This window comes from Schistocerca serialis, chromosome 3 (genome assembly GCF_023864345.2).
Source record: "Schistocerca serialis cubense isolate TAMUIC-IGC-003099 chromosome 3, iqSchSeri2.2, whole genome shotgun sequence".
In the NCBI taxonomy this organism is placed as follows: Eukaryota; Metazoa; Arthropoda; class Insecta; order Orthoptera; family Acrididae; genus Schistocerca; species Schistocerca serialis.
This window is the reverse complement of record NC_064640.1, coordinates 692,892,569-692,964,657: the sequence shown is the minus strand read 5'-3', so window position 1 is coordinate 692,964,657 and position 72,089 is coordinate 692,892,569. Positions and strand designations below refer to the sequence as shown.

Genomic DNA, 72,089 nt, shown 5'->3' with positions numbered 1-72,089 from the left:
GTAATCCTGAGGACTTCATCTAGGAGCGCTTACATTACTTCGGACGCGGAACACTTGATACAAGAACTAGAATGTCTTACATGTGTATTCAAGCATAACTAATGTAGATTGTTTGCTTTCCTGCCATTTGCTGGAAGCGTATCTTCAAAGACAGTAAGGTTTCTGAAAAGATAAAATATTAAAAGAGAATTCGTTCGTCAGTCAACGTTAGGCTCGGTTAGAGATGATCTATGTAAGTAAAGCAGTTATCAATCCGAAGATCTCATGTGTTTTTCTTGGGACACCTGAGTTTCTCCCGTCGTATTGAATGTTGTGCTTTGAAAATGACAGCGTGTGCTCCTGTCGAAATATCGGCGATTGTCGGCGACACCACGCGGTTGCAATCCCATAAGTTATTTTAATATTGTAATCTTGTTTGCAAATTCAGATTGCTGAAGGTGAAGATAAAAAAGCATTTGATAATGAACCTCACTCATCCATAGACGAGATTCATTCAACAGCAGCTGTAAAGTTGAAGGTTGCTCTGGCTGAAGCCGACGAAGAAGAATGTTAAATAAGGCTTTGCACAGGAGGAACTGATCAACTGGAAGTCCTAGACAGCCTCCCCAACCCAAAGCACAAAACGTGATTTGATGTAAAACATTATCAAGAACCAATTCTGAATATAATTGAACAAGGCTCACATACGTGTCAGAATCAGTATTGGTCTTCAAATATTTAATTTACTTTTATGTATGTGTGTAATATGACATTACTTAGGTAAATTCTATAAGTCAATATTGTTGGGAAATTACTTCTGCAGAAACGATGTTTCTGACTGAAATATGTTATTAGGAAGGCAGACAGTTTTTGACATACTAAAATCAGGATTTTTAAAAATTATAAAATTAAATTAAAAAAACACAAATACAAAATTAAAAGTGGGAAAGTTACGAACTAAACATCAAGATGTCTCGGATTCGACTTCTTTTTATTCTGATAATATTCTTGTCGGTTAGACGGAAGGATACCAAGGAAATATAAAATGCTGAAGTGCAGATGTTTTCCGGTTTATCCATATGTTGCCAATGAGCTTAAGTGAACGTGGTGGCCTACAGTAAATGGAAAGACACTGAAATATCTGACGTTGAAGATGATACACATCCTTATATCGACACGTCATCATTATTTCGATGGAGACATCAGGCACGAATAGCACGCATGGAAGAGCAAAGACGATGCAAGAAAGAAACTGAAAAAGGTAGAATAAATAATGATAATAAAACAAAGAAACTAAAAAGTTAACTATTGTGAAAGGAATGGGACAACTAACTCTTCTATAGCTTGAGAAAGAATCTAAAGAAAGAAAGAAAGGAGAAGAGAAATTCGAGAAGAAAGAAAATACAACTCCATGGACCGCTGATAGCATAGGTAAAACTGGATGCACACAGCTCCAAAACCCCAAGAGGTACAAGGAATACTTTAGAAAGAACATATTGTGAAATATGAAAAGTTCGTAAAGAATTCTGAAATGCTACGACGGTATAATGACAGCAAGCGTTTCCTGACGCGTCAACCAGAACATGAAAGTGAACATACAGCAAATTATTTGGTTATTTGGTGCATACATTTGGAGATGGAGGAGAAACATGACCTAATGGATCATGTGTCTCACCTACGTATTTGTATTCAGTACATACAGGAACGGCACAAAAAGTCTATCTTTTTTGCTTCATATGTCTTACCTACAAAGGCAGACAATGTTCAAGATATTAAAATCAGAACTTAAAAAAATACTGAAACAAAATAAAATTAAAAGTGGGGAAGCGCCAGACTACAAATCTAAATGTATGGGGTTCTAACACCGGTCAGTCTCAGAAGTTTTTCTGTCACTTATCACTTCTTTCAAGAATGACAATGTTTGTTGGTGTGAAAAATGCCGAGTCAGAGCGTGGTTTCGAATCCATGACTATAGGGCCTCCTATAGCTGGCTGGGTAAGTTAGTTCAAAGGATAGAGGAAGGCAACGGCATGCTGTCTCGAACAGGACCATGTTTAATAAAACACTGGAGCGTTCAAAGGAGTCTTCGGAATGATTTCTGCTTTACTTACTTAGATCATCTTTAACCGTATCTGACCTTGACAGGCGGACGAAACTCTCTTCTAATATTTTATCCTTTCGAAACCGTTCGTGCGATTGAAGTTGCACTCCCAGCAAATGGTAGAAACGCAAACGATCTACATTCGCTTTCCACCCATTGGTTTTCTGTAAACACTCATCACTTTTACCTAAGAAGTCTGCGGTGGCGCAGCACTGCCTAACCGAGGCATGGAAAAATGTATAATGTGACACAGATATTTGGGATCTGTATCCACATTCATTGACTTGACATCCACCATCCTCAGATTAAGTTGAGTAATTGCTATTACTTGAAATTGGAATTCCTTATTTACGTTTCCCACAGTTTCCAGGTATTGTATTACATACAACTTACGACGTAATTATAGAGACAAATCAAAGCCTTTTTCATTTAAAAAATGTTAATAAAATAACAAGAAATATCAAGTAAACTAATGTTTTGGAAGAACAGCAACTTTCTAACTGGTTGCTTACGGCAGATCTATGATAACAGCGACTTGAAACACACTAAATGATACTCACATTAAGATTCCTGTAAGAGAAATAACATTTCATCGTTTACCCTGACTAATGAATGGAGCATAATATTTCATTCCGCTAGTAATAGACAAGAGGAGAATACTCGTGGCGCTGGTGACAGATTCTACTATATATGTTAACAGGCAATCCGTTCAACTGTGCGCCATTTCATTTAGGTAGTCTACAACCTTTTCCATTATTTTCAAGCAGCGTTGATTATTGTAAATAGACAACGCTTAGGGTTCTTTGCCCCGTAAAATAGAAACCAGTTCTACGACAAAATAAATACACACAGAGTAGTTCTTCACATTTTTGTAACCGACTCTTTACGTGAATAGTAATTAGTACTCTTGATTTTTGTATATTTCTATTGTGTAACAAGATTTGTATTAATGATTCGTAAGGGAAAAAAGCTTCGTACTTTTTCGTATGCTAGAGATACTGAATTCTGTTTCACAGTTACATAAACAAGCAAACTTGTGTTCGGTACCGAAAACTGTTGTAGGAAATACCTGCGTAAGTGTTGAAAACTCGAAGTTTCGTATTTTAGTGGTTACAGGTCATTATGAAATCACTATTTATCTTTTGTTACGATTCCGAAATAGCTCAGTAACCAGTTGCTTTAGAACAACTTTATCGTCTTTACTGTTTGCCATTAAAAATGAAATTTGAGGCAGTTTTTTTACTTCCTTCTACTAATTTCGTGTCAAAAATTGTTAATTAGTAGCTACAAATTTTATATTGCAGTTGTTCTTTGTGTGTAGGAAAATTCTTACCTGAATAACTGAGTTACATTGTTGGTGGTGTTTTATTGATCTTACATTGCAAATTATTTTGCAAGCCACTTACACAGAGAAACGTAACGTGATTGGCCCAATGGAAAACGAAACGCTAAAGATATGTTGGATGTAGCTCACCATTTTATATTTTTTGCTCTTCCTTAAATTGAAATACCGTTTTTCACGTAAGATTTCTTTTGGATCTGAAGCTATTTTGTAGCTAATTGTAAGAAAGCACTTGGAACCCTTCAATTCATTTAAGACTTTTCCTGTTCTGGATAACACTATGTGTCAGCAGAAGTAATTGAGTGATTTAACAGACACCAATTGCTGCTGCTTCTGAGCAGCTACCATCACACCTGGTTGGGGGTTCATGCTTTAGTATATTACAGTATCCACGATTTATAACGTTAACTAAACATATTGTAATAGCGGAACAGATCGAAAGTATATTATGGCACATCCCGTCGTTAAGCAAACTACGAGAACCTCCGGAATAACAGAAGTCTGTAATCAACTTTTCATAATACGTTTGTTTCCGTTGCTATTTTCCGCAGCGGCTGTTAACATCTGTTATTAAGTGTTATCTCTTTTGAGCTGACTGCATTAGAGCATGTTATCTTCATCTTCTTCCGTGTTTATAACGACACTCATCCTCAGTATTAAAACAAAAATTTCTTAAATCGCAAAAATTTTATAAAATTATTTCATCGATGTCAGTTACTCCTAAATTACTTTCACGATTTCTTTTCGGTAACATGTACTTCATGTTCATTCAGTGGTGAAAATGGACCTGCTTTTTGTTTTTATTCATATTATTAGGCTTACAATGTCCATATTACCATGCTTTTCACAGTTCAATATCGCCACTCTTGACGCCATGAAAAATTTCTAATTATAAATGGAAGAGATCAAGTTGTGTATGTTCTATGTAAAGGCTCTCTGCTGCTTCACTCCAGACTAAACTACGGGCGACGGACTTTTTCCGCTGACACCAACGTCCGCAAGAATGGCTTACGCTATTTCGGACGCGGAAACCTTGAAGCAAGAACTAGAATGCCATATGTCTGTATTCAAGCAGACTAGCTGCACAGCGAAACAGATCCGTTGTGCTTTGGTGTTTGGACCTTCCACGGAACCTATAGAAGATGAATGCATAACGTTTGCCTTCCTATCATAAACTATGGCGACACAAGTTATGGGATAGCCATATACACACATACAGAAGACGGTCGTATCGCCTACACAACGTATAAAAGGGAAGTATATTGGCGGCGCTGTCATCTGTACTCAGGTATTTCGTGTAATAAGGTTACCGACGTGACTGGGACGGTACGACAGGCTTTGAATGCGGAATGGAAACTAGAGCTAGACGCTTGGGACATTCCATTTCTGAAATCGTTATGGAGCTGAGTATTCCTCAGGTGATTCATGTGAAAAAGTTTCCGAGGTGGCTGTGGCCGCACGACGGGAATTAACAGACTCTGAACGTGGAACTGTAATTGGAGCTGGACTCATGGGAATTTCATTTCGGAAATCGTTACGGAATTCAGTATTCCTACATCAGCAGTATCTAGAATGTGCAGAGAAAACCAAATTTCAGGCATTACGTCTCACCATGGACAGAGTAGCGGCTTTTGCGTAGTTTTGTCCGTGTTGGCGGACAAGCAACACAGCGTCAAATAACCTCAGAAATCAACCTGAGACGTACGACGAACATATAACAGTGTGGTGACATTAGGCGTTAATGGGCTCTGTCAGCAGATGACTGGCACGAATGCCTTTGCTAACTGCACGATATCGTCTGCAACGCCTCTCCTGGCCCCGTGACCATATGGGTTGGATCTTAGACGACTGGTACACAGTAGCCTGTTCATATAAGTCCCGATTTCAATTGGTAAGAGCTGATGGTAGGGTTTGAGTGTCTTGTAGACACCAGAGTATGGACCTAATTGGTCAACAAGGCACTGAGCAAGGTGATGGTGGTTCTGTATTGGTATGGGTTATGTTTACATGGAATGAACCGACAGTTGATTGAAAATCATTACGTTCGGCTTCTTGCAGACCATTTGCACCCATTTATGAATTTCATGTTCATGAAAAACGATGGAAATTTTATGGACGACAAAGGCTACATCACCGGCCACAATTTTTTGCGATTAGTTTGAGAAAAATTCAGGACATTTCGAGCGAATGATTCGGCAGCCAGATCGCCCATCCAGTATGAATTGGACGTAATTGAAAAGTCAGTTGTGAAGAAAATCCTGCACCGGAACTACGTTAACAGTTATGAACGACTATAGAGGCAGCATGTCCCAATAGTTTTGCAGGGTACTTCGAACGACTATTTCAGGCTATGCCACGTCAAGGTACGGAAATACACCCGGTGAAAGGAGGGTCCGACACGACATTAGGAGTTATCTCATGAGTCCTGTCACCACAGTGTATGATGTGAGCGTGTCTTCAAAGACAAGAAGGGTTTTCAAAGAGTAAAACGTTAGACTAGAATTTCGTGCGAAATCCAAGGTTAGGCTGATGCTCTATTGAAGTCAAGCAACCTTCATTCCAAAGATACCTTTGAACCCCACAGCACTTGAATAGTCGTGGTCCTGTTGGAGGTGGTATGCAATTGCCTCCTCCGACTTTTGAATTGTCTTACCCAGCCAGCTACAGGGAAATCTAAAGTTAAACGTGGATTTCCAAACACGTCCCGATTCGTCACTTTTCACAGCAACAAAGATTCCATTCGAGAAAGAAGTGATAAGTGATAGATAAAACTAATGTGAATGACTGGACATAGAACACGAGACATTTGGATTTGGAATATGGCACTTTTCCACTTTTAATTTAATTTTGTTTTAGTATGTATTTAGCTCTGATTACAGTATGTCAAACATTGTCTGCTTTTGTAGTAAGACAAATAAATCACAAACAGACATTTACCTTAAATCAGAAATATCTTTATCTCTGCAACTAAATGTTATTGACTGATATTCAATATTTGCCTTATAATATTTGCGTAAGTACTTTAATATTATTTACATTCATGAAAACACATGAAATATTTTAAGTTTAACACTATTTCAAAACAACTTAATGGTCATCAGAAGCTGTAATTTCTCTTTCTGTAGATTCTTTTTTTTTGTATCTGGAACCCACAAATCCAGAACCTATGCAGCGTTTCATGTGGTACTGTGCTTCTTGTTCAGGCACGTTCAGATTTATTTGTTGAAGTAGTCTTACATCTTGACCTTCAAAACACTTTTCCAATTGTCTTGAGAGGGTTTCTAATATTTTCAGTATATTAAATCCTCCTGAGGCAAGTCTTGCTTTACGTTCCTCTTCTTCGGCTTCAGCCAGAGCGGTCTTCCGTTTCGTAGTTGCTCTTGCCTGAATCATTTCTCTGAATGAGTAGAATTAATCATCAAATGGCGTTTTACATTCCTTTCAGTTATCTCAATAAAACAGGATCCAGTACATTCTCGTGCCTTAATATCTAGTTTTTGTGTCATTCCTGTATGTGCTAAATACAGATACGTAGGTGAGCCACATGATACATTAGGTCATGTTTCTCCTCCATCTCCAAACGAATGCACCAAGTAACCAAATAATTTGCTGTATGTTCACTTACATGTTCTGGATGGTCCTTCAGGAAACACAGCATTTCAGAAATCTTTATGAACTTTTCATATTTCTCAAATTGTTCTTTCAAACGTTTTCCTTGTTCCTCTTCAGACAAAACTTCTCGTTTTGGTTTTGGAGCTGTGTTTATTACGGTTCTGACGAATCCTGGTTTACCTATGGCATCAACGCTCCATGGATAGAAGAGCTAGTTTCAGCTTATGCAAATTTTCTTTCTCATTCCTTTCACTTTAGTCAATTTTTTATTTTCTGTGTTTTATTTTCATTTGTTGTTCTACCATTTCCAGTTTATTCCTTCTATCGTCTTTGCTCTTCCATGCGTTCTATTCGTGCCTGATATCTCCATCGGAATAACGATGACGTGTCAATATTAATATGTGTATCATCCTCAAAGTCAGATATTTCAATGTCTTTCCATTTACTGTAGTCCACCATGTTCACTTCAGCTGATTAGCAACATATGGATACGCCTGAAAACAACTGCACTTCAGCATTTTATATTTCCATGGGATCTATACCTCTCGCTCATTTCTGTGAAAGCATGCATCAAACAGTGCCATTTCCATATTTTACAAAACGCATTTTTGTCTGTAGGTCTCGACTAGATTACGGCAATTTTATCCCGTAGAATATCCCAAAGATTGGTTTCTTCAACGGATGGCTCCATCTACACAGGGGATAGGGGGCTGCAGCGATGTCTTCTGGCCCACACACTTTTGGTTTTCCGCGGCATATAAAGGAGCTGCCGTTTACGGTATTAATCAGTTCTGGCGAGATGTAGCAAACAGTGTTCTGACTTGAAGATGGCGGCCAGGGAGACCCATGAAATATCGTGTCAAGATGATTGCATAATAAGGCAGCATAACCGACAAGAATATTAACAGAACAAGAAGATATGTTATGTTCATGCCCGACGTCAAGTGTCGTGATATTGGAGATTGAAAGGAAAACTGTAGTTTCAGGATGGATGTTTAAAAAAGGAGAGACAGATGAAAAGTATAAAGTACCGATACGTCAGAAAATATCACAGGAACGTACCATAGCTGCAGAGTAACGAGTCATTATTATTCTTGCTGCTTATTACAGCATTATAAACATTTTCGTAAAGACACATTGAAGCAAATAGTATCACTTATTTTCGCTTTTGACGCTATCAGTCTTTCAAAATATTTTATAGTGCGATATATTATGCTTCCTGTGTCGAAATGAAGCTGTAGGCTAAGGAAAGGTACGTCCACATTAAGTTGTAAAGAAATAATCAGAATACGTTGCGGTGTGTACTGCACAAAAAAATTAAGGGACTGATATCATTCTTACTTACACGTTATATAAGATTTTATCAACGCTCATTTCATATAAGGCAGTTCCGTGTTTCCAGTGCTCCACATAATCTCCCAACAAAGCTTCCACAGCCCTTCGCCCTTCCTCCCACACCTGCTTGACAACTGAATTCGCCCTGAGATATGTCCCTCCTGACAGGTACAATCCATTCGTCCCTATCTTTTCTCACATCACAGCTCTCTTCCCACAGTAGACTCTTCTTTTCTTTCCATAATCTTGATCTGGCTCTTATGCAAGTCACATCTATTCCAAATATATTCTCTCCTACCACCAACCCTCCAACATTACACATCTCCACATACCAATCCTCGAGCTTCAGTCACACTCCTCTCAGCAGCACTTAACCCTGTTAACAACAGTTTATTCTTTCCTGATACAGTGTTCAGAGTTTCTAGAGTAAAATGAAGGATTCCGTCTTTATTAGAAGGAATGCCATCAGAATTTGTGTTTTAAAAGATACCTATCGGTTTTTAACATTATTGTGATAGAACAGTCCTCTTTAATACTAGCAATACCAATGAATTTTTGGTAACGCCCATTGCCAATGGTGGGTGGGCAATCGGAGGGAGTACTTTATAGCAACCATCAAAAGTTTGGAAAAAGTATAATTACTTATTTGTTGTTTACTTACGTGGACAACGTACTTTCTAAAGACATAATGGTTTGTAAGTAGGGTACAGAAACTGAAAGTATCTTTCAGCACGCTCTTATTTATATCAACTCTCTTTCAATCTACTACCGATGCGGGGGTTACTTTAGAAAATATCATATAGTCCCCCTGATCTGTTGAGTAATGAACATAGAATTCGTGCAAGTGAAGCGAATCACAAAGTTAATTTCGAAAATCACGTAAGAAGCTAGGATGTTTTAATGGCAGGATCCATGGTTTTATTTTCCTTATTCAAGAAATGCTTCCCTATAATCCTGAAGATACTCAGGTTAAGCATTTGGTTTTTTAACTAACGAAGTTTTGTGGCACAAATATTTTGCATTTTCTTTACATTAATTAATATTGAGGGTAGTGCCATGCGGAATGATATGCGTTTATCAACGGAAACATGATATACACGCGGAACTATCTATTTCATTTAGATCGACTGCAGAATACGTAAATAACCAGTCAGTTTCCTCTGGCTGCTATATTAATTGTAGTGTCAGTGTTAGTTCTCATCCAGTACACATGAAGATAAAAACGAGCCTTTACTCAACTGAAGCTTATGTGAAGTATCCACCGTCTGAAGTCCCTAGATTTGTCTCATCGTATTTAACATGCAATTTCTTTGTAAATTGTTTTTTCTATAGAACTGCAGTTCATATTATTTCGGTCATTTCTTTATCACAATTCGATAATACGAAAAACAATGTTTTGTTTCTTTACTGTTATGTAGCTGTCGAAACGCATTATAATACATAGAGACTATGTGTCATATTGGCACTCTGTTCTAGCTTAAGCTGAAGCAGTAACGGTTTTATAAAAAGTTGGTTATTGACTTCTGTCAATCCAGAGTTTCTCTTAGATTTGTCAACAGCGGGCTCAGACATTATATAATTTCTATTTCTACCATTGTTATCCTATGCTATGTTTAGTACAAATTATAAATCGTGAATACTGTAATAGATTGAAGTACGAAGCTCCTGCTGTGGATAACGGTAATTTCTCAGATGGAGCAGCAGTTGGTTTTTGATAAATTGATGATTTACGTCTGTTGTTTCGTAGTGTTTCTCAGAATTGGCAACTGCTTCCATAGAATAAAGCCTGTAATGCTATTTATTTCCTTCCCATCACCGAACAATTTCCATTTTCATGAGGAATTAAGATGATAGATTTTCAGCTCGATTCTTCCATTAACGTTCTAAATGCAGAATTTCTTTCGAAGAAGCCGTTATATAGCTGGTACAGGACTATAATGTGCTAAAAAAATTAACAAACTGAGTATAACATCTAATTTAAAGAAATATGTTCAGACTAAGTTCTAAAGTTAGTGAAAAGTTTCGGATATTTCCTTAACATTAGCTATACGATCGTTTCAGATCCAAAAGAAATTTTCTGTGGAAAACGGTATTCCATTTTAGAGACGAGCGGAAAATATAATTAGCAGAGCTACTTCCAACATAGCTTTAGTGTTCTGTTTTATGTTCGGCCAACTAAGTTACAACTTCCTGTATCTGTGCTCTCAAAAGCATCTGCAGTGTAAGATCAACTGTAAACACCAGCAGTGTATCTCAGTTACTCAGGTAAGAATATTCCTACATGCAGTGAAGAAACGCAATATAAAATCTGTAGCAACTGATTATCAATTCTTACAACGAACTTAGTGTAAGGAGGTAACAAATTGCTTTAGATTTCATTTTGAGTGACAAACGCTAAAGACAAGAAAGCTGTTCTTAAACAGCTGGTTTTTGAGCTATTTTAGGTTCATAACAAGAGATAAATAATATTCTAAAAATTATATGGGACCATTAAATTACGAAACTTAAAGTATTCGACACTTGTTAAGGTATTTCCTTACAATTTTCTTACCGACGGCAGTTTAACTAGTTCCCATAACTATGTCAAAGAATTCAGTATCTGTAACATACGGAGTAGTAGGAAGCTGTGATTAACAGCTACATGTTTTCGTTAACGAATCGTTAATGTGAACTCTGTTACACAATATATGTCTACAAAAATCAGGGGCAGTAATTATTGTTCATGTAAAGAGTCAGCGACAAAGATGTGATGAAATATGTTTTTAATTTCTTACTGAGTTGATTTTCCATTCTCAACAGTCTATACTGTTTGTAAGCACTGCCATGAAAGAGGATGTAAACTTCCTAAATGTTGAATGGTGCGGTAAATTGTCATCCACTGTACCGACGAACGGTAATCCTGAGGACTTCATCTAGGAGCGCTTACATTACTTCGGACGCGGAACACTTGATACAAGAACTAGAATGTCTTACATGTGTATTCAAGCATAACTAATGTAGATTGTTTGCTTTCCTGCCATTTGCTGGAAGCGTATCTTCAAAGACAGTAAGGTTTCTGAAAAGATAAAATATTAAAAGAGAATTCGTTCGTCAGTCAACGTTAGGCTCGGTTAGAGATGATCTATGTAAGTAAAGCAGTTATCAATCCGAAGATCTCATGTGTTTTTCTTGGGACACCTGAGTTTCTCCCGTCGTATTGAATGTTGTGCTTTGAAAATGACAGCGTGTGCTCCTGTCGAAATATCGGCGATTGTCGGCGACACCACGCGGTTGCAATCCCATAAGTTATTTTAATATTGTAATCTTGTTTGCAAATTCAGATTGCTGAAGGTGAAGATAAAAAAGCATTTGATAATGAACCTCACTCATCCATAGACGAGATTCATTCAACAGCAGCTGTAAAGTTGAAGGTTGCTCTGGCTGAAGCCGACGAAGAAGAATGTTAAATAAGGCTTTGCACAGGAGGAACTGATCAACTGGAAGTCCTAGACAGCCTCCCCAACCCAAAGCACAAAACGTGATTTGATGTAAAACATTATCAAGAACCAATTCTGAATATAATTGAACAAGGCTCACATACGTGTCAGAATCAGTATTGGTCTTCAAATATTTAATTTACTTTTATGTATGTGTGTAATATGACATTACTTAGGTAAATTCTATAAGTCAATATTGTTGGGAAATTACTTCTGCAGAAACGATGTTTCTGACTGAAATATGTTATTAGGAAGGCAGACAGTTTTTGACATACTAAAATCAGGATTTTTAAAAATTATAAAATTAAATTAAAAAAACACAAATACAAAATTAAAAGTGGGAAAGTTACGAACTAAACATCAAGATGTCTCGGATTCGACTTCTTTTTATTCTGATAATATTCTTGTCGGTTAGACGGAAGGATACCAAGGAAATATAAAATGCTGAAGTGCAGATGTTTTCCGGTTTATCCATATGTTGCCAATGAGCTTAAGTGAACGTGGTGGCCTACAGTAAATGGAAAGACACTGAAATATCTGACGTTGAAGATGATACACATCCTTATATCGACACGTCATCATTATTTCGATGGAGACATCAGGCACGAATAGCACGCATGGAAGAGCAAAGACGATGCAAGATAGAAACTGAAAAAGGTAGAATAAAAAATGATAATAAAACAAAGAAACTAAAAAGTTAACTATTGTGAAAGGAATGGGACAACTAACTCTTCTATAGCTTGAGAAAGAATCTAAAGAAAGAAAGAAAGGAGAAGAGAAATTCGAGAAGAAAGAAAATACAACTCCATGGACCGCTGATAGCATAGGTAAAACTGGATGCACACAGCTCCAAAACCCCAAGAGGTACAAGGAATACTTTAGAAAGAACATATTGTGAAATATGAAAAGTTCGTAAAGAATTCTGAAATGCTACGACGGTATAATGACAGCAAGCGTTTCCTGACGCGTCAACCAGAACATGAAAGTGAACATACAGCAAATTATTTGGTTATTTGGTGCATACATTTGGAGATGGAGGAGAAACATGACCTAATGGATCATGTGTCTCACCTACGTATTTGTATTCAGTACATACAGGAACGGCACAAAAAGTCTATCTTTTTTGCTTCATATGTCTTACCTACAAAGGCAGACAATGTTCAAGATATTAAAATCAGAACTTAAAAAAATACTGAAACAAAATAAAATTAAAAGTGGGGAAGCGCCAGACTACAAATCTAAATGTATGGGGTTCTAACACCGGTCAGTCTCAGAAGTTTTTCTGTCACTTATCACTTCTTTCAAGAATGACAATGTTTGTTGGTGTGAAAAATGCCGAGTCAGAGCGTGGTTTCGAATCCATGACTATAGGGCCTCCTATAGCTGGCTGGGTAAGTTAGTTCAAAGGATAGAGGAAGGCAACGGCATGCTGTCTCGAACAGGACCATGTTTAATAAAACACTGGAGCGTTCAAAGGAGTCTTCGGAATGATTTCTGCTTTACTTACTTAGATCATCTTTAACCGTATCTGACCTTGACAGGCGGACGAAACTCTCTTCTAATATTTTATCCTTTCGAAACCGTTCGTGCGATTGAAGTTGCACTCCCAGCAAATGGTAGAAACGCAAACGATCTACATTCGCTTTCCACCCATTGGTTTTCTGTAAACACTCATCACTTTTACCTAAGAAGTCTGCGGTGGCGCAGCACTGCCTAACCGAGGCATGGAAAAATGTATAATGTGACACAGATATTTGGGATCTGTATCCACATTCATTGACTTGACATGCACCATCCTCAGATTAAGTTGAGTAATTGCTATTACTTGAAATTGGAATTCCTTATTTACGTTTCCCACAGTTTCCAGGTATTGTATTACATACAACTTACGACGTAATTATAGAGAGAAATCAAAGCCTTTTTCATTTAAAAAATGTTAATAAAATAACAAGAAATATCAAGTAAACTAATGTTTTGGAAGAACAGCAACTTTCTAACTGGTTGCTTACGGCAGATCTATGATAACAGCGACTTGAAACACACTAAATGATACTCACATTAAGATTCCTGTAAGAGAAATAACATTTCATCGTTTACCCTGACTAATGAATGGAGCATAATATTTCATTCCGCTAGTAATAGACAAGAGGAGAATACTCGTGGCGCTGGTGACAGATTCTACTATATATGTTAACAGGCAATCCGTTCAACTGTGCGCCATTTCATTTAGGTAGTCTACAACCTTTTCCATTATTTTCAAGCAGCGTTGATTATTGTAAATAGACAACGCTTAGGGTTCTTTGCCCCGTAAAATAGAAACCAGTTCTACGACAAAATAAATACACACAGAGTAGTTCTTCACATTTTTGTAACCGACTCTTTACGTGAATAGTAATTAGTACTCTTGATTTTTGTATATTTCTATTGTGTAACAAGATTTGTATTAATGATTCGTAAGGGAAAAAAGCTTCGTACTTTTTCGTATGCTAGAGATACTGAATTCTGTTTCACAGTTACATAAACAAGCAAACTTGTGTTCGGTACCGAAAACTGTTGTAGGAAATACCTGCGTAAGTGTTGAAAACTCGAAGTTTCGTATTTTAGTGGTTACAGGTCATTATGAAATCACTATTTATCTTTTGTTACGATTCCGAAATAGCTCAGTAACCAGTTGCTTTAGAACAACTTTATCGTCTTTACTGTTTGCCATTAAAAATGAAATTTGAGGCAGTTTTTTTACTTCCTTCTACTAATTTCGTGTCAAAAATTGTTAATTAGTAGCTACAAATTTTATATTGCAGTTGTTCTTTGTGTGTAGGAAAATTCTTACCTGAATAACTGAGTTACATTGTTGGTGGTGTTTTATTGATCTTACATTGCAAATTATTTTGCAAGCCACTTACACAGAGAAACGTAACGTGATTGGCCCAATGGAAAACGAAACGCTAAAGATATGTTGGATGTAGCTCACCATTTTATATTTTTTGCTCTTCCTTAAATTGAAATACCGTTTTTCACGTAAGATTTCTTTTGGATCTGAAGCTATTTTGTAGCTAATTGTAAGAAAGCACTTGGAACCCTTCAATTCATTTAAGACTTTTCCTGTTCTGGATAACACTATGTGTCAGCAGAAGTAATTGAGTGATTTAACAGACACCAATTGCTGCTGCTTCTGAGCAGCTACCATCACACCTGGTTGGGGGTTCATGCTTTAGTATATTACAGTATCCACGATTTATAACGTTAACTAAACATATTGTAATAGCGGAACAGATCGAAAGTATATTATGGCACATCCCGTCGTTAAGCAAACTACGAGAACCTCCGGAATAACAGAAGTCTGTAATCAACTTTTCATAATACGTTTGTTTCCGTTGCTATTTTCCGCAGCGGCTGTTAACATCTGTTATTAAGTGTTATCTCTTTTGAGCTGACTGCATTAGAGCATGTTATCTTCATCTTCTTCCGTGTTTATAACGACACTCATCCTCAGTATTAAAACAAAAATTTCTTAAATCGCAAAAATTTTATAAAATTATTTCATCGATGTCAGTTACTCCTAAATTACTTTCACGATTTCTTTTCGGTAACATGTACTTCATGTTCATTCAGTGGTGAAAATGGACCTGCTTTTTGTTTTTATTCATATTATTAGGCTTACAATGTCCATATTACCATGCTTTTCACAGTCCAATATCGCCACTCTTGACGCCATGAAAAATTTCTAATTATAAATGGAAGAGATCAAGTTGTGTATGTTCTATGTAAAGGCTCTCTGCTGTTTCACTCCAGACTAAACTACGGGCGACGGACTTTTTCCGCTGACACCAACGTCCGCAAGAATGGCTTACGCTATTTCGGACGCGGAAACCTTGAAGCAAGAACTAGAATGCCATATGTCTGTATTCAAGCAGACTAGCTGCACAGCGAAACAGATCCGTTGTGCTTTGGTGTTTGGACCTTCCACGGAACCTATAGAAGATGAATGCGCAACGTTTGCCTTCCTATCATAAACTATGGCGACACAAGTTATGGGATAGCCATATACACACATACAGAAGACGGTCGTATCGCCTACACAACGTATAAAAGGGAAGTATATTGGCGGCGCTGTCATCTGTACTCAGGTATTTCGTGTAATAAGGTTACCGACGTGACTGGGACGGTACGACAGGCTTTGAATGCGGAATGGAAACTAGAGCTAGACGCTTGGGACATTCCATTTCTGAAATCGTTATGGAGCAGAGTATTCCTCAGGTGATTCATGTGAAAAAGTTTCCGAGGTGGCTGTGGCCGCACGACGGGAATTAACAGACTCTGAACGTGGAACTGTAATTGGAGCTGGACTCATGGGAATTTCATTTCGGAAATCGTTACGGAATTCAGTATTCCTACATCAGCAGTATCTAGAATGTGCAGAGAAAACCAAATTTCAGGCATTACGTCTCACCATGGACAGAGTAGCGGCTTTTGCGTAGTTTTGTCCGTGTTGGCGGACAAGCAACACAGCGTCAAATAACCTCAGAAATCAACCTGAGACGTACGACGAACATATAACAGTGTGGTGACATTAGGCGTTAATGGGCTCTGTCAGCAGATGACTGGCACGAATGCCTTTGCTAACTGCACGATATCGTCTGCAACGCCTCTCCTGGCCCCGTGACCATATGGGTTGGATCTTAGACGACTGGTACACAGTAGCCTGTTCATATAAGTCCCGATTTCAATTGGTAAGAGCTGATGGTAGGGTTTGAGTGTCTTGTAGACACCAGAGTATGGACCTAATTGGTCAACAAGGCACTGAGCAAGGTGATGGTGGTTCTGTATTGGTATGGGTTATGTTTACATGGAATGAACCGACAGTTGATTGAAAATCATTACGTTCGGCTTCTTGCAGACCATTTGCACCCATTTATGAATTTCATGTTCATGAAAAACGATGGAAATTTTATGGACGACAAAGGCTACATCACCGGCCACAATTTTTTGCGATTAGTTTGAGAAAAATTCAGGACAATTAGAGCGAATGATTCGGCAGCCAGATCGCCCATCCAGTATGAATTGGACGTAATTGAAAAGTCAGTTGTGAAGAAAATCCTGCACCGGAACTACGTTAACAGTTATGAACGACTATAGAGGCAGCATGTCCCAATAGTTTTGCAGGGTACTTCGAACGACTATTTCAGGCTATGCCACGTCAAGGTACGGAAATACACCCGGTGAAAGGAGGGTCCGACACGACATTAGGAGTTATCTCATGAGTCCTGTCACCACAGTGTATGATGTGAGCGTGTCTTCAAAGACAAGAAGGGTTTTCAAAGAGTAAAACGTTAGACTAGAATTTCGTGCGAAATCCAAGGTTAGGCTGATGCTCTATTGAAGTCAAGCAACCTTCATTCCAAAGATACCTTTGAACCCCACAGCACTTGAATAGTCGTGGTCCTGTTGGAGGTGGTATGCAATTGCCTCCTCCGACTTTTGAATTGTCTTACCCAGCCAGCTACAGGGAAATCTAAAGTTAAACGTGGATTTCCAAACACGTCCCGATTCGTCACTTTTCACAGCAACAAAGATTCCATTCGAGAAAGAAGTGATAAGTGATAGATAAAACTAATGTGAATGACTGGACATAGAACACGAGACATTTGGATTTGGAATATGGCACTTTTCCACTTTTAATTTAATTTTGTTTTAGTATGTATTTAGCTCTGATTACAGTATGTCAAACATTGTCTGCTTTTGTAGTAAGACAAATAAATCACAAACAGACATTTACCTTAAATCAGAAATATCTTTATCTCTGCAACTAAATGTTATTGACTGATATTCAATATTTGCCTTATAATATTTGCGTAAGTACTTTAATATTATTTACATTCATGAAAACACATGAAATATTTTAAGTTTAACACTATTTCAAAACAACTTAATGGTCATCAGAAGCTGTAATTTCTCTTTCTGTAGATTCTTTTTTTTTGTATCTGGAACCCACAAATCCAGAACCTATGCAGCGTTTCATGTGGTACTGTGCTTCTTGTTCAGGCACGTTCAGATTTATTTGTTGAAGTAGTCTTACATCTTGACCTTCAAAACACTTTTCCAATTGTCTTGAGAGGGTTTCTAATATTTTCAGTATATTAAATCCTCCTGAGGCAAGTCTTGCTTTACGTTCCTCTTCTTCGGCTTCAGCCAGAGCGGTCTTCCGTTTCATAGTTGCTCTTGCCTGAATCATTTCTCTGAATGAGTAGAATTAATCATCAAATGGCGTTTTACATTCCTTTCAGTTATCTCAATAAAACAGGATCCAGTACATTCTCGTGCCTTAATATCTAGTTTTTGTGTCATTCCTGTATGTGCTAAATACAGATACGTAGGTGAGCCACATGATACATTAGGTCATGTTTCTCCTCCATCTCCAAACGAATGCACCAAGTAACCAAATAATTTGCTGTATGTTCACTTACATGTTCTGGATGGTCCTTCAGGAAACACAGCATTTCAGAAATCTTTATGAACTTTTCATATTTCTCAAATTGTTCTTTCAAACGTTTTCCTTGTTCCTCTTCAGACAAAACTTCTCGTTTTGGTTTTGGAGCTGTGTTTATTACGGTTCTGACGAATCCTGGTTTACCTATGGCATCAACGCTCCATGGATAGAAGAGCTAGTTTCAGCTTATGCAAATTTTCTTTCTCATTCCTTTCACTTTAGTCAATTTTTTATTTTCTGTGTTTTATTTTCATTTGTTGTTCTACCATTTCCAGTTTATTCCTTCTATCGTCTTTGCTCTTCCATGCGTTCTATTCGTGCCTGATATCTCCATCGGAATAACGATGACGTGTCAATATTAATATGTGTATCATCCTCAAAGTCAGATATTTCAATGTCTTTCCATTTACTGTAGTCCACCATGTTCACTTCAGCTGATTAGCAACATATGGATACGCCTGAAAACAACTGCACTTCAGCATTTTATATTTCCATGGGATCTATACCTCTCGCTCATTTCTGTGAAAGCATGCATCAAACAGTGCCATTTCCATATTTTACAAAACGCATTTTTGTCTGTAGGTCTCGACTAGATTACGGCAATTTTATCCCGTAGAATATCCCAAAGATTGGTTTCTTCAACGGATGGCTCCATCTACACAGGGGATAGGGGGCTGCAGCGATGTCTTCTGGCCGACACACTTTTGGTTTTCCGCGGCATATAAAGGAGCTGCCGTTTACGGTATTAATCAGTTCTGGCGAGATGTAGCAAACAGTGTTCTGACTTGAAGATGGCGGCCAGGGAGACCCATGAAATATCGTGTCAAGATGATTGCATAATAAGGCAGCATAACCGACAAGAATATTAACAGAACAAGAAGATATGTTATGTTCATGCCCGACGTCAAGTGTCGTGATATTGGAGATTGAAAGGAAAACTGTAGTTTCAGGATGGATGTTTAAAAAAGGAGAGACAGATGAAAAGTATAAAGTACCGATACGTCAGAAAATATCACAGGAACGTACCATAGCTGCAGAGTAACGAGTCATTATTATTCTTGCTGCTTATTACAGCATTATAAACATTTTCGTAAAGACACATTGAAGCAAATAGTATCACTTATTTTCGCTTTTGACGCTATCAGTCTTTCAAAATATTTTATAGTGCGATATATTATGCTTCCTGTGTCGAAATGAAGCTGTAGGCTAAGGAAAGGTACGTCCACATTAAGTTGTAAAGAAATAATCAGAATACGTTGCGGTGTGTACTGCACAAAAAAATTAAGGGACTGATATCATTCTTACTTACACGTTATATAAGATTTTATCAACGCTCATTTCATATAAGGCAGTTCCGTGTTTCCAGTGCTCCACATAATCTCCCAACAAAGCTTCCACAGCCCTTCGCCCTTCCTCCCACACCTGCTTGACAACTGAATTCGCCCTGAGATATGTCCCTCCTGACAGGTACAATCCATTCGTCCCTATCTTTTCTCACATCACAGCTCTCTTCCCACAGTAGACTCTTCTTTTCTTTCCATAATCTTGATCTGGCTCTTATGCAAGTCACATCTATTCCAAATATATTCTCTCCTACCACCAACCCTCCAACATTACACATCTCCACATACCAATCCTCGAGCTTCAGTCACACTCCTCTCAGCAGCACTTAACCCTGTTAACAACAGTTTATTCTTTCCTGATACAGTGTTCAGAGTTTCTAGAGTAAAATGAAGGATTCCGTCTTTATTAGAAGGAATGCCATCAGAATTTGTGTTTTAAAAGATACCTATCGGTTTTTAACATTATTGTGATAGAACAGTCCTCTTTAATACTAGCAATACCAACGAATTTTTGGTAACGCCCATTGCCAATGGTGGGTGGGCAATCGGAGGGAGTACTTTATAGCAACCATCAAAAGTTTGGAAAAAGTATAATTAGTTATTTGTTGTTTACTTACGTGGACATCGTACTTTTTAAAGACATAATGGTTTGTAAGTAGGGTACAGAAACTGAAAGTATCTTTCAGCACGCTCTTATTTATATCAACTCTCTTTCAATCTACTACCGATGCGGGGGTTACTTTAGAAAATATCATATAGTCCCCCTGATCTGTAGAGTAATGAACATAGAATTCGTGCAAGTGAAGCGAATCACAAAGTTAATTTCGAAAATCACGTAAGAAGCTAGGATGTTTTAATGGCAGGATCCATGGTTTTATTTTCCTTATTCAAGAAATGCTTCCCTATAATCCTGAAGATACTCAGGTTAAGCATTTGGTTTTTTAACTAACGAAGTTTTGTGGCACAAATATTTTGCATTTTCTTTACATTAATTAATATTGAGGGTAGTGCCATGCGGAATGATATGCGTTTATCAACGGAAACATGATATACACGCGGAACTATCTATTTCATTTAGATCGACTGCAGAATACGTAAATAACCAGTCAGTTTCCTCTGGCTGCTATATTAATTGTAGTGTCAGTGTTAGTTCTCATCCAGTACACATGAAGATAAAAACGAGCCTTTACTCAACTGAAGCTTATGTGAAGTATCCACCGTCTGAAGTCCCTAGATTTGTCTCATCGTATTTAACATGCAATTTCTTTGTAAATTGTTTTTTCTATAGAACTGCAGTTCATATTATTTCGGTCATTTCTTTATCACAATTCGATAATACGAAAAACAATGTTTTGTTTCTTTACTGTTATGTAGCTGTCGAAACGCATTATAATACATAGAGACTATGTGTCATATTGGCACTCTGTTCTAGCTTAAGCTGAAGCAGTAACGGTTTTATAAAAAGTTGGTTATTGACTTCTGTCAATCCAGAGTTTCTCTTAGATTTGTCAACAGCGGGCTCAGACATTATATAATTTCTATTTCTACCATTGTTATCCTATGCTATGTTTAGTACAAATTATAAATCGTGAATACTGTAATAGATTGAAGTACGAAGCTCCTGCTGTGGATAACGGTAATTTCTCAGATGGAGCAGCAGTTGGTTTTTGATAAATTGATGATTTACGTCTGTTGTTTCGTAGTGTTTCTCAGAATTGGCAACTGCTTCCATAGAATAAAGCCTGTAATGCTATTTGTTTCCTTCCCATCACCGAACAATTTCCATTTTCATGAGGAATTAAGATGATAGATTTTCAGCTCGATTCTTCCATTAACGTTCTAAATGCAGAATTTCTTTCGAAGAAGCCGTTATATAGCTGGTACAGGACTATAATGTGCTAAAAAAATTAACAAACTGAGTATAACATCTAATTTAAAGAAATATGTTCAGACTAAGTTCTAAAGTTAGTGAAAAGTTTCGGATATTTCCTTAACATTAGCTATACGATCGTTTCAGATCCAAAAGAAATTTTCTGTGGAAAACGGTATTCCATTTTAGAGACGAGCGGAAAATATAATTAGCAGAGCTACTTCCAACATAGCTTTAGTGTTCTGTTTTATGTTCGGCCAACTAAGTTACAACTTCCTGTATCTGTGCTCTCAAAAGCATCTGCAGTGTAAGATCAACTGTAAACACCAGCAGTGTATCTCAGTTACTCAGGTAAGAATATTCCTACATGCAGTGAAGAAACGCAATATAAAATCTGTAGCAACTGATTATCAATTCTTACAACGAACTTAGTGTAAGGAGGTAACAAATTGCTTTAGATTTCATTTTGAGTGACAAACGCTAAAGACAAGAAAGCTGTTCTTAAACAGCTGGTTTTTGAGCTATTTTAGGTTCATAACAAGAGATAAATAATATTCTAAAAATTATATGGGACCATTAAATTACGAAACTTAAAGTATTCGACACTTGTTAAGGTATTTCCTTACAATTTTCTTACCGACGGCAGTTTAACTAGTTCCCATAACTATGTCAAAGAATTCAGTATCTGTAACATACGGAGTAGTAGGAAGCTGTGATTAACAGCTACATGTTTTCGTTAACGAATCGTTAATGTGAACTCTGTTACACAATATATGTCTACAAAAATCAGGGGCAGTAATTATTGTTCATGTAAAGAGTCAGCGACAAAGATGTGATGAAATATGTTTTTAATTTCTTACTGAGTTGATTTTCCATTCTCAACAGTCTATACTGTTTGTAAGCACTGCCATGAAAGAGGATGTAAACTTCCTAAATGTTGAATGGTGCGGTAAATTGTCATCCACTGTACCGACGAACGGTAATCCTGAGGACTTCATCTAGGAGCGCTTACATTACTTCGGACGCGGAACACTTGATACAAGAACTAGAATGTCTTACATGTGTATTCAAGCATAACTAATGTAGATTGTTTGCTTTCCTGCCATTTGCTGGAAGCGTATCTTCAAAGACAGTAAGGTTTCTGAAAAGATAAAATATTAAAAGAGAATTCGTTCGTCAGTCAACGTTAGGCTCGGTTAGAGATGATCTATGTAAGTAAAGCAGTTATCAATCCGAAGATCTCATGTGTTTTTCTTGGGACACCTGAGATTCTCCCGTCGTATTGAATGTTGTGCTTTGAAAATGACAGCGTGTGCTCCTGTAGAAATATCGGCGATTGTCGGCGACACCACGCGGTTGCAATCCCATAAGTTATTTTAATATTGTAATCTTGTTTGCAAATTCAGATTGCTGAAGGTGAAGATAAAAAAGCATTTGATAATGAACCTCACTCATCCATAGACGAGATTCATTCAACAGCAGCTGTAAAGTTGAAGGTTGCTCTGGCTGAAGCCGACGAAGAAGAATGTTAAATAAGGCTTTGCACAGGAGGAACTGATCAACTGGAAGTCCTAGACAGCCTCCCCAACCCAAAGCACAAAACGTGATTTGATGTAAAACATTATCAAGAACCAATTCTGAATATAATTGAACAAGGCTCACATACGTGTCAGAATCAGTATTGGTCTTCAAATATTTAATTTACTTTTATGTATGTGTGTAATATGACATTACTTAGGTAAATTCTATAAGTCAATATTGTTGGGAAATTACTTCTGCAGAAACGATGTTTCTGACTGAAATATGTTATTAGGAAGGCAGACAGTTTTTGACATACTAAAATCAGGATTTTTAAAAATTATAAAATTAAATTAAAAAAACACAAATACAAAATTAAAAGTGGGAAAGTTACGAACTAAACATCAAGATGTCTCGGATTCGACTTCTTTTTATTCTGATAATATTCTTGTCGGTTAGACGGAAGGATACCAAGGAAATATAAAATGCTGAAGTGCAGATGTTTTCCGGTTTATCCATATGTTGCCAATGAGCTTAAGTGAACGTGGTGGCCTACAGTAAATGGAAAGACACTGAAATATCTGACGTTGAAGATGATACACATCCTTATATCGACACGTCATCATTATTTCGATGGAGACATCAGGCACGAATAGCACGCATGGAAGAGCAAAGACGATGCAAGAAAGAAACTGAAAAAGGTAGAATAAATAATGATAATAAAACAAAGAAACTAAAAAGTTAACTATTGTGAAAGGAATGGGACAACTAACTCTTCTATAGCTTGAGAAAGAATCTAAAGAAAGAAAGAAAGGAGAAGAGAAATTCGAGGAGAAAGAAAATACAACTCCATGGACCGCTGATAGCATAGGTAAAACTGGATGCACACAGCTCCAAAACCCCAAGAGGTACAAGGAATACTTTAGAAAGAACATATTGTGAAATATGAAAAGTTCGTAAAGAATTCTGAAATGCTACGACGGTATAATGACAGCAAGCGTTTCCTGACGCGTCAACCAGAACATGAAAGTGAACATACAGCAAATTATTTGGTTATTTGGTGCATACATTTGGAGATGGAGGAGAAACATGACCTAATGGATCATGTGTCTCACCTACGTATTTGTATTCAGTACATACAGGAACGGCACAAAAAGTCTATCTTTTTTGCTTCATATGTCTTACCTACAAAGGCAGACAATGTTCAAGATATTAAAATCAGAACTTAAAAAAATACTGAAACAAAATAAAATTAAAAGTGGGGAAGCGCCAGACTACAAATCTAAATGTATGGGGTTCTAACACCGGTCAGTCTCAGAAGTTTTTCTGTCACTTATCACTTCTTTCAAGAATGACAATGTTTGTTGGTGTGAAAAATGCCGAGTCAGAGCGTGGTTTCGAATCCATGACTATAGGGCCTCCTATAGCTGGCTGGGTAAGTTAGTTCAAAGGATAGAGGAAGGCAACGGCATGCTGTCTCGAACAGGACCATGTTTAATAAAACACTGGAGCGTTCAAAGGAGTCTTCGGAATGATTTCTGCTTTACTTACTTAGATCATCTTTAACCGTATCTGACCTTGACAGGCGGACGAAACTCTCTTCTAATATTTTATCCTTTCGAAACCGTTCGTGCGATTGAAGTTGCACTCCCAGCAAATGGTAGAAACGCAAACGATCTACATTCGCTTTCCACCCATTGGTTTTCTGTAAACACTCATCACTTTTACCTAAGAAGTCTGCGGTGGCGCAGCACTGCCTAACCGAGGCATGGAAAAATGTATAATGTGACACAGATATTTGGGATCTGTATCCACAAGGTGGGAATTTAAGGAGATGGGACCTGGATAAACTGAAAGAACCAGAGGTTGTACAGAGATTCAGGGAGAGCATAAGGGAGCAATTGACAGGAATGAGGGAAATAAATACAGTAGAAGAAGAATGGGTAGCTTTGAGGGATGAAGTAGTGAAGGCAGCAGAGGATCAAGTAGGTAAAAAGACGAGGGCTAGTAGAAATCCTTGGGTAACAGAAGAAATATTGAATTTAATTGATGAAAGGAGAAAATATAAAAATGCAGTAAGTGAAACAGGCAAAAAGGAATACAAATGTCTCAAAAATGAGATCGACAGGAAGTGCAAAATGGCTAAGCAGGGATGGCTAGAGGACAAATGTAAGGATGTAGAGGCCTATCTCACTAGGGGTAAGATAGATACCGCCTACAGGAAAATTAAAGAGACCTTTGGAGATCAGAGAACGACTTGTATGAATATCAAGAGCTCAGATGGAAACCCAGTTCTAAGCAAAGAAGGGAAAGCAGAAAGGTGGAAGGAGTATATAGAGGGTCTATACAAGGGCGATGTACTTGAGGACAATATTATGGAAATGGAAGAGGATGTAGATGAAGATGAAATGGGAGATACGATACTGCGTGAAGAGTTTGACAGAGCACTGAAAGACCTGAGTCGAAACAAGGCCCCCGGAGTAGACAATATTCCATTGGAACTACTGACGGCCGTGGGAGAGCCAGTCCTGACAAAACTCTACCATCTGGTGAGCAAGATGTATGAAACAGGCGAAATACCCTCAGACTTCAAGAAGAATATAATAATTCCAATCCCGAAGAAAGCAGGTGTTGACAGATGTGAAAATTACCGAACTATCAGCTTAATAAGTCACAGCTGCAAAATACTAACACGAATTCTTTACAGACGAATGGAAAAACTAGTAGAAGCCAACCTCGGGGAAGATCAGTTTGGATTCCGTAGAAACACTGGAACACGTGAAGCAATACTGACCTTACGACTTATCTTAGAAGAAAGATTAAGGAAAGGCAAACCTACGTTTCTAGCATTTGTAGACTTAGAGAAAGCTTTTGACAATGTTGACTGGAATACTCTCTTTCAAATTCTAAAGGTGGCAGGGGTAAAATACAGGGAGCGAAAGGCTATTTACAATTTGTACAGAAACCAGATGGCAGTTATAAGAGTCGAGGGACATGAAAGGGAAGCAGTGGTTGGGAAGGGAGTAAGACAGGGTTGTAGCCTCTCCCCGATGTTGTTCAATCTGTATATTGAGCAAGCAGTAAAGGAAACAAAAGAAAAATTCGGGGTAGGTATTAAAATTCATGGAGAAGAAATAAAAACTTTGAGGTTCGCCGATGACATTGTAATTCTGTCAGAGACAGCAAAGGACTTGGAAGAGCAGTTGAATGGAATGGACAGTGTCTTGAAAGGAGGATATAAGATGAACATCAACAAAAGCAAAACAAGGATAATGGAATGTAGTCTAATTAAGTCGGGTGATGCTGAGGGAATTAGATTAGGAAATGAGGCACTTAAAGTAGTAAAGGAGTTTTGCTATTTGGGGAGCAAAATAACTGATGATGGTCGAAGTAGAGAGGATATAAAATGTAGGCTGGCAATGGCAAGGAAAGCGTTTCTGAAGAAGAGAAATTTGTTAACATCCAGTATTGATTTAAGTGTCAGGAAGTCATTTCTGAAAGTATTCGTATGGAGTGTAGCCATGTATGGAAGTGAAACATGGACGATAAATAGTTTGGACAAGAAGAGAATAGAAGCTTTCGAAATGTGGTGCTACAGAAGAATGCTGAAGATTAGATGGGTAGATCACATAACTAATGAGGAAGTATTGAATAGGATTGGGGAGAAGAGAAGTTTGTGGCACAACTTGACCAGAAGAAGGGATCGGTTGGTAGGACATGTTCTGAGGCATCAAGGGATCACCAATTTAGTATTGGAGGGCAGCGTGGAGGGTAAAAATCGTAGAGGGAGACCAAGAGATGAATACACTAAGCAGATTCAGAAGGATGTAGGTTGCAGTAGGTACTGGGAGATGAAAAAGCTTGCACAGGATAGAGTAGCATGGAGAGCTGCATCAAACCAGTCTCAGGACTGAAGACCACAACAACAACAACATCCACATTCATTGACTTGACATGCACCATCCTCAGATTAAGTTGAGTAATTGCTATTACTTGAAATTGGAATTCCTTATTTACGTTTCCCACAGTTTCCAGGTATTGTATTACATACAACTTACGACGTAATTATAGAGACAAATCAAAGCCTTTTTCATTTAAAAAATGTTAATAAAATAACAAGAAATATCAAGTAAACTAATGTTTTGGAAGAACAGCAACTTTCTAACTGGTTGCTTACGGCAGATCTATGATAACAGCGACTTGAAACACACTAAATGATACTCACATTAAGATTCCTGTAAGAGAAATAACATTTCATCGTTTACCCTGACTAATGAATGGAGCATAATATTTCATTCCGCTAGTAATAGACAAGAGGAGAATACTCGTGGCGCTGGTGACAGATTCTACTATATATGTTAACAGGCAATCCGTTCAACTGTGCGCCATTTCATTTAGGTAGTCTACAACCTTTTCCATTATTTTCAAGCAGCGTTGATTATTGTAAATAGACAACGCTTAGGGTTCTTTGCCCCGTAAAATAGAAACCAGTTCTACGACAAAATAAATACACACAGAGTAGTTCTTCACATTTTTGTAACCGACTCTTTACGTGAATAGTAATTAGTACTCTTGATTTTTGTATATTTCTATTGTGTAACAAGATTTGTATTAATGATTCGTAAGGGAAAAAAGCTTCGTACTTTTTCGTATGCTAGAGATACTGAATTCTGTTTCACAGTTACATAAACAAGCAAACTTGTGTTCGGTACCGAAAACTGTTGTAGGAAATACCTGCGTAAGTGTTGAAAACTCGAAGTTTCGTATTTTAGTGGTTACAGGTCATTATGAAATCACTATTTATCTTTTGTTACGATTCCGAAATAGCTCAGTAACCAGTTGCTTTAGAACAACTTTATCGTCTTTACTGTTTGCCATTAAAAATGAAATTTGAGGCAGTTTTTTTACTTCCTTCTACTAATTTCGTGTCAAAAATTGTTAATTAGTAGCTACAAATTTTATATTGCAGTTGTTCTTTGTGTGTAGGAAAATTCTTACCTGAATAACTGAGTTACATTGTTGGTGGTGTTTTATTGATCTTACATTGCAAATTATTTTGCAAGCCACTTACACAGAGAAACGTAACGTGATTGGCCCAATGGAAAACGAAACGCTAAAGATATGTTGGATGTAGCTCACCACTTTATATTTTTTGCTCTTCCTTAAATTGAAATACCGTTTTTCACGTAAGATTTCTTTTGGATCTGAAGCTATTTTGTAGCTAATTGTAAGAAAGCACTTGGAACCCTTCAATTCATTTAAGACTTTTCCTGTTCTGGATAACACTATGTGTCAGCAGAAGTAATTGAGTGATTTAACAGACACCAATTGCTGCTGCTTCTGAGCAGCTACCATCACACCTGGTTGGGGGTTCATGCTTTAGTATATTACAGTATCCACGATTTATAACGTTAACTAAACATATTGTAATAGCGGAACAGATCGAAAGTATATTATGGCACATCCCGTCGTTAAGCAAACTACGAGAACCTCCGGAATAACAGAAGTCTGTAATCAACTTTTCATAATACGTTTGTTTCCGTTGCTATTTTCCGCAGCGGCTGTTAACATCTGTTATTAAGTGTTATCTCTTTTGAGCTGACTGCATTAGAGCATGTTATCTTCATCTTCTTCCGTGTTTATAACGACACTCATCCTCAGTATTAAAACAAAAATTTCTTAAATCGCAAAAATTTTATAAAATTATTTCATCGATGTCAGTTACTCCTAAATTACTTTCACGATTTCTTTTCGGTAACATGTACTTCATGTTCATTCAGTGGTGAAAATGGACCTGCTTTTTGTTTTTATTCATATTATTAGGCTTACAATGTCCATATTACCATGCTTTTCACAGTCCAATATCGCCACTCTTGACGCCATGAAAAATTTCTAATTATAAATGGAAGAGATCAAGTTGTGTATGTTCTATGTAAAGGCTCTCTGCTGTTTCACTCCAGACTAAACTATGGGCGACGGCCTTTTTCCGCTGACACCAACGTCCGCAAGAATGGCTTACGCTATTTCGGACGCGGAAACCTTGAAGCAAGAACTAGAATGCCATATGTCTGTATTCAAGCAGACTAGCTGCACAGCGAAACAGATCCGTTGTGCTTTGGTGTTTGGACCTTCCACGGAACCTATAGAAGATGAATGCGCAACGTTTGCCTTCCTATCATAAACTATGGCGACACAAGTTATGGGATAGCCATATACACACATACAGAAGACGGTCATATCGCCTACACAACGTATAAAAGGGAAGTATATTGGCGGCGCTGTCATCTGTACTCAGGTATTTCGTGTAATAAGGTTACCGACGTGACTGGGACGGTACGACAGGCTTTGAATGCGGAATGGAAACTAGAGCTAGACGCTTGGGACATTCCATTTCTGAAATCGTTATGGAGCTGAGTATTCCTCAGGTGATTCATGTGAAAAAGTTTCCGAGGTGGCTGTGGCCGCACGACGGGAATTAACAGACTCTGAACGTGGAACTGTAATTGGAGCTGGACTCATGGGAATTTCATTTCGGAAATCGTTACGGAATTCAGTATTCCTACATCAGCAGTATCTAGAATGTGCAGAGAAAACCAAATTTCAGGCATTACGTCTCACCATGGACAGAGTAGCGGCTTTTGCGTAGTTTTGTCCGTGTTGGCGGACAAGCAACACAGCGTCAAATAACCTCAGAAATCAACCTGAGACGTACGACGAACATATAACAGTGTGGTGACATTAGGCGTTAATGGGCTCTGTCAGCAGATGACTGGCACGAATGCCTTTGCTAACTGCACGATATCGTCTGCAACGCCTCTCCTGGCCCCGTGACCATATGGGTTGGATCTTAGACGACTGGTACACAGTAGCCTGTTCATATAAGTCCCGATTTCAATTGGTAAGAGCTGATGGTAGGGTTTGAGTGTCTTGTAGACACCAGAGTATGGACCTAATTGGTCAACAAGGCACTGAGCAAGGTGATGGTGGTTCTGTATTGGTATGGGTTATGTTTACATGGAATGAACCGACAGTTGATTGAATATCATTACGTTCGGCTTCTTGCAGACCATTTGCACCCATTTATGAATTTCATGTTCATGAAAAACGATGGAAATTTTATGGACGACAAAGGCTACATCACCGGCCACAATTTTTTGCGATTAGTTTGAGAAAAATTCAGGACAATTAGAGCGAATGATTCGGCAGCCAGATCGCCCATCCAGTATGAATTGGACGTAATTGAAAAGTCAGTTGTGAAGAAAATCCTGCACCGGAACTACGTTAACAGTTATGAACGACTATAGAGGCAGCATGTCCCAATAGTTTTGCAGGGTACTTCGAACGACTATTTCAGGCTATGCCACGTCAAGGTACGGAAATACACCCGGTGAAAGGAGGGTCCGACACGACATTAGGAGTTATCTCATGAGTCCTGTCACCACAGTGTATGATGTGAGCGTGTCTTCAAAGACAAGAAGGGTTTTCAAAGAGTAAAACGTTAGACTAGAATTTCGTGCGAAATCCAAGGTTAGGCTGATGCTCTATTGAAGTCAAGCAACCTTCATTCCAAAGATACCTTTGAACCCCACAGCACTTGAATAGTCGTGGTCCTGTTGGAGGTGGTATGCAATTGCCTCCTCCGACTTTTGAATTGTCTTACCCAGCCAGCTACAGGGAAATCTAAAGTTAAACGTGGATTTCCAAACACGTCCCGATTCGTCACTTTTCACAGCAACAAAGATTCCATTCGAGAAAGAAGTGATAAGTGATAGATAAAACTAATGTGAATGACTGGACATAGAACACGAGACATTTGGATTTGGAATATGGCACTTTTCCACTTTTAATTTAATTTTGTTTTAGTATGTATTTAGCTCTGATTACAGTATGTCAAACATTGTCTGCTTTTGTAGTAAGACAAATAAATCACAAACAGACATTTACCTTAAATCAGAAATATCTTTATCTCTGCAACTAAATGTTATTGACTGATATTCAATATTTGCCTTATAATATTTGCGTAAGTACTTTAATATTATTTACATTCATGAAAACACATGAAATATTTTAAGTTTAACACTATTTCAAAACAACTTAATGGTCATCAGAAGCTGTAATTTCTCTTTCTGTAGATTCTTTTTTTTTGTATCTGGAACCCACAAATCCAGAACCTATGCAGCGTTTCATGTGGTACTGTGCTTCTTGTTCAGGCACGTTCAGATTTATTTGTTGAAGTAGTCTTACATCTTGACCTTCAAAACACTTTTCCAATTGTCTTGAGAGGGTTTCTAATATTTTCAGTATATTAAATCCTCCTGAGGCAAGTCTTGCTTTACGTTCCTCTTCTTCGGCTTCAGCCAGAGCGGTCTTCCGTTTCATAGTTGCTCTTGCCTGAATCATTTCTCTGAATGAGTAGAATTAATCATCAAATGGCGTTTTACATTCCTTTCAGTTATCTCAATAAAACAGGATCCAGTACATTCTCGTGCCTTAATATCTAGTTTTTGTGTCATTCCTGTATGTGCTAAATACAGATACGTAGGTGAGCCACATGATACATTAGGTCATGTTTCTCCTCCATCTCCAAACGAATGCACCAAGTAACCAAATAATTTGCTGTATGTTCACTTACATGTTCTGGATGGTCCTTCAGGAAACACAGCATTTCAGAAATCTTTATGAACTTTTCATATTTCTCAAATTGTTCTTTCAAACGTTTTCCTTGTTCCTCTTCAGACAAAACTTCTCGTTTTGGTTTTGGAGCTGTGTTTATTACGGTTCTGACGAATCCTGGTTTACCTATGGCATCAACGCTCCATGGATAGAAGAGCTAGTTTCAGCTTATGCAAATTTTCTTTCTCATTCCTTTCACTTTAGTCAATTTTTTATTTTCTGTGTTTTATTTTCATTTGTTGTTCTACCATTTCCAGTTTATTCCTTCTATCGTCTTTGCTCTTCCATGCGTTCTATTCGTGCCTGATATCTCCATCGGAATAACGATGACGTGTCAATATTAATATGTGTATCATCCTCAAAGTCAGATATTTCAATGTCTTTCCATTTACTGTAGTCCACCATGTTCACTTCAGCTGATTAGCAACATATGGATACGCCTGAAAACAACTGCACTTCAGCATTTTATATTTCCATGGGATCTATACCTCTCGCTCATTTCTGTGAAAGCATGCATCAAACAGTGCCATTTCCATATTTTACAAAACGCATTTTTGTCTGTAGGTCTCGACTAGATTACGGCAATTTTATCCCGTAGAATATCCCAAAGATTGGTTTCTTCAACGGATGGCTCCATCTACACAGGGGATAGGGGGCTGCAGCGATGTCTTCTGGCCCACACACTTTTGGTTTTCCGCGGCATATAAAGGAGCTGCCGTTTACGGTATTAATCAGTTCTGGCGAGATGTAGCAAACAGTGTTCTGACTTGAAGATGGCGGCCAGGGAGACCCATGAAATATCGTGTCAAGATGATTGCATAATAAGGCAGCATAACCGACAAGAATATTAACAGAACAAGAAGATATGTTATGTTCATGCCCGACGTCAAGTGTCGTGATATTGGAGATTGAAAGGAAAACTGTAGTTTCAGGATGGATGTTTAAAAAAGGAGAGACAGATGAAAAGTATAAAGTACCGATACGTCAGAAAATATCACAGGAACGTACCATAGCTGCAGAGTAACGAGTCATTATTATTCTTGCTGCTTATTACAGCATTATAAACATTTTCGTAAAGACACATTGAAGCAAATAGTATCACTTATTTTCGCTTTTGACGCTATCAGTCTTTCAAAATATTTTATAGTGCGATATATTATGCTTCCTGTGTCGAAATGAAGCTGTAGGCTAAGGAAAGGTACGTCCACATTAAGTTGTAAAGAAATAATCAGAATACGTTGCGGTGTGTACTGCACAAAAAAATTAAGGGACTGATATCATTCTTACTTACACGTTATATAAGATTTTATCAACGCTCATTTCATATAAGGCAGTTCCGTGTTTCCAGTGCTCCACATAATCTCCCAACAAAGCTTCCACAGCCCTTCGCCCTTCCTCCCACACCTGCTTGACAACTGAATTCGCCCTGAGATATGTCCCTCCTGACAGGTACAATCCATTCGTCCCTATCTTTTCTCACATCACAGCTCTCTTCCCACAGTAGACTCTTCTTTTCTTTCCATAATCTTGATCTGGCTCTTATGCAAGTCACATCTATTCCAAATATATTCTCTCCTACCACCAACCCTCCAACATTACACATCTCCACATACCAATCCTCGAGCTTCAGTCACACTCCTCTCAGCAGCACTTAACCCTGTTAACAACAGTTTATTCTTTCCTGATACAGTGTTCAGAGTTTCTAGAGTAAAATGAAGGATTCCGTCTTTATTAGAAGGAATGCCATCAGAATTTGTGTTTTAAAAGATACCTATCGGTTTTTAACATTATTGTGATAGAACAGTCCTCTTTAATACTAGCAACACCAACGAATTTTTGGTAACGCCCATTGCCAATGGTGGGTGGGCAATCGGAGGGAGTACTTTATAGCAACCATCAAAAGTTTGGAAAAAGTATAATTAGTTATTTGTTGTTTACTTACGTGGACAACGTACTTTTTAAAGACATAATGGTTTGTAAGTAGGGTACAGAAACTGAAAGTATCTTTCAGCACGCTCTTATTTATATCAACTCTCTTTCAATCTACTACCGATGCGGGGGTTACTTTAGAAAATATCATATAGTCCCCCTGATCTGTAGAGTAATGAACATAGAATTCGTGCAAGTGAAGCGAATCACAAAGTTAATTTCGAAAATCACGTAAGAAGCTAGGATGTTTTAATGGCAGGATCCATGGTTTTATTTTCCTTATTCAAGAAATGCTTCCCTATAATCCTGAAGATACTCAGGTTAAGCATTTGGTTTTTTAACTAACGAAGTTTTGTGGCACAAATATTTTGCATTTTCTTTACATTAATTAATATTGAGGGTAGTGCCATGCGGAATGATATGCGTTTATCATCGGAAACATGATATACACGCGGAACTATCTATTTCATTTAGATCGACTGCAGAATACGTAAATAACCAGTCAGTTTCCTCTGGCTGCTATATTAATTGTAGAGTCAGTGTTAGTTCTCATCCAGTACACATGAAGATAAAAACGAGCCTTTACTCAACAGAAGCTTATGTGAAGTATCCACCGTCTGAAGTCCCTAGATTTGTCTCATCGTATTTAACATGCAATTTCTTTGTAAATTGTTTTTTCTATAGAACTGCAGTTCATATTATTTCGGTCATTTCTTTATCACAATTCGATAATACGAAAAACAATGTTTTGTTTCTTTACTGTTATGTAGCTGTCGAAACGCATTATAATACTGAGAGACTATGTGTCATATTGGCACTCTGTTCTAGCTTAAGCTGAAGCAGTAACAGTTTTATAAAAAGTCGGTTATTGACTTCTGTCAATCCAGAGTTTCTCTTAGATTTGTCAACAGCGGGCTCAGACATTATATACTTTCTATTTCTACCATTGTTATCCTATGCTATGTTTAGTACAAATTATAAATCGTGAATACTGTAATAGATTGAAGTACGAAGCTCCTGCTGTGGATAACGGTAATTTCTCAGATGGAGCAGCAGTTGGTTTTTGATAAATTGATGATTTACGTCTGTTGTTTCGTAGTGTTTCTCAGAATTGGCAACTGCTTCCATAGAATAAAGCCTGTAATGCTATTTGTTTCCTTCCCGTCACCGAACAATTTCCATTTTCATGAGGAATTAAGATGATAGATTTTCAGCTCGAGTCTTCCATTAACGTTCTAAATGCAGAATTTTTTTCGAAGAAGCCGTTATATAGCTGGTACAGGACTATAATGTGCTAAAAAAAGTAACAAACTGAGTATAACATCTAATTTAAAGAAATATGTTCAGACTAAGTTCTAAAGTAAGTGAAAAGTTTCAGATATTTCCTTAACATTAGCTATACGATCGTTTCAGATCCAAAAGAAATTTTCTGTGGAAAACGGTATTCCATTTTAGAGACGAGCGGAAAATATAATTAGCAGAGCTACTTCCAACATAGCTTTAGTGTTCTGTGTTATGTTCGGCCAACTAAGTTACAACTTCCTGTATCTGTGCTCTCAAAAGCATCTGCAGTGTAAGATCAACTGTAAACACCAGCAGTGTATCTCAGTTACTCAGGTAAGAATATTCCTACATGCAGTGAAGAAACGCAATATAAAATCTGTAGCAACTGATTATCAATTCTTACAACGAACTTAGTGTAAGGAGGTAACAAATTGCATTAGATTTCATTTTGAGTGACAAACGCTAAAGACAAGAAAGCTGTTCTTAAACAGCTGGTTTTTGAGCTATTTTAGGTTCATAACAAGAGATAAATAATATTCTAAAAATTATATGGGACCATTAAATTACGAAACTTAAAGTATTCGACACTTGTTAAGGTATTTCCTTACAATTTTCTTACCGACGGCAGTTTAACTAGTTCCCATAACTATGTCAAAGAATTCAGTATCTGTAACATACGGAGTAGTAGGAAGCTGTGATTAACAGCTACATGTTTTCGTTAACGAATCGTTAATGTGAACTCTGTTACACAATATATGTCTACAAAAATCAGGGGCAGTAATTATTGTTCATGTAAAGAGTCAGCGACAAAGATGTGATGAAATATGTGTTTAATTTCTTACTGAGTTGATTTTCCATTCTCAACAGTCTATACTGTTTGTAAGCACTGCCATGAAAGAGGATGTAAACTTCCTAAATGTTGAATGGTGCGGTGAATTGTCATCCACTGTACCGACGAACGGTAATCCTGAGGACTTCATCTAGGAGCGCTTACATTACTTCGGACGCGGAACACTTGATACAAGAACTAGAATGTCTTACATGTGTATTCAAGCATAACTAATGTAGATTGTTTGCTTTCCTGCCATTTGCTGGAAGCGTATCTTCAAAGACAGTAAGGTTTCTGAAAAGATAAAGTATTAAAAGAGAATTCGTTCGTCAGTCAACGTTAGGCTCGGTTAGAGATGATCTATGTAAGTAAAGCAGTTATCAATCCGAAGATCTCATGTGTTTTTCTTGGGACACCTGAGTTTCTCCCGTCGTATTGAATGTTGTGCTTTGAAAATGACAGCGTGTGCTCCTGTCGAAATATCGGCGATTGTCGGCGACACCACGCGGTTGCAATCCCATAAGTTATTTTAATATTGTAATCTTGTTTGCAAATTCAGATTGCTGAAGGTGAAGATAAAAAGCATTTGATAATGAACCTCACTCATCCATAGACGAGATTCATTCAACAGCAGCTGTAAAGTTGAAGGTTGCTCTGGCTGAAGCCGACGAAGAAGAATGTTAAATAAGGCTTTGCACAGGAGGAACTGATCAACTGGAAGTCCTAGACAGCCTCCCCAACCCAAAGCACAAAACGTGATTTGATGTAAAACATTTTCAAGAACCAATTCTGAATATAATTGAACAAGGCTCACATTCGTGTCAGAATCAGTATTGGTCTTCAAATATTTAATTTACTTTTATGTATGTGTGTAATATGACATTACTTAGGTAAATTCTATAAGTCAATATTGTTGGGAAATTACTTCTGCAGAACCGATGTTTCTGACTGAAATATGTTATTAGGAAGGCAGACAGTTTTTGACATACTAAAATCAGGATTTTTAAAAATTATAAAATTAAATTAAAAAAACACAAATACAAAATTAAAAGTGGGAAAGTTACGAACTAAACATCAAGATGTCTCGGATTCGACTTCTTTTTATTCTGATAATATTCTTGTCGGTTAGACGAAAGGATACCAAGGAAATATAAAATGCTGAAGTGCAGATGTTTTCCGGTTTATCCATATGTTGCCAATGAGCTTAAGTGAACGTGGTGGCCTACAGTAAATGGAAAGACACTGAAGTATCTGACGTTGAAGATGATACACATCCTTATATCGACACGTCATCATTATTTCGATGGAGACATCAGGCACGAATAGCACGCATGGAAGAGCAAAGACGATGCAAGAAAGAAACTGAAAAAGGTAGAATAAAAAATGATAATAAAACAAAGAAACTAAAAAGTTAACTATTGTGAAAGGAATGGGACAACTAACTCTTCTATAGCTTGAGAAAGAATCTAAAGAAAGAAAGAAAGGAGAAGAGAAATTCGAGAAGAAAGAAAATACAACTCCATGGACCGCTGATAGCATAGGTAAAACTGGATGCACACAGCTCCAAAACCCCAAGAGGTACAAGGAATACTTTAGAAAGAACATATTGTGAAATATGAAAAGTTCGTAAAGAATTCTGAAATGCTACGACGGTATAATGACAGCAAGCGTTTCCTGACGCGTCAACCAGAACATGAAAGTGAACATACAGCAAATTATTTGGTTATTTGGTGCATACATTTGGAGATGGAGGAGAAACATGACCTAATGGATCATGTGTCTCACCTACGTATTTGTATTCAGTACATACAGGAACGGCACAAAAAGTCTATCTTTTTTGCTTCATATGTCTTACCTACAAAGGCAGACAATGTTCAAGATATTAAAATCAGAACTTAAAAAAATACTGAAACAAAATAAAATTAAAATTGGGGAAGCGCCAGACTACAAATCTAAATGTATGGGGTTCTATCACCGGTCAGTCTCAGAAGTTTTTCTGTCACTTATCACTTCTTTCAAGAATGACAATGTTTGTTGGTGTGAAAAATGCCGAGTCAGAGCGTGGTTTCGAATCCATGACTATAGGGCCTCCTATAGCTGGCTGGGTAAGTTAGTTCAAAGGATAGAGGAAGGCAACGGCATGCCGTCTCGAACAGGACCATGTTTAATAAAACACTGCAGCGTTCAAAGGAGTCTTCGGAATGATTTCTGCTTTACTTACTTAGATCATCTTTAACCGTATCTGACCTTGACAGGCGGACGAAACTCTCTTCAAATATTTTATCCTTTCGAAACCGTTCGTGCGATTGAAGTTGCACTCCCAGCAAATGGTAGAAACGCAAACGATCTACATTCGCTTTCCACCCATTGGTTTTCTGTAAACACTCATCACTTTTACCTAAGAAGTCTGCGGTGGCGCAGCACTGCCTAACCGAGGCATGGAAAAATGTATAATGTGACACAGATATTTGGGATCTGTATCCACATTCATTGACTTGACATCCACCATCCTCAGATTAAGTTGAGTAATTGCTATTACTTGAAATTGGAATTCCTTATTTACGTTTCCCACAGTTTCCAGGTATTGTATTACATACAACTTACGACGTAATTATAGAGACAAATCAAAGCCTTTTTCATTTAAAAAATGTTAATAAAATAACAAGAAATATCAAGTAAACTAATGTTTTGGAAGAACAGCAACTTTCTAACTGGTTGCTTACGGCAGATCTATGATAACAGCGACTTGAAACACACTAAATGATACTCACATTAAGATTCCTGTAAGAGAAATAACATTTCATCGTTTACCCTGACTAATGAATGGAGCATAATATTTCATTCCGCTAGTAATAGACAAGAGGAGAATACTCGTGGCGCTGGTGACAGATTCTACTATATATGTTAACAGGCAATCCGTTCAACTGTGCGCCATTTCATTTAGGTAGTCTACAACCTTTTCCATTATTTTCAAGCAGCGTTGATTATTGTAAATAGACAACGCTTAGGGTTCTTTGCCCCGTAAAATAGAAACCAGTTCTACGACAAAATAAATACACACAGAGTAGTTCTTCACATTTTTGTAACCGACTCTTTACGTGAATAGTAATTAGTACTCTTGATTTTTGTATATTTCTATTGTGTAACAAGATTTGTATTAATGATTCGTAAGGGAAAAAAGCTTCGTACTTTTTCGTATGCTAGAGATACTGAATTCTGTTTCACAGTTACATAAACAAGCAAACTTGTGTTCGGTACCGAAAACTGTTGTAGGAAATACCTGCGTAAGTGTTGAAAACTCGAAGTTTCGTATTTTAGTGGTTACAGGTCATTATGAAATCACTATTTATCTTTTGTTACGATTCCGAAATAGCTCAGTAACCAGTTGCTTTAGAACAACTTTATCGTCTTTACTGTTTGCCATTAAAAATGAAATTTGAGGCAGTTTTTTTACTTCCTTCTACTAATTTCGTGTCAAAAATTGTTAATTAGTAGCTACAAATTTTATATTGCAGTTGTTCTTTGTGTGTAGGAAAATTCTTACCTGAATAACTGAGTTACATTGTTGGTGGTGTTTTATTGATCTTACATTGCAAATTATTTTGCAAGCCACTTACACAGAGAAACGTAACGTGATTGGCCCAATGGAAAACGAAACGCTAAAGATATGTTGGATGTAGCTCACCATTTTATATTTTTTGCTCTTCCTTAAAGTGAAATACCGTTTTTCACGTAAGATTTCTTTTGGATCTGAAGCTATTTTGTAGCTAATTGTAAGAAAGCACTTGGAACCCTTCAATTCATTTAAGACTTTTCCTGTTCTGGATAACACTATGTGTCAGCAGAAGTAATTGAGTGATTTAACAGACACCAATTGCTGCTGCTTCTGAGCAGCTACCATCACACCTGGTTGGGGGTTCATGCTTTAGTATATTACAGTATCCACGATTTATAACGTTAACTAAACATATTGTAATAGCGGAACAGATCGAAAGTACATGATGGCACATCCCGTCGTTAAGCAAACTACGAGAACCTCCGGAATAACAGAAGTCTGTAATCAACTTTTCATAATACGTTTGTTTCCGTTGCTATTTTCCGCAGCGGCTGTTAACATCTGTTATTAAGTGTTATCTCTTTTGAGCTGACTGCATTAGAGCATGTTATCTTCATCTTCTTCCGTGTTTATAACGACACTCATCCTCAGTATTAAAACAAAAATATCTTAAATCGCAAAAATTTTATAAAATTATTTCATCGATGTCAGTTACTCCTAAATTACTTTCACGATTTCTTTTCGGTAACATGTACTTCATGTTCATTCAGTGGTGAAAATGGACCTGCTTTCTGTTTTTATTCATATTATTAGGCTTACAATGTCCATATTACCATGCTTTTCACAGTCCAATATCGCCACTCTTGACGCCATGAAAAATTTCTAATTATAAATGGAAGAGATCAAAGTGTGTATGTTCTATGTAAAGGCCCTCTGCTGTTTCACTCCAGACTAAACTACGGGCGACGGACTTTTTCCGCTGACACCAACGTCCGCAAGAATGGCTTACGCTATTTCGGACGCGGAAACCTTGAAGCAAGAACTAGAATGCCATATGTCTGTATTCAAGCAGACTAGCTGCACAGCGAAACAGATCCGTTGTGCTTTGGTGTTTGGACCTTCCACGGAACCTATAGAAGATGAATGCATAACGTTTGCCTTCCTATCATAAACTATGGCAACACAAGTTGTGGGATAGCCATATACACACATACAGAAGGCGGTCGTATCGCCTACACAACGTATAAAAGGGAAGTATATTGGCGGCGCTGTCATCTGTACTCAGGTATTTCGTGTAATAAGGTTACCGACGTGACTGGGACGGTACGACAGGCTTTGAATGCGGAATGGAAACTAGAGCTAGACGCTTGGGACATTCCATTTCTGAAATCGTTATGGAGCTGAGTATTCCTCAGGTGATTCATGTGAAAAAGTTTCCGAGGTGGCTGTGGCCGCACGACGGGAATTAACAGACTCTGAACGTGGAACTGTAATTGGAGCAGGACTCATGGGAATTTCATTTCGGAAATCGTTACGGAATTCAGTATTCCTACATCAGCAGTATCTAGAATGTGCAGAGGAAACCAAATTTCAGGCATTACGTCTCACCATGGACAGAGTAGCGGCTTTTGCGTAGTTTTGTCCGTGTTGGCGGACAAGCAACACAGCGTCAAATAACCTCAGAAATCAACCTGAGACGTACGACGAACATATAACAGTGTGGTGACATTAGGCGTTAATGGGCTCTGTCAGCAGATGACCGGCACGAATGCCTTTGCTAACTGCACGATATCGCCTGCAGCGCCTCTCCTGGCCCCGTGACCATATGGGTTGGATCTTAGACGACTGGTACACAGTAGCCTGTTCATATAAGTCCCGATTTCAATTGGTAAGAGCTGATGGTAGGGTTTGAGTGTCTTGTAGACACCAGAGTATGGACCTAATTGGTCAACAAGGCACTGAGCAAGGTGATGGTGGTTCTGTATTGGTATGGGTTATGTTTACATGGAATGAACCGACAGTTGATTGAAAATCATTACGTTCGGCTTCTTGCAGACCATTTGCACCCATTTATGAATTTCATGTTCATGAAAAACGATGGAAATTTTATGGACGACAAAGGCTACATCACCGGCCACAATTTTTTGCGATTAGTTTGAGAAAAATTCAGGATAATTCGAGCGAATGATTCGGCAGCCAGATCGCCCATCCAGTATGAATTGGACGTAATTGAAAAGTCAGTTGTGAAGAAAATCCTGCACCGGAACTACTTTAACAGTTATGAACGACTATAGAGGCAGCATGTCCCAATAGTTTTGCAGGGTACTTCGAACGACTATTTCAGGCTATGCCACGTCAAGGTATGGAAATACACCCGGTGAAAGGAGGGTCCGACACGACATTAGGAGTTATCTCATGAGTCCTGTCACCACAGTGTATGATGTGAGCGTGTCTTCAAAGACAAGAAGGGTTTTCAAAGAGTAAAACGTTAGACTAGAATTTCGTGCGAAATCCAAGGTTAGGCTGATGCTCTATTGAAGTCAAGCAACCTTCATTCCAAAGATACCTTTGAACCCCACAACACTTGAATAGTCGTGGTCCTGTTGGAGGTGGTATGCAATTGCCTCCTCCGACTTTTGAATTGTCTTACCCAGCCAGCTACAGGGAAATCTAAAGTTAAACGTGGATTTCCAAACACGTCCCGATTCGTCACTTTTCACAGCAACAAAGATTCCATTCGAGAAAGAAGTGATAAGTGATAGATAAAACTAATGTGAATGACTGGACATAGAACACGAGACATTTGGATTTGGAATATGGCACTTTTCCACTTTTAATTTAATTTTGTTTTAGTATGTATTTAGCTCTGATTACAGTATGTCAAACATTGTCTGCTTTTGTAGTAAGACAAATAAATCACAAACAGACATTTATCTTTAAATCAGAAATATCTTTATCTCTGCAACTAAATGTTATTGACTGATATTCAATATTTGCCTTATAATATTTGCGTAAGTACTTTAATATTACTTACATTCATGAAAACACATGAAATATTTTAAGTTTAACACTATTTCAAAACAACTTAATGGTCATCAGAAGCTGTAATTTCTCTTTCTGTAGATTCTTTTTTTTGTATCTGGAGCCCACAAATCCAGAACCTATGCAGCGTTTCATGTGGTACTGTGCTTCTTGTTCAGGCACGTTCAGATTTATTTGTTGAAGTAGTCTTACATCTTGACCTTCAAAACACTTTTCCAATTGTCTTGAGAGGGTTTCTAATATTTTCAGTATATTAAATCCTCCTGAGGCAAGTCTTGCTTTACGTTCCTCTTCTTCGGCTTCAGCCAGAGCGGTCTTCCGTTTCATAGTTGCTCTTGCCTGAATCATTTCTCTGAATGAGTAGAATTAATCATCAAATGGCGTTTTACATTCCTTTCAGTTATCTCAATAAAACAGGATCCAGTACATTCTCGTGCCTTAATATCTAGTTTTTGTGTCATTCCTGTATGTGCTAAATACAGATACGTAGGTGAGCCACATGATACATTAGGTCATGTTTCTCCTCCATCTCCAAACGAATGCACCAAGTAACCAAATAATTTGCTGTATGTTCACTTACATGTTCTGGATGGTCCTTCAGGAAACACAGCATTTCAGAAATCTTTATGAACTTTTCATATTTCGCAAATTGTTCTTTCAAACGTTTTCCTTGTTCCTCTTCAGACAAAACTTCTCGTTTTGGTTTTGGAGCTGTGTTTATTACGGTTCTGACGAATCCTGGTTTACCTATGGCATCAACGCTCCATGGATAGAAGAGCTAGTTTCAGCTTATGCAAATTTTCTTTCTCATTCCTTTCACTTTAGTCAATTTTTTATTTTCTGTGTTTTATTTTCATTTGTTGTTCTACCATTTCCAGTTTATTCCTTCTATCGTCTTTGCTCTTCCATGCGTTCTATTCGTGCCTGATATCTCCATCGGAATAACGATGACGTGTCAATATTAATATGTGTATCATCCTCAAAGTCAGATATTTCAATGTCTTTCCATTTACTGTAGTCCACCATGTTCACTTCAGCTGATTAGCAACATATGGATACGCCTGAAAACAACTGCACTTCAGCATTTTATATTTCCATGGGATCTATACCTCTCGCTCATTTCTGTGAAACCATGCATCAAACAGTGCCATTTCCATATTTTACAAAACGCATTTTTGTCTGTAGGTCACGACTAGATTACGGTAATTTTATCCCGTAAAATATCCCAAAGATTGGTTTCTTCAACGGATGGCTCCATCTACACAGGGGATAGGGGGCTGCAGCGATGGCTTCTGGCCCACACGCTTTTGGTTTTCCGCGGCATATAAAGGAGCTGCCGTTTACGGTATTAATCAGTTCTGGCGAGACGTAGCAAACAGTGTTCTGACTTGAAGATGGCGGCCAGGGGGACCCATGAAATATCGTGTCAAGATGATTGCATAATAAGGCAGCATAACCGACAAGAATATTAACAGAACAAGAAGATATGTTATGTTCATGCCCGACGTCAAGTGTCGTGATATTGGAGATTGAAAGGAAAACTGTAGTTTCAGGATGCATGTTTAAAAAAGGAGATACAGATGAAAAGTTTAAAGTACTGATACGTCAGAAAATATCACAGGAACGTACCATAGCTGCAGAGTAACGAGTCATTATTATTCTTGCTGCTTATTACAGCATTATAAACATTTTCGTAAAGACACATTGAAGCAAATAGTATCACTTATTTTCGCTTTTGACGCTATCAGTCTTTCAAAATATTTTATAGTGCGATATATTATGCTTCCTATGTCGAAATGAAGCTGTAGGCTAAGGAAAGGTACGTCCACATTAAGTTGTAAAGAACTAATCAGAATACGTTGCGGTGTGTACTGCACCAAAAAATTAAGGGACTGATATCATTCTTACTTACACGTTATATAAGATTTTATCAACGCTCATTTCATATAAGGCAGTTCCGTGTTTCCAGTGCTCCACATAATCTCCCAACAAAGCTTCCACAGCCCTTCGCCCTTCCTCCCACACCTGCTTGACAACTGAATTCGCCCTGAGATATGTCCCTCCTGACAGGTACAATCCATTCGTCCCTATCTTTTCTCACATCACAGCTCTCTTCCCACAGTAGACTCTTCTTTTCTTTCCATAATCTTGATCTGGCTCTTATGCAAGTCACATCTATTCCAAATATATTCTCTCCTACCACCAACCCTCCAACATTACACATCTCCACATACCAATCCTCGAGCTTCAGTCACACTCCTCTCAGCAGCACTTAACCCTGTTAACAGCAGTTTATTCTTTCCTGATACAGTGTTCAGAGTTTCTAGAGTAAAATGAAGGATTCCGTCTTTATTAGAAGGAATGCCATCAGAATTTGTGTTTTAAAAGATACCTATCGGTTTTTAACATTATTGTGATAGAACAGTCCTCTTTAATACTAGCAACACCAACGAATTTTTGGTAACGCCCATTGCCAATGGTGGGTGGGCAATCGGAGGGAGTACTTTATAGCAACCATCAAAAGTTTGGAAAAAGTATAATTAGTTATTTGTTGTTTACTTACGTGGACAACGTACTTTTTAAAGACATAATGGTTTGTAAGTAGGGTACAGAAACTGAAAGTATCTTTCAGCACGCTCTTATTTATATCAACTCTCTTTCAATCTACTACCGATGCGGGGGTTACTTTAGAAAATATCATATAGTCCTCCTGATCTGTAGAGTAATGAACATAGAATTCGTGCAAGTGAAGCGAATCACAAAGTTAATTTCGAAAATCAAGTAAGGAGCTAGGATGTTTTAATGGCAGGATCCATGGTTTAATTTTCCTTATTCAAGAAATGCTTCCCTATAATCCTGAAGATACTCAGGTTAAGCATTTGGTTTTTTAACTAACGAAGTTTTGTGGCACAAATATTTTGCATTTTCTTTACATTAATTAATATTGAGGGTAGTGCCATGCGGAATGATATGCGTTTATCAACGGAAACATGATATACACGCGGAACTATCTATTTCATTTAGATCGACTGCAGAATACGTAAATAACCAGTCAGTTTCCTCTGGCTGCTATATTAATTGTAGAGTCAGTGTTAGTTCTCATCCAGTACACATGAAGATAAAAACGAGCCTTTACTCAACAGAAGCTTATGTGAAGTATCCACCGTCTGAAGTCCCTAGATTTGTCTCATCGTATTTAACATGCAATTTCTTTGTAAATTGTTTTTTCTATAGAACTGCAGTTCATATTATTTCGGTCATTTCTTTATCACAATTCGATAATACGAAAAACAATGTTTTGTTTCTTTACTGTTATGTAGCTGTCGAAACGCATTATAATACTGAGAGACTATGTGTCATATTGGCACTCTGTTCTAGCTTAAGCTGAAGCAGTAACAGTTTTATAAAAAGTCGGTTATTGACTTCTGTCAATCCAGAGTTTCTCTTAGATTTGTCAACAGCGGGCTCAGACATTATATACTTTCTATTTCTACCATTGTTATCCTATGCTATGTTTAGTACAAATTATAAATCGTGAATACTGTAATAGATTGAAGTACGAAGCTCCTGCTGTGGATAACGGTAATTTCTCAGATGGAGCAGCAGTTGGTTTTTGATAAATTGATGATTTACGTCTGTTGTTTCGTAGTGTTTCTCAGAATTGGCAACTGCTTCCATAGAATAAAGCCTGTAATGCTATTTGTTTCCTTCCCATCACCGAACAATTTCCATTTTCATGAGGAATTAAGATGATAGATTTTCAGCTCGAGTCTTCCATTAACGTTCTAAATGCAGAATTTTTTTCGAAGAAGCCGTTATATAGCTGGTACACGACTATAATGTGCTAAAAAAATTAACAAACTGAGTATAACATCTAATTTAAAGAAATATGTTCAGACTAAGTTCTAAAGTAAGTGAAAAGTTTCGGATATTTCCTTAACATTAGCTATACGATCGTTTCAGAACCAAAAGAAATTTTCTGTGGAAAACGGTATTCCATTTTAGAGACGAGCGGAAAATATAATTAGCTGAGCTACTTCCAACATAGCTTTAGTGTTCTGTTTTATGTTCGGCCAACTAAGTTACAACTTCCTGTATCTGTGCTCTCAAAAGCATCTGCAGTGTAAGATCAACTGTAAACACCAGCAGTGTATCTCAGTTACTCAGGTAAGAATATTCCTACATGCAGTGAAGAAACGCAATATAAAATCTGTAGCAACTGATTATCAATTCTTACAACGAACTTAGTGTAAGGAGGTAACAAATTGCTTTAGATTTCATTTTGAGTGATAAACGCTAAAGACAAGAAAGCTGTTCTTAAACAGCTGGTTTTTGAGCTATTTTAGGTTCATAACAAGAGATAAATAATATTCTAAAAATTATATGGGACCATTAAATTACGAAACTTAAAGTATTCGACACTTGTTAAGGTATTTCCTTACAATTTTCTTACCGACGGCAGTTTAACTAGTTCCCATAACTATGTCAAAGAATTCAGTATCTGTAACATACGGAGTAGTAGGAAGCTGTGATTAACAGCTACATGTTTTCGTTAACGAATCGTTAATGTGAACCCTGTAACACAATATATGTTTACAAAAATCAGGGGCAGTAATTATTGTTCATGTAAAGAGTCAGCGACAAAGATGTGATGAAATACGTGTTTAATTTCTTACTGAGTTGATTTTCCATTCTCAACAGTCTATACTGTTTGTAAGCACTGCCATGAAAGAGGATGTAAACTTCCTAAATGTTGAATGGTGCGGTGAATTGTCATCCACTGTACCGACGAACGGTAATCCTGAGGACTTCATCTAGGAGCGCTTACATTACTTCGGACGCGGAACACTTGATACAAGAACTAGAATGTCTTACATGTGTATTGAAGCATAACTAATGTAGATTGTTTGCTTTCCTGCCATTTGCTGGAAGCGTATCTTCAAAGACAGGAAGGTTTCTGAAAAGATAAAATATTAAAAGAGAATTCGTTCGTCAGTCAACGTTAGGCTCGGTTAGAGATGATCTATGTAAGTAAAGCAGTTATCAATCCGAAGATCTCATGTGTTTTTCTTGGGACACCAGAGTTTCTCCCGTCGTATTGAATGTTGTGCTTTGAAAATGACAGCGTGTGCTCCTGTCGAAATATCGGCGATTGTCGGCGACACCACGCGGTTGCAATCCCATAAGTTATTTTAATATTGTAATCTTGTTTGCAAATTCAGATTGCTGAAGGTGAAGATAAAAAGCATTTGATAATGAACCTCACTCATCCATAGACGAGATTCATTCAACAGCAGCTGTAAAGTTGAAGGTTGCTCTGGCTGAAGCCGACGAAGAAGAATGTTAAATAAGGCTTTGCACAGGAGGAACTGATCAACTGGAAGTCCTAGACAGCCTCCCCAAACCAAAGCACAAAACGTGATTTGATGTAAAACATTTTCAAGAACCAATTCTGAATATAATTGAACAAGGCTCACATTCGTGTCAGAATCAGTATTGGTCTTCAAATATTTAATTTACTTTTATGTATGTGTGTAATATGACATTACTTAGGTAAATTCTATAAGTCAATATTGTTGGGAAATTACTTCTGCAGAACCGATGTTTCTGACTGAAATATGTTATTAGGAAGGCAGACAGTTTTTGACATACTAAAATCAGGATTTTTAAAAATTATAAAATTAAATTAAAAAAACACAAATACAAAATTAAAAGTGGGAAAGTTACGAACTAAACATCAAGATGTCTCGGATTCGACTTCTTTTTATTCTGATAATATTCTTGTCGGTTAGACGGAAGGATACCAAGGAAATATAAAATGCTGAAGTGCAGATGTTTTCCGGTTTATCCATATGTTGCCAATGAGCTTAAGTGAACGTGGTGGCCTACAGTAAATGGAAAGACACTGAAATATCTGACGTTGAAGATGATACACATCCTTATATCGACACGTCATCATTATTTCGATGGAGACATCAGGCACGAATAGCACGCATGGAAGAGCAAAGACGATGCAAGAAAGAAACTGAAAAAGGTAGAATAAAAAATGATAATAAAACAAAGAAACTAAAAAGTTAACTATTGTGAAAGGAATGGGACAACTAACTCTTCTATAGCTTGAGAAAGAATCTAAAGAAAGAAAGAAAGGAGAAGAGAAATTCGAGAAGAAAGAAAATACAACTCCATGGACCGCTGATAGCATAGGTAAAACTGGATGCACACAGCTCCAAAACCCCAAGAGGTACAAGGAATACTTTAGAAAGAACATATTGTGAAATATGAAAAGTTCGTAAAGAATTCTAAAATGCTACGACGGTATAATGACAGCAAGCGTTTCCTGACGCGTCAACCAGAACATGAAAGTGAACATACAGCAAATTATTTGGTTATTTGGTGCATACATTTGGAGATGGAGGAGAAACATGACCTAATGGATCATGTGTCTCACCTACGTATTTGTATTCAGTACATACAGGAACGGCACAAAAAGTCTATCTTTTTTGCTTCATATGTCTTACCTACAAAGGCAGACAATGTTCAAGATATTAAAATCAGAACTTAAAAAAATACTGAAACAAAATAAAATTAAAAGTGGGGAAGCGCCAGACTACAAATCTAAATGTATGGGGTTCTATCACCGGTCAGTCTCAGAAGTTTTTCTGTCACTTATCACTTCTTTCAAGAATGACAATGTTTGTTGGTGTGAAAAATGCCGAGTCAGAGCGTGGTTTCGAATCCATGACTATAGGGCCTCCTATAGCTGGCTGGGTAAGTTAGTTCAAAGGATAGAGGAAGGCAACGGCATGCCGTCTCGAGCAGGACCATGTTTAATAAAACACTGGAGCGTTCAAAGGAGTCTTCGGAATGATTTCTGCTTTACTTACTTAGATCATCTTTAACCGTATCTGACCTTGACAGGCGGACGAAACTCTCTTCTAATATTTTATCCTTTCGAAACCGTTCGTGCGATTGAAGTTGCACTCCCAGCAAATGGTAGAAACGCAAACGATCTACATTCGCTTTCCACCCATTGGTTTTCTGTAAACACTCATCACTTTTACCTAAGAAGTCTGCGGTGGCGCAGCACTGCCTAACCGAGGCATGGAAAAATGTATAATGTGACACAGATATTTGGGATCTGTATCCACATTCATTGACTTGACATCCACCATCCTCAGATTAAGTTGAGTAATTGCTATTACTTGAAATTGGAATTCCTTATTTACGTTTCCCACAGTTTCCAGGTATTGTATTACATACAACTTACGACGTAATTATAGAGACAAATCAAAGCCTTTTTCATTAAAAAATGTTAATAAAATAACAAGAAATATCAAGTAAACTAATGTTTTGGAAGAACAGCAACTTTCTAACTGGTTGCTTATGGCAGATCTATGATAACAGCGACTTGAAACACACTAAATGATACTCACATTAAGATTCCTGTAAGAGAAATAACATTTCATCGTTTACCCTGACTAATGAATGGAGCATAATATTTCATTCCGCTAGTAATAGACAAGAGGAGAATACTCGTGGCGCTGGTGACAGATTCTACTATATATGTTAACAGGCAATCCGTTCAACTGTGCGCCATTTCATTTAGGTAGTCTACAACCTTTTCCATTATTTTCAAGCAGCGTTGATTATTGTAAATAGACAACGCTTAGGGTTCTTTGCCCCGTAAAATAGAAACCAGTTCTACGACAAAATAAATACACACAGAGTAGTTCTTCACATTTTTGTAACCGACTCTTTACGTGAATAGTAATTAGTACTCTTGATTTTTGTATATTTCTATTGTGTAACAAGATTTGTATTAATGATTCGTAAGGGAAAAAAGCTTCGTACTTTTTCGTATGCTAGAGATACTGAATTCTGTTTCACAGTTACATAAACAAGCAAACTTGTGTTCGGTACCGAAAACTGTTGTAGGAAATACCTGCGTAAGTGTTGAAAACTCGAAGTTTCGTATTTTAGTGGTTACAGGTCATTATGAAATCACTATTTATCTTTTGTTACGATTCCGAAATAGCTCAGTAACCAGTTGCTTTAGAACAACTTTATCGTCTTTACTGTTTGCCATTAAAAATGAAATTTGAGGCAGTTTTTTTACTTCCTTCTACTAATTTCGTGTCAAAAATTGTTAATTAGTAGCTACAAATTTTATATTGCAGTTGTTCTTTGTGTGTAGGAAAATTCTTACCTGAATAACTGAGTTACATTGTTGGTGGTGTTTTATTGATCTTACATTGCAAATTATTTTGCAAGCCACTTACACAGAGAAACGTAACGTGATTGGCCCAATGGAAAACGAAACGCTAAAGATATGTTGGATGTAGCTCACCATTTTATATTTTTTGCTCTTCCTTAAAGTGAAATACCGTTTTTCACGTAAGATTTCTTTTGGATCTGAAGCTATTTTGTAGCTAATTGTAAGAAAGCACTTGGAACCCTTCAATTCATTTAAGACTTTTCCTGTTCTGGATAACACTATGTGTCAGCGGAAGTAATTGAGTGATTTAACAGACACCAATTGCTGCTGCTTCTGAGCAGCTACCATCACACCTGGTTGGGGGTTCATGCTTTAGTATATTACAGTATCCACGATTTATAACGTTAACTAAACATATTGTAATAGCGGAACAGATCGAAAGTACATGATGGCACATCCCGTCGTTAAGCAAACTACGAGAACCTCCGGAATAACAGAAGTCTGTAGTCAACTTTTCATAATACGTTTGTTTCCGTTGCTATTTTCCGCAGCGGCTGTTAACATCTGTTATTAAGTGTTATCTCTTTTGAGCTGACTGCATTAGAGCATGTTATCTTTATCTTCTTCCGTGTTTATAACGACACTCATCCTCAGTATTAAAACAAAAATATCTTAAATCGCAAAAATTTTATAAAATTATTTCATCGATGTCAGTTACTCCTAAATTACTTTCACGATTTCTTTTCGGTAACATGTACTTCATGTTCATTCAGTGGTGAAAATGGACCTGCTTTTTGTTTTTATTCATATTATTAGGCTTACAATGTCCATATTACCATGCTTTTCACAGTCCAATATCGCCACTCTTGACGCCATGAAAAATTTCTAATTATAAATGGAAGAGATCAAGTTGTGTATGTTCTATGTAAAGGCTCTCTGCTGTTTCACTCCAGACTAAACTACGGGCGACGGCCTTTTTCCGCTGACACCAACGTCCGCAAGAATGGCTTACGCTATTTCGGACGCGGAAACCTTGAAGCAAGAACTAGAATGCCATATGTCTGTATTCAAGCAGACTAGCTGCACAGCGAAACAGATCCGTTGTGCTTTGGTGTTTGGACCTTCCACGGAACCTATAGAAGATGAATGCATAACGTTTGCCTTCCTATCATAAACTATGGCGACACAAGTTATGGGATAGCCATATACACACATACAGAAGGCGGTCGTATCGCCTACACAACGTATAAAAGGGAAGTATATTGGCGGCGCTGTCATCTGTACTCAGGTATTTCGTGTAATAAGGTTACCGACGTGACTGGGACGGTACGACAGGCTTTGAATGCGGAATGGAAACTAGAGCTAGACGCTTGGGACATTCCATTTCTGAAATCGTTATGGAGCAGAGTATTCCTCAGGTGATTCATGTGAAAAAGTTTCCGAGGTGGCTGTGGCCGCACGACGGGAATTAACAGACTCTGAACGTGGAACTGTAATTGGAGCTGGACTCATGGGAATTTCATTTCGGAAATCGTTACGGAATTCAGTATTCCTACATCAGCAGTATCTAGAATGTGCAGAGAAAACCAAATTTCAGGCATTACGTCTCACCATGGACAGAGTAGCGGCTTTTGCGTAGTTTTGTCCGTGTTGGCGGACAAGCAACACAGCGTCAAATAACCTCAGAAATCAACCTGAGACGTACGACGAACATATAACAGTGTGGTGACATTAGGCGTTAATGGGCTCTGTCAGCAGATGACCGGCACGAATGCCTTTGCTAACTGCACGATATCGCCTGCAGCGCCTCTCCTGGCCCCGTGACCATATGGGTTGGATCTTAGACGACTGGTACACAGTAGCCTGTTCATATAAGTCCCGATTTCAATTGGTAAGAGCTGACGGTAGGGTTTGGGTGTCTTGTAGACACCAGAGTATGGACCTAATCGGTCAACAAGGCACTGAGCAAGGTGATGGTGGTTCTGTATTGGTATGGGTTATGTTTACATGGAATGAACCGACAGTTGATTGAAAATCATTACGTTCGGCTTCTTGCAGACCATTTGCACCCATTTATGAATTTCATGTTCATGAAAAACGATGGAAATTTTATGGACGACAAAGGCTACATCACCGGCCACAACTTTTTGCGATTAGTTTGAGAAAAATTCAGGACAATTCGAGCGAATGATTCGGCAGCTAGATCGCCCATCCAGTATGAATTGGACGTAATTGAAAAGTCAGTTGTGAAGAAAATCCTGCACCGGAACTACTTTAACAGTTATGAACGACTATAGAGGCAGCATGTCGCAATAGTTTTGCAGGGTACTTCGAACGACTATTTCAGGCTATGCCACGTCAAGGTACGGAAATACACCCGGTGAAAGGAGGGTCCGACACGACATTAGGAGTTATCTCATGAGTCCTGTCACCACAGTGTATGATGTGAGCGTGTCTTCAAAGACAAGAAGGGTTTTCAAAGAGTAAAACGTTAGACTAGAATTTCGTGCGAAATCCTAGGTTAGGCTGATGCTCTATTGAAGTCAAGCAACCTTCATTCCAAAGATACCTTTGAACCCCACAACACTTGAATAGTCGTGGTCCTGTTGGAGGTGGTATGCAATTGCCTCCTCCGACTTTTGAATTGTCTTACCCAGCCAGCTACAGGGAAATCTAAAGTTAAACGTGGATTTCCAAACACGTCCCGATTCGTCACTTTTCACAGCAACAAAGATTCCATTCGAGAAAGAAGTGATAAGTGATAGATAAAACTAATGTGAATGACTGGACATAGAACACGAGACATTTGGATTTGGAATATGGCACTTTTCCACTTTTAATTTAATTTTGTTTTAGTATGTATTTAGCTCTGATTACAGTATGTCAAACATTGTCTGCTTTTGTAGTAAGACAAATAAATCACAAACAGACATTTATCTTTAAATCAGAAATATCTTTATCTCTGCAACTAAATGTTATTGACTGATATTCAATATTTGCCTTATAATATTTGCGTAAGTACTTTAATATTACTTACATTCATGAAAACACATGAAATATTTTAAGTTTAACACTATTTCAAAACAACTTAATGGCCATCAGAAGCTGTAGTTTCTCTTTCTGTAGATTCTTTTTTTTGTATCTGGAACCCACAAATCCAGAACCTATGCAGCGTTTCATGTGGTACTGTGCTTCTTGTTCAGGCACGTTCAGATTTATTTGTTGAAGTAGTCTTACATCTTGACCTTCAAAACACTTTTCCAATTGTCTTGAGAGGGTTTCTAATATTTTCAGTATATTAAATCCTCCTGAGGCAAGTCTTGCTTTACGTTCCTCTTCTTCGGCTTCAGCCAGAGCGGTCTTCCGTTTCATAGTTGCTCTTGCCTGAATCATTTCTCTGAATGAGTAGAATTAATCATCAAATGGCGTTTTACATTCCTTTCAGTTATCTCAATAAAACAGGATCCAGTACATTCTCGTGCCTTAATATCTAGTTTTTGTGTCATTCCTGTATGTGCTAAATACAGATACGTAGGTGAGCCACATGATACATTAGGTCATGTTTCTCCTCCATCTCCAAACGAATGCACCAAGTAACCAAATAATTTGCTGTATGTTCACTTACATGTTCTGGATGGTCCTTCAGGAAACACAGCATTTCAGAAATCTTTATGAACTTTTCATATTTCGCAAATTGTTCTTTCAAACGTTTTCCTTGTTCCTCTTCAGACAAAACTTCTCGTTTTGGTTTTGGAGCTGTGTTTATTACGGTTCTGACGAATCCTGGTTTACCTATGGCATCAACGCTCCATGGATAGAAGAGCTAGTTTCAGCTTATGCAAATTTTCTTTCTCATTCCTTTCACTTTAGTCAATTTTTTATTTTCTGTGTTTTATTTTCATTTGTTGTTCTACCATTTCCAGTTTATTCCTTCTATCGTCTTTGCTCTTCCATGTGTTCTATTCGTGCCTGATATCTCCATCGGAATAACGATGACGTGTCAATATTAATATGTGTATCATCCTCAAAGTCAGATATTTCAATGTCTTTCCATTTACTGTAGTCCACCATGTTCACTTCAGCTGATTAGCAACATATGGATACGCCTGAAAACAACTGCACTTCAGCATTTTATATTTCCATGGGATCTATACCTCTCGCTCATTTCTGTGAAACCATGCATCAAACAGTGCCATTTCCATATTTTACAAAACGCATTTTTGTCTGTAGGTCACGACTAGATTACGGTAATTTTATCCCGTAAAATATCCCAAAGATTGGTTTCTTCAACGGATGGCTCCATCTACACAGGGGATAGGGGGCTGCAGCGATGGCTTCTGGCCCACACACTTTTGGTTTTCCGCGGCATATAAAGGAGCTGCCGTTTACGGTATTAATCAGTCCTGGCGAGACGTAGCAAACAGTGTTCTGACTTGAAGATGGCGGCCAGGGGGACCCATGAAATATCGTGTCAAGATGATTGCATAATAAGGCAGCATAACCGACAAGAATATTAACAGAACAAGAAGATATGTTATGTTCATGCCCGACGTCAAGTGTCGTGATATTGGAGATTCAAAGGAAAACTGTAGTTTCAGGATGCATGTTTAAAAAAGGAGATACAGATGAAAAGTTTAAAGTACTGATACGTCAGAAAATATCACAGGAACGTACCATAGCTGCAGAGTAACGAGTCATTATTATTCTTGCTGCTTATTACAGCATTATAAACATTTTCGTAAAGACACATTGAAGCAAATAGTATCACTTATTTTCGCTTTTGACGCTATCAGTCTTTCAAAATATTTTATAGTGCGATATATTATGCTTCCTATGTCGAAATGAAGCTGTAGGCTAAGGAAAGGTACGTCCACATTAAGTTGTAAAGAACTAATCAGAATACGTTGTGGTGTGTACTGCACAAGAAAAATTAAGGGACTGATATCATTCTTACTTACACGTTATATAAGATTTTATCAACGCTCATTTCATATAAGGCAGTTCCGTGTTTCCAGTGCTCCACATAATCTCCCAACAAAGCTTCCACAGCCCTTCGCCCTTCCTCCCACACCTGCTTGACAACTGAATTCGCCCTGAGATATGTCCCTCCTGACAGGTACAATCCATTCGTCCCTATCTTTTCTCACATCACAGCTCTCTTCCCACAGTAGACTCTTCTTTTCTTTCCATAATCTTGATCTGGCTCTTATGCAAGTCACATCTATTCCAAATATATTCTCTCCTACCACCAACCCTCCAACATTACACATCTCCACATACCAATCCTCGAGCTTCAGTCACACTCCTCTCAGCAGCACTTAACCCTGTTAACAGCAGTTTATTCTTTCCTGATACAGTGTTCAGAGTTTCTAGAGTAAAATGAAGGATTCCGTCTTTATCAGAAGGAATGCCATCAGAATTTGTGTTTTAAAAGATACCTATCGGTTTTTAACATTATTGTGATAGAACAGTCCTCTTTAATACTAGCAACACCAACGAATTTTTGGTAACGCCCATTGCCAATGGTGGGTGGGCAATCGGAGGGAGTACTTTATAGCAACCATCAAAAGTTTGGAAAAAGTATAATTAGTTATTTGTTGTTTACTTACGTGGACAACGTACTTTTTAAAGACATAATGGTTTGTAAGTAGGGTACAGAAACTGAAAGTATCTTTCAGCACGCTCTTATTTATATCAACTCTCTTTCAATCTACTACCGATGCGGGGGTTACTTTAGAAAATATCATATAGTCCTCTTGATCTGTAGAGTAATGAACATAGAATTCGTGCAAGTGAAGCGAATCACAAAGTTAATTTCGAAAATCACGTAAGAAGCTAGGATGTTTTAATGGCAGGATCCATGGTTTTATTTTCCTTATTCAAGAAATGCTTCCCTATAATCCTGAAGATACTCAGGTTAAGCGTTTGGTTTTTTAACTAACGAAGTTTTGTGGCACAAATATTTTGCATTTTCTTTACATTAATTAATATTGAGGGTAGTGCCATGCGGAATGATATGCGTTTATCAACGGAAACATGATATACACGCGGAACTATCTATTTCATTTAGATCGACTGCAGAATACGTAAATAACCAGTCAGTTTCCTCTGGCTGCTATATTAATTGTAGAGTCAGTGTTAGTTCTCATCCAGTACACATGAAGATAAAAACGAGCCTTTACTCAACTGAAGCTTATGTGAAGTATCCACCGTCTGAAGTCCCTAGATTTGTCTCATCGTATTTAACATGCAATTTCTTTGTAAATTGTTTTTTCTATAGAACTGCAGTTCATATTATTTCGGTCATTTCTTTATCACAATTCGATAATACGAAAAACAATGTTTTGTTTCTTTACTGTTATGTAGCTGTCGAAACGCGTTATAATACATAGAGACTATGTGTCATATTGGCACTCTGTTCTAGCTTAAGCTGAAGCAGTAACAGTTTTATAAAAAGTCGGTTATTGACTTCTGTCAATCCAGAGTTTCTCTTAGATTTGTCAACAGCGGGCTCAGACATTATATACTTTCCATTTCTACCATTGTTATCCTATGCTATGTTTAGTACAAATTATAAATCGTGAATACTGTAATAGATTGAAGTACGAAGCTCCTGCTGTGGATAACGGTAATTTCTCAGATGGAGCAGCAGTTGGTTTTTGATAAATTGATGATTTACGTCTGTTGTTTCGTAGTGTTTCTCAGAATTGGCAACTGCTTCCATAGAATAAAGCCTGTAATGCTATTTGTTTCCTTCCCATCACCGAACAATTTCCATTTTCATGAGGAATTAAGATGATAGATTTTCAGCTCGAGTCTTCCATTAACGTTCTAAATGCAGAATTTTTTTCGAAGAAGCCGTTATATAGCTGGTACAGGACTATAATGTGCTAAAAAAATTAACAAACTGAGTATAACATCTAATTTAAAGAAATATGTTCAGACTAAGTTCTAAAGTAAGTGAAAAGTTTCGGATATTTCCTTAACATTAGCTATACGATCGTTTCAGATCCAAAAGAAATTTTCTGTGGAAAACGGTATTCCATTTTAGAGACGAGCGGAAAATATAATTAGCAGAGCTACTTCCAACATAGCTTTAGTGTTCTGTGTTATGTTCGGCCAACTAAGTTACAACGTCCTGTATCTGTGCTCTCAAAAGCATCTGCAGTGTAAGATCAACTGTAAACACCAGCAGTGTATCTCAGTTACTCAGGTAAGAATATTCCTACATGCAGTGAAGAAACGCAATATAAAATCTGTAGCAACTGATTATCAATTCTTACAACGAACTTAGTGTAAGGAGGTAACAAATTGCTTTAGATTTCATTTTGAGTGATAAACGCTAAAGACAAGAAAGCTGTTCTTAAACAGCTGGTTTTTGAGCTATTTTAGGTTCATAACAAGAGATAAATAATATTCTAAAAATTATATGGGACCATTAAATTACGAAACTTAAAGTATTCGACACTTGTTAAGGTATTTCCTTACAATTTTCTTACCGACGGCAGTTTAACTAGTTCCCATAACTATGTCAAAGAATTCAGTATCTGTAACATACGGAGTAGTAGGAAGCTGTGATTAACAGCTACATGTTTTCGTTAACGAATCGTTAATGTGAACCCTGTTACACAATATATGTCTACAAAAATCAGGGGCAGTAATTATTGTTCATGTAAAGAGTCAGCGACAAAGATGTGATGAAATATGTGTTTAATTTCTTACTGAGTTGATTTTCCATTCTCAACAGTCTATACTGTTTGTAAGCACTGCCATGAAAGAGGATGTAAACTTCCTAAATGTTGAATGGTGCGGTGAATTGTCATCCACTGTACCGACGAACGGTAATCCTGAGGACTTCATCTAGGAGCGCTTACATTACTTCGGACGCGGAACACTTGATACAAAAACTAGAATGTCTTACATGTGTATTCAAGCATAACTAATGTAGATTGTTTGCTTTCCTGCCATTTGCTGGAAGCGTATCTTCAAAGACAGTAAGGTTTCTGAAAAGATAAAATATTAAAAGAGAATTCGTTCGTCAGTCAACGTTAGGCTCGGTTAGAGATGATCTATGTAAGTAAAGCAGTTATCAATCCGAAGATCTCATGTGTTTTTCTTGGGACACCTGAGTTTCTCCCGTCGTATTGAATGTTGTGCTTTGAAAATGACAGCGTGTGCTCCTGTCGAAATATCGGCGATTGTCGGCGACACCACGCGGTTGCAATCCCATAAGTTATTTTAATATTGTAATCTTGTTTGCAAATTCAGATTGCTGAAGGTGAAGATAAAAAAGCATTTGATAATGAACCTCACTCATCCATAGACGAGATTCATTCAACAGCAGCTGTAAAGTTGAAGGTTGCTCTGGCTGAAGCCGACGAAGAAGAATGTTAAATAAGGCTTTGCACAGGAGGAACTGATCAACTGGAAGTCCTAGACAGCCTCCCCAACCCAAAGCACAAAACGTGATTTGATGTAAAACATTTTCAAGAACCAATTCTGAATATAATTGAACAAGGCTCACATTCGTGTCAGAATCAGTATTGGTCTTCAAATATTTAATTTACTTTTATGTATGTGTGTAATATGACATTACTTAGGTAAATTCTATAAGTCAATATTGTTGGGAAATTACTTCTGCAGAACCGATGTTTCTGACTGAAATATGTTATTAGGAAGGCAGACAGTTTTTGACATACTAAAATCAGGATTTTTAAAAATTATAAAATTAAATTAAAAAAACACAAATACAAAATTAAAAGTGGGAAAGTTACGAACTAAACATCAAGATGTCTCGGATTCGACTTCTTTTTATTCTGATAATATTCTTGTCGGTTAGACGGAAGGATACCAAGGAAATATAAAATGCTGAAGTGCAGATGTTTTCCGGTTTATCCATATGTTGCCAATGAGCTTAAGTGAACGTGGTGGCCTACAGTAAATGGAAAGACACTGAAATATCTGACGTTGAAGAAGATACACATCCTTATATCGACACGTCATCATTATTTCGATGGAGACATCAGGCACGAATAGCACGCATGGAAGAGCAAAGACGATGCAAGAAAGAAACTGAAAAAGGTAGAATAAAAAATGATAATAAAACAAAGAAACTAAAAAGTTAACTATTGTGAAAGGAATGGGACAACTAACTCTTCTATAGCTTGAGAAAGAATCTAAAGAAAGAAAGAAAGGAGAAGAGAAATTCGAGAAGAAAGAAAATACAACTCCTTGGACCGCTGATAGCATAGGTAAAACTGGATGCACACAGCTCCAAAGCCCCAAGAGGTACAAGGAATGCTTTAGAAAGAACATATTGTGAAATATGAAAAGTTCGTAAAGAATTCTGAAATGCTACGACGGTATAATGACAGCAAGCCTTTCCTGACGCGTCAACCAGAACATGAAAGTGAACATACAGCAAATTATTTGGTTATTTGGTGCATACATTTGGAGATGGAGGAGAAACATGACCTAATGGATCATGTGTCTCACCTACGTATTTGTATTCAGTACATACAGGAACGGCACAAAAAGTCTATCTTTTTTGCTTCATATGTCTTACCTACAAAGGCAGACAATGTACAAGATATTAAAATCAGAACTTAAAAAAATACTGAAACAAAATAAAATTAAAAGTGGGGAAGCGCCAGACTACAAATCTAAATGTATGGGGTTCTATCACCGGTCAGTCTCAGAAGTTTTTCTGTCACTTATCACTTCTTTCAAGAATGACAATGTTTGTTGGTGTGAAAAATGCCGAGTCAGAGCGTGGTTTCGAATCCATGACTATAGGGCCTCCTATAGCTGGCTGGGTAAGTTAGTTCAAAGGATAGAGGAAGGCAACGGCATGCCATCTCGAAGTGGACCATGTTTAATAAAACACTGGAGCGTTCAAAGGAGTCTTCGGAATGATTTCTGCTTTACTTACTTAGATCATCTTTAACCGTATCTGACCTTGACAGGCGGACGAAACTCTCTTCAAATATTTTATCCTTTCGAAACCGTTCGTGCGATTGAAGTTGCACTCCCAGCAAATGGTAGAAACGCAAACGATCTACATTCGCTTTCCACCCATTGGTTTTCTGTAAACACTCATCACTTTTACCTAAGAAGTCTGCGGTGGCGCAGCACTGCCTAACCGAGGCATGGAAAAATGTATAATGTGACACAGATATTTGGGATCTGTATCCACATTCATTGACTTGACATCCACCATCCTCAGATTAAGTTGAGTAATTGCTATTACTTGAAATTGGAATTCCTTATTTACGTTTCCCACAGTTTCCAGGTATTGTATTACATACAACTTACGACGTAATTATAGAGACAAATCAAAGCCTTTTTCATTTAAAAAATGTTAATAAAATAACAACAAATATCAAGTAAACTAATGTTTTGAAGAACAGCAACTTTCTAACTGGTTGCTTATGGCAGATCTATGATAACAGCGACTTGAAACACACTAAATGATACTCACATTAAGATTCCTGTAAGAGAAATATCATTTCATCGTTTACCCTGACTAATGAATGGAGCATAATATTTCATTCCGCTAGTAATAGACAAGAGGAGAATACTCGTGGCGCTGGTGAAAGATTCTACTATATATGTTAACAGGCAATCCGTTCAACTGTGCGCCATTTCATTTAGGTAATCTACAACCTTTTCCATTATTTTCAAGCAGCGTTGATTATTGTAAATAGACAACGCTTAGGGTTCTTTGCCCCGTAAAATAGAAACCAGTTCTACGACAAAATAAATACACACAGAGTAGTTCTTCACATTTTTGTAACCGACTCTTTACGTGATTAGTAATTAGTACTCTTGATTTTTGTATATTTCTATTGTGTAACAAGATTTGTATTAATGATTCGTAAGGGAAAAAAGCTTCGTACTTTTTCGTATGCTAGAGATACTGAATTCTGTTTCACAGTTACATAAACAAGCAAACTTGTGTTCGGTACCGAAAACTGTTGTAGGAAATACCTGCGTAAGTGTTGAAAACTCGAAGTTTCGTATTTTAGTGGTTACAGGTCATTATGAAATCACTATTTATCTTTTGTTACGATTCCGAAATAGCTCAGTAACCAGTTGCTTTAGAACAACTTTATCGTCTTTACTGTTTGCCATTAAAAATGAAATTTGAGGCAGTTTTTTTACTTCTTTCTACTAATTTCGTGTCAAAAATTGTTAATTAGTAGCTACAAATTTTATATTGCAGTTGTTCTTTGTGTGTAGGAAAATTCTTACCTGAATAACTGAGTTACATTGTTGGTGGTGTTTTATTGATCTTACATTGCAAATTATTTTGCAAGCCACTTACACAGAGAAACGTAACGTGATTGGCCCAATGGAAAACGAAACGCTAAAGATATGTTGGATGTAGCTCACCATTTTATATTTTTTGCTCTTCCTTAAAGTGAAATACCGTTTTTCACGTAAGATTTCTTTTGGATCTGAAGCTATTTTGTAGCTAATTGTAAGAAAGCACTTGGAACCCTTCAATTCATTTAAGACTTTTCCTGTTCTGGATAACACTATGTGTCAGCAGAAGTAATTGAGTGATTTAACAGACACCAATTGCTGCTGCTTCTGAGCAGCTACCATCACACCTGGTTGGGGGTTCATGCTTTAGTATATTACAGTATCCACGATTTATAACGTTAACTAAACATATTGTAATAGCGGAACAGATCGAAAGTACATGATGGCACATCCCGTCGTTAAGCAAACTACGAGAACCTCCGGAATAACAGAAGTCTGTAATCAACTTTTCATAATACGTTTGTTTCCGTTGCTATTTTCCGCAGCGGCTGTTAACATCTGTTATTAAGTGTTATCTCTTTTGAGCTGACTGCATTAGAGCATGTTATCTTCATCTTCTTCCGTGTTTATAACGACACTCATCCTCAGTATTAAAACAAAAATATCTTAAATCGCAAAAATTTTATAAAATTATTTCATCGATGTCAGTTACTCCTAAATTAATTTCACGATTTCTTTTCGGTAACATGTACTTCATGTTCATTCAGTGGTGAAAATGGACCTGCTTTTTGTTTTTATTCATATTATTAGGCTTACAATGTCCATATTACCATGCTTGTCACAGTCCAATATCGCCACTCTTGACGCCATGAAAAATTTCTAATTATAAATGGAAGAGATCAAGTTGTGTATGTTCTATGTAAAGGCTCTCTGCTGTTTCACTCCAGACTAAACTACGGGCGACGGCCTTTTTCCGCTGACACCAACGTCCGCAAGAATGGCTTACGCTATTTCGGACGCGGAAACCTTGAAGCAAGAACTAGAATGCCATATGTCTGTATTCAAGCAGACTAGCTGCACAGCGAAACAGATCCGTTGTGCTTTGGTGTTTGGACCTTCCACGGAACCTATAGAAGATGAATGCATAACGTTTGCCTTTCTATCATAAACTATGGCGACACAAGTTATGGGATAGCCATATACACACATACAGAAGGCGGTCGTATCGCCTACACAACGTATAAAAGGGAAGTATATTGGCGGCGCTGTCATCTGTACTCAGGTATTTCGTGTAATAAGGTTACCGACGTGACTGGGACGGTACGACAGGCTTTGAATGCGGAATGGAAACTAGAGCTAGACGCTTGGGACATTCCATTTCTGAAATCGTTATGGAGCAGAGTATTCCTCAGGTGATTCATGTGAAAAAGTTTCCGAGGTGGCTGTGGCCGCACGACGGGAATTAACAGACTCTGAACGTGGAACTGTAATTGGAGCTGGACTCATGGGAATTTCATTTCGGAAATCGTTACGGAATTCAGTATTCCTACATCAGCAGTATCTAGAATGTGCAGAGGAAACCAAATTTCAGGCATTACGTCTCACCATGGACAGAGTAGCGGCTTTTGCGTAGTTTTGTCCGTGTTGGCGGACAAGCAACACAGCGTCAAATAACCTCAGAAATCAACCTGAGACGTACGACGAACATATAACAGTGTGGTGACATTAGGCGTTAATGGGCTCTGTCAGCAGATGACCGGCACGAATGCCTTTGCTAACTGCACGATATCGCCTGCAGCGCCTCTCCTGGCCCCGTGACCATATGGGTTGGATCTTAGACGACTGGTACACAGTAGCCTGTTCATATAAGTCCCGATTTCTATTGGTAAGAGCTGATGGTAGGGTTTGAGTGTCTTGTAGACACCAGAGTATGGACCTAATTGGTCAACAAGGCACTGAGCAAGGTGATGGTGGTTCTGTATTGGTATGGGTTATGTTTACATGGAATGAACCGACAGTTGATTGAAAATCATTACGTTCGGCTTCTTGCAGACCATTTGCACCCATTTATGAATTTCATGTTCATGAAAAACGATGGAAATTTTATGGACGACAAAGGCTACATCACCGGCCACAATTTTTTGCGATTAGTTTGAGAAAAATTCAGGACATTTCGAGCGAATGATTCGGCAGCCAGATCGCCCATCCAGTATGAATTGGACGTAATTGAAAAGTCAGTTGTGAAGAAAATCCTGCACCGGAACTACGTTAACAGTTATGAACGACTATAGAGGCAGCATGTCCCAATAGTTTTGCAGGGTACTTCGAACGACTATTTCAGGCTATGCCACGTCAAGGTACGGAAATACACCCGGTGAAAGGAGGGTCCGACACGACATTAGGAGTTATCTCATGAGTCCTGTCACCACAATGTATGATGTGAGCGTGTCTTCAAAGACAAGAAGGGTTTTCAAAGAGTAAAACGTTAGACTAGAATTTCGTGCGAAATCCAAGGTTAGGCTGATGCTCTATTGAAGTCAAGCAACCTTCATTCCAAAGATACCTTTGAACCCCACAGCACTTGAATAGTCGTGGTCCTGTTGGAGGTGGTATGCAGTTGCCTCCTCCGACTTTTAAATTGTCTTACCCAGCCAGCTACAGGGAAATCTAAAGTTAAACGTGGATTTCCAAACACGTCCCGATTCGTCACTTTTCACAGCAACAAAGATTCCATTCGAGAAAGAAGTGATAAGTGATAGATAAAACTAATGTGAATGACTGGACATAGAACACGAGACATTTGGATTTGGAATATGGCACTTTTCCACTTTTAATTTAATTTTGTTTTAGTATGTATTTAGCTCTGATTACAGTATGTCAAACATTGTCTGCTTTTGTAGTAAGACAAATAAATCACAAACAGACATTTATCTTTAAATCAGAAATATCTTTATCTCTGCAACTAAATGTTATTGACTGATATTCAATATTTGCCTTATAATATTTGCGTAAGTACTTTAATATTACTTACATTCATGAAAACACATGAAATATTTTAAGTTTAACACTATTTCAAAACAACTTAATGGTCATCAGAAGCTGTAATTTCTCTTTCTGTAGATTCTTTTTTTTGTATCTGGAGCCCACAAATCCAGAACCTATGCAGCGTTTCATGTGGTACTGTGCTTCTTGTTCAGGCACGTTCAGATTTATTTGTTGAAGTAGTCTTACATCTTGACCTTCAAAACACTTTTCCAATTGTCTTGAGAGGGTTTCTAATATTTTCAGTATATTAAATCCTCCTGAGGCAAGTCTTGCTTTACGTTCCTCTTCTTCGGCTTCAGCCAGAGCGGTCTTCCGTTTCATAGTTGCTCTTGCCTGAATCATTTCTCTGAATGAGTAGAATTAATCATCAAATGGCGTTTTACATTCCTTTCAGTTATCTCAATAAAACAGGATCCAGTACATTCTCGTGCCTTAATATCTAGTTTTTGTGTCATTCCTGTATGTGCTAAATACAGATACGTAGGTGAGCCACATGATACATTAGGTCATGTTTCTCCTCCATCTCCAAACGAATGCACCAAGTAACCAAATAATTTGCTGTATGTTCACTTACATGTTCTGGATGGTCCTTCAGGAAACACAGCATTTCAGAAATCTTTATGAACTTTTCATATTTCGCAAATTGTTCTTTCAAACGTTTTCCTTGTTCCTCTTCAGACAAAACTTCTCGTTTTGGTTTTGGAGCTGTGTTTATTACGGTTCTGACGAATCCTGGTTTACCTATGGCATCAACGCTCCATGGATAGAAGAGCTAGTTTCAGCTTATGCAAATTTTCTTTCTCATTCCTTTCACTTTAGTCAATTTTTTATTTTCTGTGTTTTATTTTCATTTGTTGTTCTACCATTTCCAGTTTATTCCTTCTATCGTCTTTGCTCTTCCATGCGTTCTATTCGTGCCTGATATCTCCATCGGAATAACGATGACGTGTCAATATTAATATGTGTATCATCCTCAAAGTCAGATATTTCAATGTCTTTCCATTTACTGTAGTCCACCATGTTCACTTCAGCTGATTAGCAACATATGGATACGCCTGAAAACAACTGCACTTCAGCATTTTATATTTCCATGGGATCTATACCTCTCGCTCATTTCTGTGAAACCATGCATCAAACAGTGCCATTTCAATATTTTACAAAACGCATTTTTGTCTGTAGGTCACGACTAGATTACGGTAATTTTATCCCGTAAAATATCCCAAAGATTGGTTTCTTCAACGGATGGCTCCATCTACACAGGGGATAGGGGGCTGCAGCGATGGCTTCTGGCCCACACACTTTTGGTTTTCCGCGGCATATAAAGGAGCTGCCGTTTACGGTATTAATCAGTTCTGGCGAGACGTAGCAGACAGTGTTCTGACTTGAAGATGGCGGCCAGGGAGACCCATGAAATATCGTGTCAAGATGATTGCATAATAAGGCAGCATAACCGACAAGAATATTAACAGAACAAGAAGATATGTTATGTTCATGCCCGACGTCAAGTGTCGTGATATTGGAGATTCAAAGGAAAACTGTAGTTTCAGAATGGATGTTTAAAAAAGGAGAGACAGATGAAAAGTATAAGTACTGATACGTCAGAAAATATCACAGGAACGTACCATAGCTGCAGAGTAACGAGTCATTATTATTCTTGCTGCTTATTACAGCATTATAAACATTTTCGTAAAGACACATTGAAGCAAATAGTATCACTTATTTTCGCTTTTGACGCTATCAGTCTTTCAAAATATTTTATAGTGCGATATATTATGCTTCCTGTGTCGAAATGAAGCTGTAGGCTAAGGAAAGGTACGTCCACATTAAGTTGTAAAGAACTAATCAGAATACGTTGCGGTGTGTACTGCACAAAAAAATTAAGGGACTGATATCATTCTTACTTACACGTTATATAAGATTTTATCAACGCTCATTTCATATAAGGCAGTTCCGTGTTTCCAGTGCTCCACATAATCTCCCAACAAAGCTTCCACAGCCCTTCGCCCTTCCTCCCACACCTGCTTGACAACTGAATTCGCCCTGAGATATGTCCCTCCTGACAGGTACATTCCATTCGTCCCTATCTTTTCTCACATCACAGCTCTCTTCCCACAGTAGACTCTTCTTTTCTTTCCATAATCTTGATCTGGCTCTTATGCAAGTCACATCTATTCCAAATATATTCTCTCCTACCACCAACCCTCCAACATTACACATCTCCACATACCAATCCTCGAGCTTCAGTCACACTCCTCTCAGCAGCACTTAACCCTGTTAACAGCAGTTTATTCATTCCTGATACAGTGTTCAGAGTTTCTACAGTAAAATGAAGGATTCCGTCTTTATTAGAAGGAATGCCATCAGAATTTGTGTTTTAAAAGATACCTATCGGTTTTTAACATTATTGTGATAGAACAGTCCTCATTAATACTAGCAATACCAACGAATTTTTGGTAACGCCCATTGCCAATGGTGGGTGGGCAATCGGAGGGAGTACTTTATAGCAACCATCAAAAGTTTGGAAAAAGTATAATTAGTTATTTGTTGGTTACTTACGTGGACAACGTACTTTTTAAAGACATAATGGTTTGTAAGTAGGGTACAGAAACTGAAAGTATCTTTCAGCACGCTCTTATTTATATCAACTCTCTTTCAATCTACTACCGATGCGGGGGTTACTTCAGAAAATATCATATAGTCCCCCTGATCTGTAGAGTAATGAACATAGAATTCGTGCAAGTGAAGCGAATCACAAAGTTAATTTCGAAAATCAAGTAAGAAGCTAGGATGTTTTAATGGCAGGATCCATGGTTTTATTTTCCTTATTCAAGAAATGCTTCCCTATAATCCTGAAGATACTCAGGTTAAGTATTTGGTTTTTTACTAACGAAGTTTTGTGGCACAAATATTTTGCATTTTCTTTACATTAATTAATATTGAGGGTAGTGCCATGCGGAATGATATGCGTTTATCAACGGAAACATGATATACACGCGGAACTATCTATTTCATTTAGATCGACTGCAGAATACGTAAATAACCAGTCAGTTTCCTCTGGCTGCTATATTAATTGTAGAGTCAGTGTTAGTTCTCATACAGTACACATGAAGATAAAAACGAGCCTTTACTCAACTGAAGCTTATGTGAAGTATCCACCGTCTGAAGTCCCTAGATTTGTCTCATCGTATTTAACATGCAATTTCTTTGTAAATTTTTTTTTCTATAGAACTGCAGTTCATATTATTTCGGTCATTTCTTTATCACAATTCGATAATACGAAAAACAATGTTTTGTTTCTTTACTGTTATGTAGCTGTCGAAACGCGTTATAATACATAGAGACTATGTGTCATATTGGCACTCTGTTCTAGCTTAAGCTGAAGCAGTAACAGTTTTATAAAAAGTCGGTTATTGACTTCTGTCAATCCAGAGTTTCTCTTAGATTTGTCAACAGCGGGCTCAGACATTATATACTTTCCATTTCTACCATTGTTATCCTATGCTATGTTTAGTACAAATTATAAATCGTGAATACTGTAATAGATTGAAGTACGAAGCTCCTGCTGTGGATAACGGTAATTTCTCAGATGGAGCAGCAGTTGGTTTTTGATAAATTGATGATTTACGTCTGTTGTTTCGTAGTGTTTCTCAGAATTGGCAACTGCTTCCATAGAATAAAGCCTGTAATGCTATTTGTTTCCTTCCCATCACCGAACAATTTCCATTTTCATGAGGAATTAAGATGATAGATTTTCAGCTCGAGTCTTCCATTAACGTTCTAAATGCAGAATTTTTTTCGAAGAAGCCGTTATATAGCTGGTACACGACTATAATGTGCTAAAAAAATTAACAAACTGAGTATAACATCTAATTTAAAGAAATATGTTCAGACTTAGTTCTAAAGTAAGTGAAAAGTTTCGGATATTTCCTTAACATTAGCTATACGATCGTTTCAGATCCAAAAGAAATTTTCTGTGGAAAACGGTATTCCATTTTAGAGACGAGCGGAAAATATAATTAGCAGAGCTACTTCCAACATAGCTTTAGTGTTCTGTTTTATGTTCGGCCAACTAAGTTACAACTTCCTGTATCTGTGGTCTCAAAAGCATCTGCAGTGTAAGATCAACTGTAAACACCAGCAGTGTATCTCAGTTACTCAGGTAAGAATATTCCTACATGCAGTGAAGAAACGCAATATAAAATCTGTAGCAACTGATTATCAATTCTTACAACGAACTTAGTGTAAGGAGGTAACAAATTGCTTTAGATTTCATTTTGAGTGATAAACGCTAAAGACAAGAAAGCTGTTCTTAAACAGCTGGTTTTTGAGCTATTTTAGGTTCATAACAAGAGATAAATAATATTCTAAAAATTATATGGGACCATTAAATTACGAAACTTAAAGTATTCGACACTTGTTAAGGTATTTCCTTACAATTTTCTTACCGACGGCAGTTTAACTAGTTCCCATAACTATGTCAAAGAATTCAGTATCTGTAACATACGGAGTAGTAGGAAGCTGTGATTAACAGCTACATGTTTTCGTTAACGAGTCGTTAATGTGAACCCTGTAACACAATATATGTCTACAAAAATCAGGGGCAGTAATTATTGTTCATGTAAAGAGTCAGCGACAAAGATGTGATGAAATATGTGTTTAATTTCTTACTGAGTTGATTTTCCATTCTCAACAGTCTATACTGTTTGTAAGCACTGCCATGAAAGAGGATGTAAACTTCCTAAATGTTGAATGGTGCGGTGAATTGTCATCCACTGTACCGACGAACGGTAATCCTGAGGACTTCATCTAGGAGCGCTTACATTACTTCGGACGCGGAACACTTGATACAAGAACTAGAATGTCTTACATGTGTATTGAAGCATAACTAATGTAGATTGTTTGCTTTCCAGCCATTTGCTGGAAGCGTATCTTCAAAGACAGGAAGGTTTCTGAAAAGATAAAATATTAAAAGAGAATTCGTTCGTCAGTCAACGTTAGGCTCGGTTAGAGATGATCTATGTAAGTAAAGCAGTTATCAATCCGAAGATCTCATGTGTTTTTCTTGGGACACCTGAGTTTCTCCCGTCGTATTGAATGTTGTGCTTTGAAAATGACAACGTGTGCTCCTGTCGAAATATCGGCGATTGTCGGCGACACCACGCGGTTGCAATCCCATAAGTTATTTTAATATTGTAATCTTGTTTGCAAATTCAGATTGCTGAAGGTGAAGATAAAAAAGCATTTGATAATGAACCTCACTCATCCATAGACGAGATTCATTCAACAGCAGCTGTAAAGTTGAAGGTTGCTCTGGCTGAAGCCGACGAAGAAGAATGTTAAATAAGGCTTTGCACAGGAGGAACTGATCAACTGGAAGTCCTAGACAGCCTCCCCAACCCAAAGCACAAAACGTGATTTGATGTAAAACATTTTCAAGAACCAATTCTGAATATAATTGAACAAGGCTCACATTCGTGTCAGAATCAGTATTGGTCTTCAAATATTTAATTTACTTTTATGTATGTGTGTAATATGACATTACTTAGGTAAATTCTATAAGTCAATATTGTTGGGAAATTACTTCTGCAGAACCGATGTTTCTGACTGAAATATGTTATTAGGAAGGCAGACAGTTTTTGACATACTAAAATCAGGATTTTTAAAAATTATAAAATTAAATTAAAAAAACACAAATACAAAATTAAAAGTGGGAAAGTTACGAACTAAACATCAAGATGTCTCGGATTCGACTTCTTTTTATTCTGATAATATTCTTGTCGGTTAGACGGAAGGATACCAAGGAAATATAAAATGCTGAAGTGCAGATGTTTTCCGGTTTATCCATATGTTGCCAATGAGCTTAAGTGAACGTGGTGGCCTACAGTAAATGGAAAGACACTGAAATATCTGACGTTGAAGATGATACACATCCTTATATCGACACGTCATCATTATTTCGATGGAGACATCAGGCACGAATAGCACGCATGGAAGAGCAAAGACGATGCAAGAAAGAAACTGAAAAAGGTAGAATAAAAAATGATAATAAAACAAAGAAACTAAAAAGTTAACTATTGTGAAAGGAATGGGACAACTAACTCTTCTATAGCTTGAGAAAGAATCTAAAGAAAGAAAGAAAGGAGAAGAGAAATTCGAGAAGAAAGAAAATACAACTCCATGGACCGCTGATAGCATAGGTAAAACTGGATGCACACAGCTCCAAAACCCCAAGAGGTACAAGGAATACTTTAGAAAGAACATATTGTGAAATATGAAAAGTTCGTAAAGAATTCTGAAATGCTACGACGGTATAATGACAGCAAGCGTTTCCTGACGCGTCAACCAGAACATGAAAGTGAACATACAGCAAATTATTTGGTTATTTGGTGCATACATTTGGAGATGGAGGAGAAACATGACCTAATGGATCATGTGTCTCACCTACGTATTTGTATTCAGTACATACAGGAACGGCACAAAAAGTCTATCTTTTTTGCTTCATATGTCTTACCTACAGAGGCAGACAATGTTCAAGATATTAAAATCAGAACTTAAAAAAATACTGAAACAAAATAAAATTAAAAGTGGGGAAGCGCCAGACTACAAATCTAAATGTATGGGGTTCTATCACCGGTCAGTCTCAGAAGTTTTTCTGTCACTTATCACTTCTTTCAAGAATGACAATGTTTGTTGGTGTGAAAAATGCCGAGTCAGAGCGTGGTTTCGAATCCATGACTATAGGGCCTCCTATAGCTGGCTGGGTAAGTTAGTTCAAAGGATAGAGGAAGGCAACGGCATGCCGTCTCGAACAGGACCATGTTTAATAAAACACTGGAGCGTTCAAAGGAGTCTTCGGAATGATTTCTGCTTTACTTACTTAGATCATCTTTAACCGTATCTGACCTTGACAGGCGGACGAAACTCTCTTCTAATATTTTATCCTTTCGAAACCGTTCGTGCGATTGAAGTTGCACTCCCAGCAAATGGTAGAAACGCAAACGATCTACATTCGCTTTCCACCCATTGGTTTTCTGTAAACACTCATCACTTTTACCTAAGAAGTCTGCGGTGGCGCAGCACTGCCTAACCGAGGCATGGAAAAATGTATAATGTGACACAGATATTTGGGATCTGTATCCACATTCATTGACTTGACATCCACCATCCTCAGATTAAGTTGAGTAA

At 37.7% G+C, this 72,089-nt stretch overlaps 5 protein-coding genes across 5 annotated transcripts; 1 reads left to right on the top strand and 4 right to left on the bottom strand.

Moving 5' to 3' along the window:
• Positions 1–17,771: 17,771 nt before the first annotated feature.
• On the bottom strand, positions 17,772–18,755 carry LOC126471099 (hsp90 co-chaperone Cdc37-like). Its single transcript, XM_050099172.1, has 3 exons — positions 18,631–18,755; positions 18,236–18,490; positions 17,772–18,081 (listed from the first exon to the last, which is right to left on the bottom strand). Exons 1-3 carry the CDS (start codon positions 18,753–18,755, stop codon positions 17,772–17,774), a joined length of 690 nt encoding a protein of 229 aa, XP_049955129.1.
• A 12,402-nt stretch (positions 18,756–31,157) lies between these two features.
• On the bottom strand, positions 31,158–32,141 carry LOC126471098 (hsp90 co-chaperone Cdc37-like). Its single transcript, XM_050099171.1, has 3 exons — positions 32,017–32,141; positions 31,622–31,876; positions 31,158–31,467 (listed from the first exon to the last, which is right to left on the bottom strand). Exons 1-3 carry the CDS (start codon positions 32,139–32,141, stop codon positions 31,158–31,160), a joined length of 690 nt encoding a protein of 229 aa, XP_049955128.1.
• A 10,268-nt stretch (positions 32,142–42,409) lies between these two features.
• Positions 42,410–43,402, bottom strand: LOC126471097 (hsp90 co-chaperone Cdc37-like). The gene is made up of 3 exons (XM_050099170.1): positions 43,278–43,402; positions 42,883–43,137; positions 42,410–42,728 (listed from the first exon to the last, which is right to left on the bottom strand). The coding sequence occupies exons 1-3, from the start codon at positions 43,400–43,402 to the stop codon at positions 42,410–42,412; spliced, it is 699 nt and encodes a 232-aa protein (XP_049955127.1).
• Positions 43,403–53,669: 10,267 nt separating this feature from the next.
• LOC126471096 (hsp90 co-chaperone Cdc37-like) lies at positions 53,670–54,662 on the bottom strand. The gene is made up of 3 exons (XM_050099169.1): positions 54,561–54,662; positions 54,143–54,414; positions 53,670–53,988 (listed from the first exon to the last, which is right to left on the bottom strand). Exons 1-3 carry the CDS (start codon positions 54,660–54,662, stop codon positions 53,670–53,672), a joined length of 693 nt encoding a protein of 230 aa, XP_049955126.1.
• A 3,993-nt stretch (positions 54,663–58,655) lies between these two features.
• Positions 58,656–70,244, top strand: LOC126471095 (hsp90 co-chaperone Cdc37-like). The gene is made up of 5 exons (XM_050099168.1): positions 58,656–58,664; positions 58,860–58,980; positions 59,511–59,672; positions 59,992–60,173; positions 70,119–70,244. Exons 1-5 carry the CDS (start codon positions 58,656–58,658, stop codon positions 70,242–70,244), a joined length of 600 nt encoding a protein of 199 aa, XP_049955125.1.
• The last annotated feature ends 1,845 nt before the right edge of the window (positions 70,245–72,089 follow it).

Coding starts and splice junctions, on each gene's coding strand:
- LOC126471099 (XM_050099172.1), bottom strand. CDS start 18,755: ATGGTGGACTACAGTAAATGGAAAGACATTGAAATATCTGACTTTGAG. Junction 18,491..18,630: donor CGAATAGAACGCATGGAAGA/GCAAAGACGATA, acceptor CTATCCATGGAG/CGTTGATGCCATAGGTAAAC. Junction 18,082..18,235: donor GAGGAGAAACATGACCTAAT/GTATCATGTGGC, acceptor CTACTCATTCAG/AGAAATGATTCAGGCAAGAG.
- LOC126471098 (XM_050099171.1), bottom strand. CDS start 32,141: ATGGTGGACTACAGTAAATGGAAAGACATTGAAATATCTGACTTTGAG. Junction 31,877..32,016: donor CGAATAGAACGCATGGAAGA/GCAAAGACGATA, acceptor CTATCCATGGAG/CGTTGATGCCATAGGTAAAC. Junction 31,468..31,621: donor GAGGAGAAACATGACCTAAT/GTATCATGTGGC, acceptor CTACTCATTCAG/AGAAATGATTCAGGCAAGAG.
- LOC126471097 (XM_050099170.1), bottom strand. CDS start 43,402: ATGGTGGACTACAGTAAATGGAAAGACATTGAAATATCTGACTTTGAG. Junction 43,138..43,277: donor CGAATAGAACGCATGGAAGA/GCAAAGACGATA, acceptor CTATCCATGGAG/CGTTGATGCCATAGGTAAAC. Junction 42,729..42,882: donor GAGGAGAAACATGACCTAAT/GTATCATGTGGC, acceptor CTACTCATTCAG/AGAAATGATTCAGGCAAGAG.
- LOC126471096 (XM_050099169.1), bottom strand. CDS start 54,662: ATGGTGGACTACAGTAAATGGAAAGACATTGAAATATCTGACTTTGAG. Junction 54,415..54,560: donor TATTCCGATGGAGATATCAG/GCACGAATAGAA, acceptor AGCTGAAACTAG/CTCTTCTATCCATGGAGCGT. Junction 53,989..54,142: donor GAGGAGAAACATGACCTAAT/GTATCATGTGGC, acceptor CTACTCATTCAG/AGAAATGATTCAGGCAAGAG.
- LOC126471095 (XM_050099168.1), top strand. Junction 58,981..59,510: donor TGAAGCCGACGAAGAAGAAT/GTTAAATAAGGC, acceptor AATGAGCTTAAG/TGAACGTGGTGGCCTACAGT. Junction 60,174..70,118: donor TACCTACAAAGGCAGACAAT/GTACAAGATATT, acceptor TTGCAAATTCAG/ATTGCTGAAGGTGAAGATAA.